This window comes from Phyllobates terribilis, unplaced genomic scaffold (assembly GCF_046119375.1).
Source record: "Phyllobates terribilis strain yellow unplaced genomic scaffold, ASM4611937v1 Scaffold_5__5_contigs__length_657084704, whole genome shotgun sequence".
Taxonomy (NCBI): Eukaryota; Metazoa; Chordata; class Amphibia; order Anura; family Dendrobatidae; genus Phyllobates; species Phyllobates terribilis.
The window spans coordinates 18505192-18575520 of record NW_027362765.1 but is presented as its reverse complement, the minus strand read 5'-3'; the positions used below and the strand labels follow the sequence as shown (position 1 = coordinate 18575520).

Here is a 70329-nt window from a genome sequence, read left to right as displayed (position 1 = left end):
TTCCTCACCTAGATTAGTCCATTTTACGATTATCAACTGTGAATTTAATTTGTATTTTCCCCCCTGATTGCATGGATTTCCTCCGGCTTCTCTGTGTCACAATTCCTCCGCTCAGTGTGTCAGCCTATTGCAGGGGTGTGCCAGAATTTTGATAGACAGCTCAGCCCTCCAATCTTAGACTGGGAGCTGCTGAGCTTCCTTCAGGTGTTTAAATGACTACCCAGCTACTTAGCAAAGCTGTCAGCCCCAGATCTCTGCAAATCGTAGCATTTTTTCGGTGGAGCTTTACCTTGTACTCCTGTGCTATGTTTGTTGATCTATTGCTGTCTGACCTTGGATCTCGTTCTAACCATCCATTTGCCTAGCGCCTTTGCTCTGATCTACTATCTTCCTTGTATTCTGACCTCGGACTGTTACCTGATTACACCTTTGTCTTTTCCCTTTTGTTTACTACGTCCTCCCTTGGTGTCTGCCCCCGTAATGTTTGACTACCCTGCCGCATGGCTTGTCCGTGAGTAGTGACTTGTGTCAACTCTGGTTTCCTCCCACACTCCAAAGACATACTGATAGGGAATTTAGATTTTAAATCCTAATGAGGACAGTAATCATGATGTCTATAAAGCTATGTGGACTATAGTGGCACTATATAAGTAATTAAAATAAATATCAGACACACTGAAACAAGAACCTATGCAGCTTTATAACAATTGTTAAAAACTGCAGGTGGCCTACCATCATGATCGATCTACTGATTCTGACTTTTACTGGTAAATTGTGATCTGTTTTACTTCACTGTCTTAATCAATACTTACATTTTGCTGTATGCCTGGAAGGTTTTTTGGACACTTTATATCTATGACATAAAATATCATTATTTTCAAGTGATAAAAAATATTAAAATTTGATTTATTCTTGGCAGATAACTGTACCTGGAGCTCTGAGTCACATTGGATATCTTTAGATTGTGACACAGATGATTGTGCAAAAACACAAGATACATGTGAAGAGCATGACACAACTCCAAATATAACCCTTCACAGCAAAGATCTATCATCTGAACCTTTTAAACAGGGTCTATCTTCTGATTCATCACAGATGGTTAAGAAAAATAAACGTCATAGAAGACGTGTTATAAAGCAAAGAGCGCATACAGGGATGAAGCCATATCCCTGTTCAGAATGTGGAAAATGTTTTCACCAGAAATCAAATCTTATGAAACATATGAAAACTCACACCGGGGAGCGTCCATTTTCTTGTTTAGATTGTGGGAAATGTTTTAGTGAGAAATCAGATCTTTTTAGACATCAGAGAATCCACACCGGGGAGAAGCCGTATTCATGTTTAGAGTGTGGGAAATGTTTTAACCAGAAATCTGGTCTTGATCGACATCAGAGTATTCACACAGGTGCAAAGCCATATGCATGTTCAGAATGTGGGAAATGTTACGCTGCTAAATCAAATCTTGTTAGACATGTGAGAATTCACATAGAAGAAAATATATTCTCATGTTCAGAATGTGGGAAATGCTTTAACCAAAAATTAAATCTCATTAAACATGAAAGAAGTCACGTAGGAGAGAAGCCATATTTATGTTCCGAATGTGGAAAATGTTTCAATCGCAAATCAAATCTTTTTAAACATAAGAAAATTCACACTGGGGAGAAGCCATTTTCCTGTGAAGAATGTGGGAAATGTTTTAGCGAGAAATCAGTTCTTTTTAGGCATCAGATAATTCACACAGGGATAAAGCCATATTCATGTTCAGAATGTGGAAAATGTTTTAACCAGAAATCAACTCTTGTTAAACATCAAAATACTCACACAAGAGCAAGGCCATATTCCTTATCATAATGTGAAGTGTTAAAGGAGTTCTCCAGTTTCTGAGCTCAGCGGTTCTCTGCAGCTCGTGCTGTCAACTTGGCAGAGCTAACTTATTGGCTACAATGCTATCAATGTGGCGTCAGCGCTGCAGGCAGTAACAGACACCGGGAGTAGTGGCAAAGATTTATCCTTGGACCTGGGGAGGGTAAGTAAAGTACAGTTTGTTTTTTTGAAAACACACTGCAGCCAAGAAAGAAGAGTTGTCCAAAACCCTGAAAACGCCTTTAATGTTAAACCAAATTTTTTTTAGATATTAAAGTGAAGACACTCTTGTGTTTAGAATGTGGGAAATTTATAGCGATTAAATGAACTCTTGTTAACCCGTAAAGGACAGTCAGTTTTGTTTGTATAGAAACAGAACCATTTTTCAAATCTGACATGCTATTTTATATGGTAATAACTTTGTGGTGATTCTACATATCCCAACGATTCTAAGATTGTTTTATGACATTGTATATTTATTTTCATTGTGAATTTAGCTAAATATGTTTGAAATTTATGTATGAAAATATCTGAAACTTAGTTTGCAAATTTTCTCCTCAGAGAGAAAGAGGACTAGAACTGTAGTGCCACCTATAGGAAGTAGCTATTTTAAGAGTCAATATCGACTTTCTAATGAGCCTTGTCACATGACTTAGGATAAGTGCTTAACATGTCACTCTCCACAAGGAGAAACACATTACCCCATTGGATCTCGGTCATACGCCTCTCACCCAGTCAAACCAGATCTCATACTTTGCACTGACGAGGGGCAGTACCCCGAAAGACAATGTCGGCAAATCGAGATTCTGTTTCTGGCTTTTATCCTACGTCATGTGACAAGGCTCGTTAGAGAGTCGATATTGACTTTTAGGATTGCTACTTCCTATATATAGGTGGCACTAGAGTTCTAGTCCTCTGCCTCTCTGAAGAGACAATTTGAATATTTCCCAGAGGAGCATTGCGGCTTTAAATTCTCCGCAGCTTGACATGCTTAACATGTCACTTAAATTTAGTTTAAAATGTTATAATTTTTCTATCTAAGACCATGCCCTTAAAACAGCTAGTCGTCTCACACAAAATAAATAATATTTACCAAATGTCTACTTTACGTGTGGATCATTTTTGAAATGTCCTTTTATTTTTTTTATGTTAGATTAAAAATTTTGCAACAATTTTTCATATTTTATAGGAAATTTTAAGAACCTAATTATTTTTATGGACCATGTCATAGAAAATATTAAGATGAAACCCCTTTTTCCCCCTCCTCTCTCACACAGAATTGCAGTACGAGACAAGAGCTGGCAATCTTAAGTTACCTTTATGTAGAATGGCACAGTGGACATAGGGAAGTGAAAAATCTAATAAAATAGTCCTATTTAAGCCCTGGTGACTGAAAGAGGATGTCTTTGTCTGTGAGGGAGACTGAGATTTACAGAGTACAGGTAATTGGGCAGGAAAGGTCTTTTCAGAGGGTCAGATAACATTAGGGGCATGTGTTTACACATAGATAGAGAAGAGGAAGATCTTCTTTTGTCCCCAGGAAATACATTGTTCCCTTCAGGGGAAATGTTATAGATTTAAGGCCCCGTCACACTTAGCGACGCTGCAACGATCCCGACAACGATATGACCTGTCAGGGATCGTTGCTGCGTCGCTATGTGGTCGCTGGTGAGCTGTCAAACAGGCAGGCTCACCAACGATCAGGGGAGCAGCGGGAGGTTACCGCTCACTTTAGCAGGCTCGTAACCATGATAAAGATCGGGTTACTAGGGGCACACGCGCACCTAGTAACCCGTTGTTTATCATGGTTACCACTCTGCTACAGTGAGCGGGAGGTTACCGCTCACTTTAGCAGGCTCGTAACCATGATAAACAACGGGTTACTAGGTGCGCGTGTGGCCCTAGTAACCCGATGTTTATCATGGTTACCTGCCTGATCGCTGCTCCCGCTGGTCACACACAGCGATGTGTGCTGACCAGCGGGAGGGCAACAACCAAAAAATTGTCCAGGACACTTTGCAGCGATCAGCGACCTCACAGCAGGGGCCTGATCGCTGCAAAGTGTCACACATAGCGACATCGCTGGTGAGGTCGCTGTTGCGTCACCAAAACCGTGACACAGCAGCGATCTCGCTAGCGATCTCGCTATGTGAGACGGGGGCTTTACACCACACTCAGAGGAATCGGTGAAGAGTTATGAATATTGGAGTGTTTATACAGTCATGGCCAAAAGTATTGAGAATGAGACAAATAGTAATTTTTCCAAAGTTTACTGCTTCATTTTTTGTAATGGCAATTTGCATATACTCCTGAATGTCAAAGAGTGATCAGCTTAACAGCAATTACTGTACTTGCAAAGTCAATATTTGCCCAGAAAATGAACTTTAACCCCCAAAACACATTTCGACATCATTGCAGTCCTGCCTTAAAAGGAGCAGCTAACATCGTTTTAGTGATTGATCGCCAGCCCTGTCCTCATCAACACCCACACCTGTGTTAATGGATCAATCAGTCATGATTAAGTAAGAATGACATCACTGGACACTTTAAAAGGAGGCTGGTTCTTGGTATCATTGTTTCTCTTCAGTTAACCATGGTTATCTCTAAAGAAACACGTGCAGCCATCATTGCACTGCACAAAAATGGCCTAACAGGGAAGAGTATCGCAGCTACAAAGATTGCACCTCAGTCAACAATCTATCTCATCATCAAGAACTTCAAGGAGAGAGCTTTTATTGTTGTCAAAAAGGCTCCAGGGCGCCCAAGAAAGACCAGCAAGCGCCAGGACCGTATCTTAAAACTGTTTCAGCTGCGGGATCGGACTACCAGCAGTGCCGAGCTTGCTCAGGAATGGCAGCAGGCTGGTGTGAGTGCTTCTGCACGCACTGTGAGGCGGAGACTCTTTGAGCAAGGGCTGGTTTTCAAGGAGGGCAGCAAAGAAGCCACTTCTCTCCAGAAAAAACATCAGGGACCGACTGATATTTTGCAAAAGGTACAGGGAGTGGACTGCTGAGGACTGGGGCAAAGTCATTTTCTCGGATGAATCCCCTTTTCGATTGTTTGGGACATCTGGAAAACAGCTTTTTCGGAGAAGAAGAGGCGAGCGCTATCACCAGTCTTGTCTCATGCCAACTGTAAAGCATCCTGAAACCATTCATGTGTGGGGCTGCTTCTCAGCCAAGGGAATCGGCCACTCACAGTCTTGCCTAAAAACACAGCCATGAATAAAGAATGGTACCAGAATGTCCTCCAAGAGCAACTTCTCCCAACCGTCCAAGAGCAGTTTGGCGCCCAACAATGCCTTTTCCAGCATGATGGAGCACCTTGCCATAAAGCGAAGGTGATAACTAAATGGCTCATGGAACAAAACAGAGATTTTGGGTCCATGGCCCAGATCTTAATCCCATTGAGAACTTGTGGTCAATCATCAAGAGACGGGTGGACAAACAAAAACCAACAAATTCTGGCAAAATGCAAGCATTGATTATGCAAGAATGGACTGCTATCAGTCAGGATTTGGTCCAAAAGTTGATTGAGAGCATGCCAGGGAGAATTACAGAGGTCTTGAAGAAGAAGGGGCAACACTGCAAATATTGACTTGCTGCATTAACTCATTCTAACTGTCAATATAACCTATTGGTACTCATAATATGATTGCAATTATATTTCTGTATGTGATATAAACATCAGACAAACACTAATAAAAACCAGAGGCCAGCAGATCATGTGAAAATATAATTTTGGTGTCATTCTCAAAACTTTTGGCCTTGACTGTAGATCCGATATGATGGGGCATACATTTTCAGCTTCAGGGCTAATCAGGGAAGAATATGCATATCTTTTCATAACTGTGACACCTGCCTATAAGCCCCAATAGTAACCAGATAAGTGACAATAGCCATGCCATGTTTACTATATATGGAAAGGTAAAATCCCAATTTAAAAATATGGCGGCGGTCTTGAACTTCTCCAGTTGTCAGGAGTGAAGATATCTCATAAGTTAGGAATTTTATAAAATCCTGTAGGGCTGAGAACATCCCACAACCCAGCCCACGTGAGGTCATCAAGGGAGGGTGTGTGGATGTAACTTAGGTGCTGATAAAAGGTCATGGCAAATTATGATCTGTGTTCCTGTAGAGAGATGCACTCGATATATGCATGATACCCGTTCACTGGACATTTTCAATCAAAGTGCTCCCCTTCTCTAAGCTGAATCATCTATGTGATCAGTTTACTAAGTTTATTTCATTATTTCTTTTTATTTTCTGTAACTGTATATGCTGTATTATTTTGTCTCTTTTGTATATTGTTTTTATCAACACTGCCTATCATTCTGGATTAAAGATAAAATGTAATAGTTCTGTTCCTTTTGTTCTGTGCCCCGAAGCCATAAGCTACCAATCAAGCATCCAGTCGGCCTGTATAAAAACGACTGGTGGTGGCAGCAAGTATTTATTTGGAGTTAGCAGTGACCATACTGGGGCTATATACACATATTCCATGCATTGCAATCGGAAGTGTATATGCCATGCACTCACTGTTAATTTCCCAAAAACCGGCCTATCAGTGGAAACAGCCTGCGGCCTCCTCCGTTAATTGTTGGTCAATCACGTATTTGTTCGGACGATAGGGGGCAGCAGAGCTGTTTGTGAATAAAAGATAACAGCGGGTGGATCTGCGTGACCTCCCTGGCTGTGATTCCTTGACAGACCATTTCACCTTTTAAAGTGACCTAAAACCCCAAAAGTGATATAATAAAAACGGCAAACCTCGAACCACTCAAAACTGCATTCTCTACATTTGTTAACCCTTCAGGCGCTTCACAAGTATTAATGAAATGTGGAGTGAAAAAATGGGAAAACATTTTTTTTCCACTAAAATTTTACTCTAGCTCCAAATGTTACATTTGAAAGTAAACCCCACACTTTGTTATGCAGTTTCTTTTGATCTTGGCCATACCTCCCGTATGTGGTCAGAAACTATTTTATGTGCACACAACAGGGCTTGGAAGGGAAGGAGCACAATTGTAGAGTGCAGATATTTCTGGAATAGATTGTAGATGCCATCCAGTCATGGTAATCACTGATCATAAAAACCTATTGTATTTAGAATCTGCTAAGCATCTGACGCCTAGACAGGCAAGGTGGACTCTATTCTTCGCCAGATTCAACTTTATTGTGAAGTATAGGCCAAGGGATATGTATGTTAAGGATTTATAAGTCAACATCATGATTTAGTCTTAGCCAGACACCCTGGAAGTAAAGCCACCTCAGATCTCCTTAAACTGCGTTTTTGGTGGTTTGGGGCGCATCAGGATGTTCGGAAATATGTCGCTGCCTGTAGTGTGTGCGTGCACGTTTTAAGACCCCTCATACTCGTCCGTCTGGGTCTCTCCAACCATTGGCAATTCCTAGTAGACCTTGGACTCATTTATCGGTAGAATTCATTACTAATTTACCTGTATCTGCAGGTAATACAGTTATTTTGGTAGTGGTGGACAGATTCAGCTAGATGTCTCATTTTATTGCTCTATCCGCCTTACTTAACGGCAAAACCTTAGCTCAAATTTTCATCATAGAAATCGTAAGATTACATGGGATTCCTACCAATATTGTTTCTAACCAAGGGTGCAATTTATTTCCAAGTTTTGGAAAGCGTTTTGCACTTGGTTGGGGGTCCATCTGTCGCTTTCCTCAGCTTTTCATCCACAGTCTAATGGGCAAACTGAACGAGTTAACCAGAATCTTGAAACATATCTTAGGTGTTTAGTGTCTGAGAATCAGGAGGATTGGGTTACTTATTTACATCTAGCTGAATTTGTGGTAAACATTTGTTATCATGAGTCTACTGGTAAGTCCCCGTTATTCCGTGCCTACGGTTTTTCATCCTCAGTTCAGCTCATTTAATAGGAATCTTGCCTCAGGAAAGGAGAAACGATTTTCATCATCTATTGTGTCTGTGTGGCAAGGGGTTCTTAAAAATTTGAAGAAGATGGGGTCCAAATATAAGAGTGTGGCTGATCGAAGATGTGTGATGGGTCCAGACCTGTGCATTGGCGACTCTGTGTGGTTGTCCTCAAGGAACATTAAGTTGAAGGTTTCCTCTTGGAAACTGCATCCCAGGTTCATCAGACCTTACAAGATTGTGGCTGTCATCAATCCTGTAGCATTTCGCCTTGCTTTGCCATCTATTTTTAGGATTCATAATGTGTTTCACCAGTCTTTGCTCAAAAAATATGTTGCGCCCTGTGAACCATCACCACTACCTCCATCTACGGTCATAGTTGATGGGAATTGGAGTTTCAGATAGCTAAGATAATGGATTTACGCTTGGTTCATCGGTCTCTTCAGTATCTGGTACCCCGAAAGGGTTTACGTTCCTGTAGAGAGGATGTGGGTACCATCATCTGACTTCTATTTGGTTAGGTTGGTTCGGTCCTTCCATACGACACAAGAAAAACTTGCCACTCGTTAGCTTCATTCAAATAATAATAATAAATTAGACATTTCGATCAGACCTTCATAAGTCCTCTGGAATGTGCTGAAACTGCATGCTGCTTCACTATAGAGATATCTGCGGTATCCACCGCTCAGATATGTGGCGCCGCATGGAGGTCAGCGGCGATGCAGCCGGGGGATAACCCTGCCCACAGCCCGTCATTCAACGTGGTACGCGGAACAGGAGACCCCTGGCTGCAGCCGCAAATAGTCGTGATGTAAGCGGAAGCAAGATCCGGCTGCAGCCGGGGGAATTACGTGCTGGCTGTGCGTGGTCATCGATGTTGTCACAAGCAGTATTGACAACATGACGTAATTACAAAATTCATTAGGGGCCCCGGGGGGATACATTGGGGGGTTAATTTAAAGTAGTGCACAACCCATTTAAACACTGCTTCGCTGATTAGTCGCGCCCGGTCGGCCTCATACATATTGTAGAATACCCGATGTGTTAGAATAGGGCTACCATCTAGTATGTATATATATGTATGCCCCCCAGGGGTAAATGTTTTTTAGCACTTGCACATAGTGCATAGGCTTTACCACTCTAGGAGTCCCACTCCTTTAATAATGGAAAAAAAAATTCTGAGGCCCTCCTCTGCATGTATTCTAATTTTTAGAAGCCATTGCACATAGTGCATATGCTTTACTTTGGAGGTAGAAATGGACCCCCTTACCTCTTGGGCCCCTGTGTGGCTGCACAGGTTGCATCAATGATCTGTTCACCCCTGAACGGTACTAAGGCTTATATAAGTAAATCTACATTTATTGAATGTATGAAAGGCCCTCTACATGCATCTCTTGTACCCCATGATGGGTTGCAGAAGTTTCCTGCACATGGTTCTGGACCTTTCATTTTAAAATGTCTCCCAGGAGATAAACGAAGATACATTTCAATCCCTCCTTCAGTCTATTTGAAGCCTTGTGGCGACCTGATGCCCTAAGGCGGCACAGGAGGAACTGACGCCCACCTTGGGCAACCAAGGAGGAGAGCCAAGGGAGACACGCACCAGGTCCAACAGAGGCAGTGGATGACTATAAAAGATATGGGACAGTTTTATTAGACCCTCCCAGTGCTCAGGGGCTGATGTGTGGGGTACTCTGAAAAGGAGGGAAAAGTTTTAGAAGATGGTGAAGGAGTACCTTGCCCACCAAACCAGTGTCCTCCATGATACCTCTGTGCCATACTACGTGTTCGGCTTGAATACCCAATAGTTGTATCAACTGTCCCTCTATCCCTTTGATGTGCTGGCCTGCCCTGCTGCTAGCATTTCATCAGGGCGGGTTTTTAGTGCCGCCGGGAGCATAATAAATGATAGGCACATCCACCTGTCAACTGAAAATGCTGACATTCTGACTTATCAAAATAAACAAGGGCTGGATTGGCCCAGACTTCTCCTCACCACCGGATGATAATAGTGGAACATAAAGCCAAATCAAATGTAGTGTCATCAGGAAGCTCTCAGTCAAAATCTTTATAGGGTCATCATGCGGCCCTCATTTTAAATTTTTACAGGGTCATCAGGCGGCTCACACTCAAAATTAACAAGGCTGGGATTGGCCTAGACTTCTCAACCCCACCGGATGACAACAGCAAAATATGAAGCAAAATCAAATTTTCCTTTGTTTTCTGTTGTATTGCCATGAACCCCTTCCCACCCAAACAAGGTTTGGCAAGACGGCTTGCTTTGCATCTTCTGGAAGTAGACTCAGGAACCGGGTTTCTCTGCAGACTTTATTATATGGCATAAAGCCCTTCAACTCCAGCAAAAATAAACATGGCCTTACTGGCTAAATGACAAAACACAAGATAAACGATAGCACAGTCCATATGAGTGTGGGATTTGGCCACACAGGTTGTAGTCCCAGCCTTGAGCTGAAGCTTTCCCAGTCTGGAGACCTTGCCTCTCCAGACCATAACCACAGAAAAAAAAATAGTGACTGAGCTTTTAACCTTGCTCAGCCACACCCTGAGGGGAGGTAGTGTGAATGGCCTCCCGCCCTCTCTGCCATTCACATAAAACCACACACCCTTTAGGAATTAACCCCCAACACATAACATGCTGGAGGAAAGTTTATAGGGTTCAGTTCACACAGGCTAGAAACCAGCGTGACACATACCTCCCCTCGCATATAACACCAGTGACCCTGTCACGTATTCTCCCCCTCTGCCCAAGGCCGGGGGTTTGGGCACCTGCCGATACGAGACAGGGAATCCTAGAGAGGGCATCAGCGTTCCCGTGTAACTTCCCGGGCCTACGCTCCACGTGAAAGTTAGAGTACTGAAGAACTAGGAACCATCTAGTTACCCTGGAATTTTTACCCCTAATTCACCCAACCATCTCAAAGGGGCATGGTCTGACACCAAGTTAAACTTCCGGCCTAGTAGGTAAGATCTTAGTGTATCTACAGCCCACTTTATGGCTAAACATTCTTTTTCTACTATTGCGTAGTTCTTCTCTCAGGACGAGAGCTTCCTGCTCAGATAGAGAATGAGATGTTCTTTCTCATTTATGTCTTGAGAAAGAACAGCTCCTAGGCCCACCTCTGAAGCATCTGTCTGGACCACATATTCTTTCTTAAAGTCTGGTGCGACCAGGACCGGCTACTTTACACAGTGCTAGCTAGCTTCAACTGTTGAAACGCCGTCTCTGTTTCTTTCATTCACTTTACCATGGTTGATTTGGTGCCTTTTAGGAGATCTGCCAATGGTGCGGCCATCATGGCAAAATTTGGCATAAACCGCCTGTAATATCCCACCATTCTTACTTGCGGTTGCGGCCAGGTCTGGATTGCCTTCACTTTATTAACTCGTGGCTTTATTTTATCTCTCCTGATGACATAGCCCAAGTACTTGGCCTCCTCTTTTCCAGCAGCAAAAATCCCGCCTTCCTCAAAGCAGCCAAAACAGCCTGTAGCTTAGGTAAATGACTAGCCCAGTCTGGGCTAAAGACTACAATGTCGTCAAGGTAGGCTGCGGCATTCTTCTTACGTGGGGCTAGGATCCGATCCATAGCCCTCTGGAAGGTGGCTGGGGCCCCCTGCAGTCCGAACGACTCTGAGTCTATTGAAAGAACCCATCAGGAGTCGAGAAAGCCATCTTCTCCTTAGCCGTCTGGGACATGGGGATCTGCCAATAGCCTTTCGTTAGGTCGAGGGTGGTAATATACCTCGCCTGTCCCAGCCTCTCGATGAGCTAGTCAACGCTGGTCATTGAGTATGCGTCGCACTTGGACACTTCATTCAGCCGGCAGTAGTCGTTACAAAACCTCCACTCTCCGTTGGGTTTTGGCACGAGGATGATTGGGCTCGACCAACCACTCTTTGACTCCTCTATCACACCGAGGTCTAATATCCTCTTCATGTCGGCAGAAAAAACCTCCCGGTGTGCTTCAGGAATCCGGTACGGCTTCAGGTTCACCCTCACATGCGGCTCTGTTAGCACGTCATGTTCTACCACCTGGGTATGCCACAGCAACTCTGAGAACAGGTCCCGATTCCGCTGGAGCAGTTCTTGACACTGTTGCTTCTGCGCTGGCGAAAGGGTCTCCGCTACAGTGACATCTTCCACCTGGCCTTCAGGAGTGGCTCCCAGGCAAGGAGTTCCCACGGGTTTCCGATCTTGCCACGGCTTGAGCAGGTTTACATGGTACACCTGGTGTGGCTTCCTTCGGCCAGACTGGTGGACTCTGTAGTTCACTTCACCGAGTTTCTCCACCACCTCATATGGGCCTTGCCACTTGGCCAGGAACTTACTTTCAACAGTGGGAATGAGAACCAGAACGCGATCCCAAGGCTGGAATTGTCTCAGTCTTGCCGACCGGTTATACACCCTCGCCTGGGCATCCTGCGCCTGGAGGAGATGTTCCTTCACGATGGGCATCACCTTTGCCATTCTCTCCTGTAACTGGGTGACATGTTCTATGATGCTCCGTTGGGGCGTGACCTCAGCCTCCCAGGTTTCCTTGGCGACATCTAGACCTCTTGGATGCCATCCATATAGGAGCTCAAACGGAGAGAAGCCAGTGGAGGCTTGAGGAACTTCTCTAAAGGAGAAAAGGAAAAATGGGAGCAGGTAGTCCCAGTCTCGCCCATCCTTTTCAACGACCTTCCTGATCATCGCCTTTAAGGTCTTGTTGAAGCGTTCTACTAGGCTGTCCGTCTGCAGATGTTAAAGCAAGGTCCGAATCTGGGCTATCTGGAGGACCCTGCAAAGTTCCTTCATCACCTTGCTCATAAAGGGGGTTCTTTGGTCAGTCAATATCTTTTGGCAGATCTGTCTGAGCAAAAATATGGACCAGCTCTCGAGCTATACTTTTACTGGACGAGTTCCATAGGGGTACCGCTTTGGGGTACTGGGTTGCATGTCCATGACCACCAGGATGTATTGGTGCCCCCGAGCTAATTTAACTAAGGGATCGACGAGGTCCTTGGCATTCCTCTCAAAGGGAACCTCTATCACAGATGGTGGAAGTAAGGGACTACAGAAATTAGAGGTGGGCGCGGTTATTTGGCAAGTGGGGCAGAACCTACAAAAGTTTAAGATTTCCCAATAACATCCTGGCCAATAGAACCTCCTCATTATTCTCTCCTGGGTTTTCTCAACCCCTAGGTGCCCCCCCAGAATATGGGAGTGGGCCATGTCTAATACTCTCCGACGGTATGATCCTGTAACTAACAGCTGTTCCACTACCTCTTCACCTTTTAGTCTAGTCACCCGGTATAACAGCTCCCCCTGAACTGCAAAGTGTGGGTATCTGGTGTCTGCCCTCGACTCCTGAGCAACACCATTACAAACAGTAACATTGTCCCACGCCCCTTTCAAGGTCAAGTCCCGAACTTGAGCTGACCCAAAGTTCTCTCCGGGCACTTATAATTCAGGGAGAGTGGCTGAGGTGGTCACAGTCTCGTCCTCGTCGCCAGCAAGGACTCACAGTGGGAACTCATCCACTTCCGATGTGGACTGGGATACTTCTCTTTGGTCCTGGCTTTTGTCCACGTGACTCAGTCTGGATCCCCTCCCCCACAAGTCGCAGAACAAGGGAAAATTGCGCCCCAATATGATGGGATGTATCAGGTCCTTGACCACCCTGACCTCGTGGGATTGGACGCCACAGTCTGTTCCGACTGTCACTCTGGCCACTGGGTAGTTCTTGGCATCCCCATGTATGCAGCGGATACCCACAGATTTGGTAGGGATCAGCTGCTGGGGAAGAGTGGCAATAATTAAGGTTACGAGACTCCCAGAGTCCAACAGCCCCAGGACCCTTAATCCATTAACGGATACTGCACACGCCTGCTGCCCCTCACTGGATTGACAGTCCACACTGCAGGCTGGGTAAGCATAATACGAACATCGTCTGCCTAGGCTGCAGTCCATTGGCTCCCCAGACGTGCAACACTGGGCGGCTACATGTCCTGGATTGTGACACCACCAACAGATCACCTCCTTAACAGCAGTCCTTGCGGCACCTTCAGTGGAAGAGGGACGCCCCCCAGTTGTGGCTCTGAACTCCCTCCATGGTTAACCCGCCCCCTTTTTCGGGTTTCCCTAGGGATTTTTCGACCACTTGGTACTTCTCTTCCAGACCCACGAGGTCGTCTGCGTTCCGTGGGTCGCCGTGGGCAACCCAGGTCTGCACCGGAGTAGGTAGGAAATGGATGAACCTGTCCATCACCACACGCTCAACCATCTGGGCAGGAGAGGAAGACTCTGGCTGCAGCCACTTCTGGACCAAATGCAATAAGTCGAACATCTGTGAGCATGGAGGTTTGTCGTCAGCTTACACCCAGTGGTAGACTCTTTGCGCCCAGACAGAAATAGTCACTCCTGAGCGTGCCAATATCTCAGTTTTTATTTGTGCATATTCCTGTGCATCCTGTAAAGTCAGATCGTAATAGGCCTTCTGCGGCTCCCCAGTCACATATGGCGCCAGAACCTCAGCCCACTGCTCCCGTGGCAATCTCTCCCGTTCCGCCACCCTCTCAAAGACAGTCAGGAATGCCTCAACATCATCCCCTGGGGTCATCTTTTGCATATCTCTCCTTACCGCCTTCCGGACGTATGAGACATCACCTGGAGTTGGGGGAGGCCTCTCTGCTGCGAACTTCCCCTGCTAGAAGTTACGTCTGCCTTTGTTGCTGCTGAATCTGCTGCATCAGGATTTTATTAGTCTCTTGCTGCATCTGTTGCTGCTCCCGATGCTGCTGTTGCAGGCTCTGCTGGGTCTGCAAGTGCTGCTGGTACCGCTGTTGTTGGCTTTGCAGCAGGTGTTTGAGGAGCTCCTCCATACTGCCGGAAATCTCTGGCTGGCTGGCGGCCTTTACCCAGGACATCCACCGCTCTTTATAGCAGGCACACGTGTTCCTGGAATCTTGCTCGCACTCTCACACCAACTGTGGCAAGATGGCTCGCTCGGCATCTTCCGAAAGTACACTCAGGTACCGGATTTGTCTGCAGGCTTTATTATATGGCATAAAGCCCTTCAACTCCAGTAATGATAAACACGGCCTTACTGGCTAAATGACAAATCAAAAGATAAACGATAGCACAGTCCATATGAGTGTGGGATTTGCCCACACAGGTTGTAGTCCTAGCCTTCAGCTCCGTCCTGAGCTGAAGCTTTCCCAGTCTGGAGACCTTGCCTCTCCAGACCACAACCACAGAAAAAAAAATAGTGACTGAGGTTTTAAGCTTGCTCAGCCACACCCTGAGGGGAGGTAGTGTGAATGGCCTCCCACCCTCTTTGCCATTCACATAAAACCACACACCCTTTAGGAATTAACCCCCAACACATAACATGCTGGAGGAAAGTTTATAGGTTTCAGTTCACACAGGCTTGCAGCCGGTGTGACACATACCTCCCCTCGCATATAGCACCAGTGACCCTGTCACAAAGGGTATATGGTTTATTCTTATCCTCCTCATCCACCATATCAACAGGGTAATCATGAGACCCTTAATCATCTTACCTCTAAAAATCTCTTATATATATATATATATATATATATATATATATATATATATAGTACAGACCAAAAGTTTGGACACACCTTCTCATTTAAAGATTTTTCTGTATTTTCATGACTATGAAAATTGTACATTCACACTGAAGGCATCAAAACTATGAATTAACACATATGGAATTATATACTTAACAAAAAAGTGTGAAACAACTGAAAATATGTCTTATATTCTAGGTTCTTCAAAGTAGCCACCTTTTGCTTTGATGACTGCTTTTACACACTCTTGGCATTCTCTTGATGAGCTTCAAGGGGTAGTCACCGGAAATGGTCTTCCAACAATCTTGAAGGAGTTCCCAGAGATGCTTAGCACTTGTTGGCCCTTTTGCCTTCACTCTGTGGTCCAGCTCACCCCAAACCATCTCGATTGGGTTCAGGTCTGGTGACTGTGGAGGCCAGGTCATCTGACGTAGCACCCCATCACTCTCCCTCTTGGTCAAATAGCCCTTACACAGCCTGGAGGTGTGTTTGGGGTCATTGTCCTGTAGAAAAATAAATGATGGTCCAACTAAACGCAAACCGGATGGAATAGCATGCCGCTGCAAGATGCTGTGGTAGCCATGCTGGTTCAGTATGCCTTCAATTTTGAATAAATCCCCAAGAGTGTCACCAGCAAAGCACCCCCACACCATCACACCTCCTCCTCCATGCTTCACGGTGGGAACCAGGCATGTAGAGTCCATCCGTTCACCTTTTCTGCATCGCACAAAGACACGGTGGTTGGAACCAAAGATCTCAAATTTGGACTCATCAGACCAAAGAACAGATTTCCACTGGTCTAATGTCCATTCCTTGTGTTCTTTAGCCCAAACAAGTCTCTTCTGCTTGTTGCCTGTCCTTAGCAGTGGTTTCCTAGCAGCTATTTCACCATGAAGGCCTGCTGCACAAAGTCTCCTCTTAACAGTTGTTGAAGAGATGTGTCTGCTGCTAGAACTCTGTGTGGCATTGACCTGGTCTCTAATCTGAGCTGCTGTTAACCTGCGATTTCTGAGGCTGGTGACTCGGATAAACTTATCTTCAGAAGCAGAGGTGACTCTTGGTCTTCCTTTCCTGTGGCGGTCCTCATGTTAGCCAGTTTCTTTGTAGCGCTTGATGGTTTTTGCAACTGCACTTGGGGACACTTTCAAAGTTTGCCCAATTTTTCGCACTGACTGACCTTTATTTCTTAAAGTAATGATGGCCACTCGTTTTTCTTAGCTGATTTTTTCTTGCCATAATACAAATTCTAACAGTCTATTCAGTAGGACTATCAGCTGTGTATCCACCAGACTTCTGCACAACACAACTGATGGTCCCAACCCCATATATAAGGCAAGAAATCCCACTTATTAAACCTGACAGGGCACACCTGTGAAGTGAAAACCATTTCCGGTGACTACCTCTTGAAGCTCATCAAGAGAATGCCAAGAGTGTGCAAAGCAGTCATCAAAGCAAAAGGTGGCTACTTTGAAGAACCTAGAATATAAGACATATTTTCAGTTATTTCACACTTTTTTGTTAAGTATATAATTCCACATGTGTTAATTCATAGTTTTGATGCCTTCAGTGTGAATGTACAATTTTCATAGTCAGGAAAATATAGAAAAATCTTTAAATGAGAAGGTGTGTCCAAACTTTTGGTCTGTACTGTATATGTTAACCCCTCCAAGGGTAAATGTTTTTCAGTCCTTGCGCTTAGAGCATATGCTTTACCAGGCTAGCAGTCCCACTCCCTCCACATAGGAAAAAAATGTTTTCTGAGGCTCTCCTCTATGTGTCTTCCAGAAGGTATTGCAGTACCTTCTTCTAATATTTGGAAGCCCTTGCACTTAATGCACAGTCTAGGAGTTCCACTACCGAACAATTTTAACATAATATGTATGAGGCCCTCCTTTATATCTAATACAGGGTGTATCAGAGTCCATTTTCATTCTAATTTTTGGCAGTTCTTAATAGGGAAAAGAAAATATGTAGCCCTTAAACACCAAGGTTACTTACTGGTAACCAGTTTTTCCAGAACCCATGACAGCACACCTGAGAGAGGGATCCGCCCACCAAGGACAGGAAACCTTCTGAAATAAAAGGGCGGTACCTCTCCCCCTCTTCAGTTGGTTACAAAGCATTGAGAGGACCTCCGTAAAAGAGTTACATACACATAACCAACACCACATCACACAACATCCAACTATAGTTTAAACCTATACGGTGAGAGAAAAGTGGCGGGGAATATATGGGTGCTGTCATGCATTCTGGAAAAACCGGCTACCGGTAAGTAACCTTGGTGTTTTCCCTTCACCCATGACAGCACACCTGAGAGACTTCTGGAGAATTTGAAACACCTTAGGGAGGGACCACTGCTTGCAGCACCCTTCTACCAAAGGTTAAGTCAGTCAAGTAGGACAGATCCAACCGTGTTTAAAGAAGGTAGATGGTGAAGACCAGGTAACGGCCTTACAGATTTGATCTATTGATACCTTTGCCTTCTCTGCCCAGGAGGTAGCCACAGCTCTGGTAGAGTGAGCCTTGATGGGATCGGAGTGCCACTAGCAGAATCGGCTAAACTAATGGCCTCCCTAATCCATCTAGCCATGGTCCCTTTTGTTACAAGGTAACCATTCCTATTTCCCTGGAATGCTACGAACAGGGATTGGCCTCGTCTCCACTGGCTAGTTATATGTATGTACTGCAATAGAGCCCTCCTAACATTGAGGTTATGATATTTCTGTTCCCCTGGAGTCTTCAGGTTGTTACAAAAGGAGGGCAGAACAGTTTCTTGACTCCTATAAAATTTGAGTGCTACCTTAGGGAAATACGCTGGATCAGGTTTTAACACTACTCTATCCTCAAATATTTGTGTATATGGAGGATTTATGGACAGGACCTGTAAATCGCTTACTCTATGGGCTGACGTCAAAGCTAGCAAAATAATTGTTTTGAGAGTAAAGTATTTTGCTGACAGCTTCTGAACCAGCTCAAAAGACTCCTTGGTTAATACTTCAAGCACCAGGTTCAGGTCCCATGGGGGAACCATGGGTATTGTGACCGGCCTGGATCTACCACAGGATTTAATGAACCTTGTAATTCACTTATTGGTTGCAAGGTTGCAGTTATATAATGCCCCCAAAGCTGATACCTGGACTTTAACTGTGCTGGTTGCCAGTCCTAACTCGAACCCCATTCTGCAGGAACTCCAAAATGGCATTGACTGGAGACTTTTGACTCAACGGTTTTCCAAAAAAATCTAAAAAAAATGTCCACGTTCTACCGTAGATTCTAGTAGTTATAGGCTTTCTGCTTTTTAACAGAGTGGAAACTAAGCCTGGTGAAAAACCTCTGCTACTCAATATCGCCCTCTCAAATTCCACGCTGCAAGGCGGAAACCCTTTATTTGAGAGTGAAATATTGGTCCCTGTGCAAGAAGGTCCAGGATCTCTGGCAGGATCCATGGATTTGATAGTGACATTATTCTTAGGAGGGAGAACCATGGTCTCTTTGGCCAAAAGGGGGCAATAAGAACCACTTTCGCCTGATCCTCCCTGATCTTTTTCACTACAAGAGGAACCATAGCTATTGGAGGGAAAGCATAAGCTTACTTGAAGCTCCAGGGGATCTACAGAGCATCTATCACCAATAGGTTTCTCCTTGGGTCTAATGAACAGAACCTTTCTACCTTTCTGTTGTTTTTGCCGGCAAATAAATCTATCTCTGGCAGCCTCCATAGCTGCAATATCTGCTGGAATACCCCAGGGTTTAGGGCCCATTCCCCTGCCTCAACTTAGAAAGTCTGACCTGGTGTTTGCTATACCCCATTTGTGTAGTGCCGTAAGGGATAGAGGATGTTGTTCTGCTATCTGAGTCTGCTCACGGCTTTCAATAGGGAGTGGAACCTTGTTCCCTCTGGTGGTTTATATATGCCACCGTAGCTCGGTTGTCCGACATAACTCAAACATGTCGACCCCGAAGTAGACGGAGAAAGCCCTTCAGGGCATTCTTTACTGCCCACAACTCTTTTAGATTTGATGACCCTTCTTTCTTGAAGAATGACCAAGATCCCTGAATCATGTGGTTCCACAGATTTGCCCCCCAACCTGAGTTGCTCACATCGGTCGTGATGATGTGTTCTGTTGATGTCCCCCATTGGACCCCTAGAGCTAAACTTGTCTTGTCTGTCCACCACAAGAGGGAGTTTCTGACCTCTAAGGAGAGATGTACCTTCCCGTCTAAACACCCTTTCAACAATTTCTGCGCCGACAGGATTTCCCACTGGAGGTGTCTTGTGTGAAAATGGGCCCATCTGACTGCCGGAATGCAGGAGGTCAAGGTTCCTAGTAGGGACATAGCTTTCCTCAGGGATATATCTGGGATTTGTATGGCCTCTGAAGCCAAATTACGACTTTGTCTATCTTGCTTTCGGTTAGGACACAAGTCTGAAGCTCTGAAGCCAGAACAAACCCAAGGAAGGTCTGAACCCTTGCGGGTTTTTAGTCTCGATTTTTGGGTGTGCACCATCCAGCCTAGGTTTTGTAAGACAACTGTCACCTCTTGTAACTGTATAGCACAGTGGTTCTCTGAACTCCCCAGTATAAGGAAGTCGTCTATGTAGGGAATGATGACTGTTTTGAATGCGTAGAAAATCCATCATCTCGGCTATCAGTTTGGTGAACACCCTTGGAGCTGTTGACAGTTCAAAGGGGAAGGCTCAGAATTGGAAATGTCTGCACTTTCCTTGCATGTAAAGAGCAACCCTTAGGTAGTTGTGATGATCTGGGTGAATTGGAATGTGATAATACTCATCTTTTAGATCGATTACCATCATAAAACAGTTGTGATATAGGAGTTTTATGGCCTTATTCACCGACTCCATCTTCAACGTATGGTTCCTTACCAGGCGATTGAGACTCTTCAGATTTATAATGGTCCTGAATGAGCCGTCTGTTGTTTTTTTTTTAAAAAAAGGGGGGAATAAAATCCCCTTTCTTTTTGTTTGTTCAGGATTTCGCATAGGACCTGTTTTCTCATTAGGCTCAAGATCTCTTTCCAGGACAAGTTGCTCCTCTGGTGGTTTCCTGATAGGGACTATCACAAATGAGTGCCGTGGTTGCGGAAAGAATTGTATTTTCAGTCCTTCCTTCACTATATTCATTACCTAAGTGCTGGAGGAGATGTTTTCCCAGGCTTGAACAAAGTGGGACAGCCTTCTTCCTACTTGTTGTCTGGCGTCATTGGGAGGGTTTCTTGGAAGTGGAGAAGGGACCTCTGAAAATGTACCCGGATTCCCTTTTGTTTTTTAAATCCAACTTCCTTTTTTCTCCTGGTGGGTGACCCCTATTAAATATCCTCCTCCGAAAATAGGTCTTCCTTGAGTCTGCCCAAAACCCAGTGAAACTCCCTTTCTTGTCACTAGCCTTTTCAAGGACATCGTCCAACTTCTTTCCGAAAATAAATTGGCCATCACAAGATATGGAACACAATCTATTTTTTGACTGTAAGTCCCCAGGGCATCCCTTAAACCATAAGCCCATCTTGCCGCGTTTAATAGTCCGGCCGATCTGGCTTCCAGTTTCACAGAATCGGCAGATGTATCCACTAGAAAGGCTGTGGAACCATGTAATAAGGGCAGATTAGACAGAATGTTATCCCTTGAGGTTTTCTTATCCTTCAGCTGATCTTCCAGCTGCTGTAACCACACCATAAGGAAACGGGCAATACAGGTTCCTGCGATAGCTGGTTTTAGACCTCCTGCCACCGATTCTCATGTATGCCCATAATAATGTATCTGCCTTTTTGTCTAAGGGGTCTCTAAGTACTCCTGAATCTTCAAAGGGGAGGAACCCTATCCCAAGTTTCCGAGTCTTTTTCCTCAAAGGGATATTTCTTCTTCGAGGATGTGAAGGCAAGGCACCTGCTTTCTCCAGTTTCCTCCACTCTCTACTAATGAGTGCTTCGTCCTTGGCATTTACAGGTAAGGTGCATTTTTTTTTTCCTCCAACCCTCCAAACATTATGTTCTCTAGGGACTTGGCTGATTTGGCCTCCTTTAAGCCCATTGTGGCTGACAGCTTTTACCAATTTGTCAGTATCCTCTACTGGGAAGCACGGTCTGCCCCCTCTATCACTGTCCGAGGAGGATGTGGGTGAGGTATCAATATAACACTGTCCATCTGACAATGCAGAGGAGTCAGGATCAGAAGAAATTTCCAATACGATTTTGCTTCTTTTCTTCAATAGTGTTCTCAGGGAACCCTCTACTTCCGATCTGATGACAGACCTCAGGCTAGCTGCAAAATCAGGGGTACCCTCATTGATAGTCCTGTGAATGCCGTCTGAGCAGAGCTCTTTCTGCCAGTCCATTGCTAGTGGGTTTTTGCATAGTACACATTCCCTGTTCCGCTTCTTGGCGGTAACTTTCTTACATCTCTCCCAGTGATTTAAACACATAATAAGAGGCCCATTAGCAAAAACATGGTGACATTCATGAAGATCAGTCACCCCTGCTGTTCACTGAGGATACCGGATTCGATGTCTGTTGCAGGATACGCGACGCATCCCTTCCTTAGACCACGGTGTCTTGAGAAGCTCTGCTCCTCTATCTTAGACGGCTGCTGCTCTTACCACTCGAGCGGCTACCTCTTGGTCGGCGAGCAAATGGTGGTGGCGGGGACTGCGGCAGCTGCTGCTCTCTATCTTGATCAGACCTGGTGACCAGACTATGTGAGCAGTGTCCTGACCCCATAGATCTCATGCTACCACGAGTATGAAAGCACAACCAACATTCAAAAGTGACCAAAACATCAGCCAGAAAGCATTGGTACTGAGATGTGGTCTGTGATCCCCACCTGCAGAACCACACCTTTATTGAGTGTGTCTTGATAATTGCCAATAATTTCCATCTATTGTATATTCCATTTGCACAACAGCATGTGAAATTGATTGTCAATCAGTGTTGCTTCCTAAGTGGATTTACTTGGAGTTATATTCTGTTGTTTAAGTGTTCCCTTTATTTTTTCGAGCAGTGTATGTTTGCAGCCCAAGAGCTCCTAAAAAAGCAAAGTTACACCTGCTTTGGAGGCAGAAATGGGCCCCTGTGGGGCCGCACACGTGGCTCCGCTCCGTACACACGCGGCTCCGCCCTGTACACACGCGGCTCCGCACCGTACGCCTCGTACACACGCGGCTCAGCTCCGAACACCTCGTACACACGCGTCTTCGTTCGATACAACTTGTATACACGTGGCTCCGCTCGGTACACCTCATACACACATGGCTCCGCTCCGTACACCTCGTACATGCGCGGCTCCGGTCCGTACACCTCGTACACGCGCGGCTCCGCTCCGTACACGCGCGGCTCCGCTCCGTACACGCGCGGCTCCGCTCCGTACGCCTCGTACACGCGCGGCTCCGCTCCGTACGCCTCGTACACGCGCGGCTCCGCTCCGTACGCCTCGTACACACGCGGCTCAGCTCCGAACACCTCGTACACACGCGTCTTCGTTCGATACAACTTGTATACACGTGGCTCCGCTCGGTACACCTCATACACACATGGCTCCGGTCCGTACACCTCGTACACGCGCGGCTCCGCTCCGTACATGCGCAGCTCCGCTCCGTACGCCTCGTACACGCGCGGCTCCGCTCCGTACGCCTCGTACACGCGCGGCTCCGCTCCGTACGCCTCGTACACGCGCGGCTCCGCTCCGTACGCCTCGTACACGCGCGGCTCCGCTCCGTACGCCTCGTACACGCGCGGCTCCGCTCCGTACGCCTCGTACACGCGCGGCTCCGCTCCGTACGCCTCGTACACGCGCGGCTCCGCTCCGTACGCCTCGTACACGCGCGGCTCAGCTCCGTACGCCTCGTACACGCGCGGCTCCGCTCCGTACGCCTCGTACACGCGCGGCTCCGCTCCGTACGCCTCGTACACGCGCGGCTCCGCTCCGTACGCCTCGTACACGCGCGGCTCCGCTCCGTACGCCTCGTACACGCCCGGCTCCGCTCCGTACGCCTCGTACACGCGCGGCTCCGCTCCGTACGCCTCGTACACGCGCGGCTCCGCTCCGTACGCCTCGTACACGTCCGGCTCCGCTCCGTACGCCTCGTACACGCGCGGCTCCGCTCCGTACGCCTCGTACACGCCCGGCTCCGCTCCGTACGCCTCGTACACGCCCGGCTCCGCTCCGTACGCCTCGTACACGCGCGGCTCTGCTCCGTACGCCTCGTACACGCGCGGCTCTGCTCCGTACACCTCGTACACCCCCGGCTCCGCTCCGAACACCTCGTACACACGCGGCTCCGCTCCGTACGCCTCGTACACACGCGGCTCTGCTCCGTACGCCTCGTACACGCGTGGCTCCGCTCCGTACACCACGTACACACGCGGCTCCGCTCCGTACGCCTCGTACACGCGCGACTCCGCTCCGTACGCCTCGTACACACGCGGCTCTGCTCCGTACGCCTCGTACACGCGCGGCTCCGCTCCGTACACCACGTACACACGCGGCTCTGCTCCGTACACCTCGTACACCCCCGGCTCCGCTCCGAACACCTCGTACACACGCGGCTCCGCTCCGTACACCTCGTACACACGCGGCTCCGCTCCGTACGCCTCGTACACGCGCGGCTCCGCTCCGTACACCACGTACACACGCGGCTCCGCTCCGTACGCCTCGTACACGCGCGACTCCGCTCCGTACACCTCGTACACACGCGGCTCCGCTCCGTACACCACGTACACACGCGGCTCTGCTCCGTACACCTCGTACACCCCCGGCTCCGCTCCGAACACCTCGTACACACGCGGCTCCGCTCCGTACACCTCGTACACACGCGGCTCTGCTCCGTACGCCTCGTACACGCGCGGCTCCGCTCCGTACACCACGTACACACGCGGCTCTGCTCCGTACACCTCGTACACCCCCGGCTCCGCTCCGAACACCTCGTACACACGCGGCTCCGCTCCGTACACCTCGTACACACACGGCTCTGCTCCGTACACCTCGTACACATGCGGCTCTGCTACATCCACCCAGTAAACCCCTCCTGACCCCACACATAAACTTCAGCTCCTCCAGCACCATGACAACCAGCACAGCAGAGTCCTGCATCCACTGAGGCCCCTGATCATGTGACCCCTGACTCCTCCCCTCCTGTGACCTCATCACAGGTCCTGTGCGCACAGAACAGCCATATATGTGGTGGCGGCTCTGCAGGTGGAGGTATGTGGAGATCACATATATAATGGGTCATGTTTCCTCCTCCTCATTGTTCGGTTTTCCTTCATTTACTTCCATGTTCTGGTTCTTCTCTATTTGGTGTCGTTCTTCAACTACATAAATGGAGATTGGACAGAGATTGGAGAGGAATACCAACTGCAGTAATAAGACCTCATCGTCGAGTGACAAGATGTACACAAATGAGCCATAACCATGTTCTGTTGGCTGTATAAAGATTGTTGTGCTGCACAAATAACCAATTACTAATCCTTTGGTGTGTGGGAGGAAGCCCACGCAAACATGGAACAAAGCACTGTAAAGCTCCGGTGCTAACCACTGAACCACCACCACCATGCTATAGTGCTCTATCGCATATATTCCTTCATACTCCCATCACATTTCTTGTAATTCATTATTCCACATTGTAGTTTGTATGTTTTTGCACCGACTCATCTTTTTTCTATTTAGATTTATTCAATGTCAGATACAAATAATTGGTATCTTTTAAGTAATTTCCCTGACTGCCAAGGATGGATAGGTACAGAGACAAGATGGCGGAGAGAATATTACGCCTCACCCTAGAGATCCTTTTCCGGCTTACTGGAGAGGTGAGAGATTCTGATGACGTCACATTACATCATTCTTATCTATAGGAATAACTGATGGACAGAACTGGAGAGGTGAGGACTCTGGAAATGTCTGTAGTGAGATTTATTAATGTGTCTCTCCATAACCAGGATTACACAGTAGTGAAGAAGACCTCTAGTGAGCGCTGTCAGGACCCTGTGTCTGAGGGATGGGGTAGACCCCTGAGGCCAATCACAGGACCTCCATCTCACCCCCTGATGCATGAGGACATCAATGACCAGAAGATCCTAGAACTCACCTACAAGATAATTGAGCTGCTTACTGGAGAGGTGACACTGCTGGGAATGCTGGGACATTATACAGTAACGCTATGAAAAGACCGGGGGTATGACTGTATCATTGTATGTGCCAGGTTCCTATAAGGTGTCAGGATGTCGCTATCTATTTCTCCATGGAGGAGTGGGAGTATTTAGAAGGACACAAAGATCTGTACAAGGATGTCATGATGGAGGTTCCCCAGCCCCTCACATCACCAGGTAATAGACAGGACTAAATACACACGGCCTATAATTATATAATTATCTGTATGTAAAGAATGAATTAAGTCCCTGTATGTGTTTCCTCCAGATCTATCCAGTAAGAGGACAACACCAGAGAGATGTCCCTGTCCTCTTCTTCCGCAGGACTGTAAACAAGAAAATCCCAATGTTCCTCAGGATCATCAGGTAGATGGAGAGAAGGTGTCATGAGATCCCCCCTTTGATGTGTACACGGCTGTGAAGGTCTTGTGCTCAGTCTTGTTTTATCCACCAGTATTATATATTTTATACTTGTGTAATGAGAACGGTGGAGATGGCAGGATTAGAGCTGATCATAGATGTGACTTCTCCATCTGTCGGTGACTTGTACAATATTTTTTTCAGGGTGAAGATCTGACTCATATTAATACTACAGAGACATATGTGAGTGGTGATGAGTGGTGTAAAGAGGAGATTCCTACATATGACTACCCAGGTGAGTAGTAACCACTAAATGCGGAGCAGTAAAAGATTATTCTCATGAGAATACAAATATATGTGCATGTAAGTATGTGTGTGCCATGTCAAAACTAATTCTTAATATGTAAATAAAAGCTCAGTGACACATCTCTCTAAAAAAACACATGTGTAAAGGATAAGATAAAATTACTTTGGAGGGAGGGTGGGGGCTTTTCAGGTCCTTTACGTGGAAAGGGCAATATTGTTGTACTGCAGAGTTTTCCACTTATCTTAATTTCAGCTGAAATCAGTCTCCAAGGCACTCCAAACCTTCCTCTAAGGCTGTGGAGTCGGAGTTGTGGAGTTGGAGACGGTGTCAATTTTGGTGGAGTAGTAGGGGGTATAAAATGGACCGACTCTGAAAATATATAATAAACTGGTACAGTAGTTCAATGCAGGATGTGCTGTAAATGTTTTCATAAGTATTTTGGAAATTTATGAAATGTCCTATAAATGTCTGTTCTATTCCTGATCTAAGGATCTCGGCTTTTAGTTGAGACGAATCTGTGCTGCGCTTTATGTACATGCTCAGTAGTGAAGCTCCTCTTACCAGTGCTGTGGAGTTGGATTCGGAAGTCAGGGAAATTGAGGAGTCAGAGTTGGTGGTCTGGATTACCTACTCCACAGCCCTGCCGTCCTCACTACGCATTTTTAACCCTTCATTATAACTCAGGACAGAAAAAAAAGTAGGAAACTGGTAAGAACCATTTTAATTTATATATATATATATATATATATATATATATATATATATATATATATATATATATACAGTACAGACCAAAAGTTTGGACACACCTTCTCATTTAAAGATTTTTCTGTATTTTCATGACTATGAAAATTGTACATTCACACTGAAGGCATCAAAACTATGAATTAACACATGTGGAATTATATACTTAACAAAAAAGTGTGAAATAACTGAAAATATGTCTTATATTCTAGGTTCTTCAAAGTAGCCACCTTTTGCTTTGATGACTGCTTTGCACACTCTTGGCATTCTCTTGATGAGCTTCAAGAGGTAGTCACCGGAAATGGTTTTCACTTCACAGGTGTGCCCTGTCAGGTTTAATAAGTTGGGTTTCTTGCCTTATAAATGGGGTTGGGACCATCAGTTGTGTTGTGCAGAAGTCTGGTGGATACACAGCTGATAGTCCTACTGAATAGACTGTTAGAATTTGTATTATGGCAAGAAAAAAGCAGCTAATTAAAGAAAAACGAGTGGCCATCATTACTTTAAGAAATGAAGGTCAGTCAGTGCGAAAAATTGGGCAAACTTTGAAAGTGTCCCCAAGTGCAGTTGCAAAAACCATCAAGCGCTACAAAGAAACTGGCTCACATGAGGACCGCCCCAGGAAAGGAAGCCCAAGAGTCACCTCTGCTTCTGAGGATAAGTTTATCCGAGTCACCAGCCTCAGAAATCGCAGGTTAACAGCAGCTCAGATTAGAAACCAGGTCAATGCCACACAGAGTTCTAGCAGCAGACACATCTCTTCAACAACTGTTAAGAGGAGACTTTGTGCAGCAGGCCTTCATGGTAAAATAGCTGCTAGGAAACCACTGCTAAGGAAAGGTAACAGGCAGAAGAGACTTGTTTGGGCTAAAGAACACAAGGAATGGACATTAGACCAGTGGAAATCTGTGCTTTGGTCTGATGAGTCCAAATTTGAGATCTTTGGTTCCAACCACCGTGTCTTTGTGCGACGCAGAAAAGGTGAACGGATGGACTCTACATGCCTGGTTCCCACTGTGAAGCATGGAGGAGGAGGTGTGATGGTGTGGGGGTGCTTTGCTGGTGACACTGTTGGGGATTTATTCAAAATTGCAGGCATACTGAACCAGCATGGCTACCACAGCATCTTGCAGTGGCATGCTATTCCATTTGGTTTGCGTTTAGTTGGACCATCATTTTTCTCAATACGCCTTCCACGACAGCATTGGAGGATGTTGTCCACGCCCTATTGGGGGACAGGAACACAGAAAGATTAAAAGCCCCTCCCCACCGTCAATCCCCAGTGTTTTCCTGTCCCCCTTGGGGCATGGAGAGATCCTGCAGTGCTGTCGGGCCGGCAGGGCTGCGCTGTTTTTTTCCTACCTGTGTGTCGGGCAGTGGTCGGTCGGGGTGCTCCCTCCTCCCTCCTTGCTGCTCCCCCTTGGGGGGACCACCCTGGCTTCCTGCGCCCCACTGAGGGTAAAGCAAGCCGGGGGATCATTCATGCTGGAGGCCACTCCCGCCCTCCGGCATCTCCCCTTACCTGGAGCGCGGTTGCCGCGCGCACGTGCATCCCCGCGCGCGCGCCGGATGTGACGTCACCGCGCGCGCACACACCGGAAGTGGTGTCGCCGCGGCCCTGCCGCTCCGGCTGGAGCATTCCACGCTGTATGTGGATCCCAGGCTCCAGAACCGGCGGGCGGTTGGGCGCGCACGTGCGGGTGACGTCATTGCGGCCATCGCTCCGGTCGGGCCGTTCCACGAGGGACGCTGAATGAAGGACCAAAGGCCCATACCAAACCTGGATTGGCCCTTTAAAGTGACCGGAAAGGGGAGGGGACTGAGGTCCCTTGCTGGGAGGCACGGTTTTATTTAAAACCCGCCTGAAGAAACCAAAGGTAAGGCTATTCCCACCATATTCCCACTATGGAAGGTGATAGGTCCTGTACCCCTGCATCTGCGGAGCCCAGAATGCCCTCGGCTACAGTGAGTAGTACCTGGGTTATCTCGGCCTCCTTTGAGATGACACTAGATCTCCCCTCCTTCAATTTCACACGGGTCCCCTTCTCTCCCCTTTCTTAGGAGGACAAGGCCCCTGCTTCTAAGAAGGATAAAGACCAGCCCCGTAGATGTGGCATCTGTACAAAAAAGCTGTCCTCATCCTACAAGAAGAAGTTGTGTCAGCCCTGTATGGATAAAATAATTAGAGAAGAAAACCCCTCACTGATCGAGGAGCTTAGATCACTCATTAAACAGGAGGTCCAGGTGGTTAGACAGGAGGTCCAGGCCTCCTTTGCTGCCCTGCCTGTCTAATCCTCCTCCAGGCCCTCTCCCCCTAAGAAGAGGAAGATCCAAGAGTTAGACTCTGATGTGGTCTCTATGGACGCTAGTAGCTCATCCTCTGATGATTTTGAGGAATTGGCGTCCGTGGGGCCTACCAAAGCAATCGAAACTGGTAGATATTATTTTTCCTCGGACAACTTAGAGGAACTACTGGACGCTGTTAGAGGCACTATGTGGCTGGAAGAAGTGGAGGTTCCCTGTTCTGTTCAGGACGAGATGTTTAGGGGGTCTTAAAACAAAAAAACCGACTGGTTTTCCAGTCCATGAGGTAATTAGGGATCTTATCCGACAGGAATGCGAGTCCCCGGAAAATCGCCTCTCCACCCCTTCGGAATTAAAACATAGGTTTCCATTAGAGGGTGATGGTTTTGAATGGGAAGTCCCCAAAGTAGACATCCAGGTGGCTAGGGTAGTGAGAAAAACCTCACTTCCCTTTGAGGACTCGTCCCAATTAAAGGATCCTTTGGACCGCAAAATGGAAAGCGTCCTTAAAAAATCATGGGAAACCTCCTCTGCCTCTCTTAAAGTCAATATTTCCTCGACTCGTGTGGCCAGATCCCTCTTCAAATGGCTGACCCAACTGGAGGAACAACTGTCTCAGGGCACGTCCAGGGCAGACCTACTTGACTCCATCCCTCTCCTTCAAAAAGCCACAGGTTTCTTAGCGGACGCCTCGTCTGAGTCAGTCCGTATAGCGGCTAGGGCAGCTGTCCTGTCCAATACTGCTCGCCGTGCACTATGGCTCAAAACATGGAGTGGGGACTTCACCTCTAAAGTCAAGCTCTGTTCCATTCCAAGGAAAATATGTATTTGGCCCAGCCCTGGATGAAATCCTGGAAAAGGCCTCGGACAGGAAGAAAACACTTCCTGAACAGAAACAGGCTAAGAAAAGTTCCTTTCGGCCTTCTCAAAGTCACCCCTCACAGTACAGAGGAAAGGGAAAATCTGGGCGCTGGAGCTATCCCAAAGGCGGCAAGGGTCGCAACATCCTTGTACCCCAGCAACAACACCAGCAACAGGACAGACAATGACTTGGTCCGTGTAGGGGGGCTTCTTTCGAATTTCTTTCTCCAGTGGCAGGCAATATCTTCCTGCCAGTGGATCCTCAATACCATCGAGGAGGGTCTTTTATTGGAATTCGAGAGTCGCCCCCCTCAGATTCTGAGGGTCACGTCCCTTTCCTCTCGGGGGGCTCAGGATTTCCTATCAGTCGCCCTAAAAAACCTTCTGGATTCGGGAGTAGTGTCTCTAGTTCCCCCTGGTCAGGAGGGGACGGGTCACTACTCAAAAATATTCCTAATACGGAAGCCATCAGGGACCCCACGCATCATAATCAATCTGAAGTCCCTAAACCATCACATCAAATATCGACGTTTCAAGATGGAGTCTATAAAATCAACTATTCCCCTAATAGGGAAAGACTTCGTCATGGCAACTATAGATTTAAAGGATGCGTACTACCATGTGCCGATTCATCAGTCCCACAGAAAGTTCCTGCGGTTTGCAGTCCTCAGGGACAATATAACAGTCCACTACCAGTACAACGTACTGCCCTTCGGCATCTCTTCAGCACCCCGGGTGTTTACGAAGATCATGGCAGAAGTCATCGCACTCATCCAGAAACAGGGCGTGTGCATAATTCCATACTTGGACGACATGTTGATTGTCGCTCCCTCAGTAGCAGCTCTCAATCTTCACGTCTCTATAACCTTAAGAACCCTACGGTCTCTGGGTTGGATTCCAAAAATCGGAACTCCTCCCTTCATCAAGGAGAAAATTCCTAGGTGTATCTCTGGACTCCAACAAACAGATGTCCTTTCTACCATTGGAGCATCAGACAGCTCTCAGATCCAAAATCTCAAATTTCAGACGCCAAGAAAATCCAACGTTGAGAGCGACAATGTCTGTATTGGGGTCTATGACAGCCTGTATCCAGTCGGTGTTGTGGGCCCAGGCCCACTCAAGACCTCTCCAGGATCATATCCTAAGATCCTGGAACAGACAAAGGGACTCACTAAACAAACGGTGCAGGACCCCCGGTCGGATAAAAACTTCTCTTTTTTGGTGGCTAAGCTCCCGAAATCTTCAGAGGGGGGTTTCTTGGACCCAGGACCCTCTGATTACAGTAATTACCAACGCCAGTCTACGAGGCTGGGGAGCTATGGTGGCCCAGATTCCCTTTCAAGGCAGATGGAGTCCCGAGATCAGTGCCAGATCTTCCAATTTCAGGGAGCTAATGGCGGTAGAAAAAACGCTCCGAGCGGCAGTCGACTTAATCCAGGGTTCTCACATCAAGATTCTCTCGGACAACGTGACCACAGTTGCCTTCCTTCGTCATCAAGGAGGTACGAAGGTACACAGCCTAAAACAGATTGCAGGCCGAATATTTTTTTGGGCAGAACATCATCTCCTATCACTTTCAGCAATCCACCTGAAAGGCTCAAACAACATCCAAGCAGACTTTCTAAGCAGGGAAGATATCCAGCCAGGAGAATGGAGCCTGAATCCTCAGATCTTCCAGTCGCTGGTAGCCAAATGGGGTCTCCCCGAGGTAGATCTCTTTGCCAGTCGGTCAAACACAAAACTTCCCCTCTTCTTTTCCTTGGACAGACGAGACAAGGCCATGAATTTGGATGCATTAGCCCATCCCTGGCATTTCAGGCTGGTCTATGCGTTCCCTCCGATACCGCTGATAGCAAGAACCATCCAGAAAGTCAGGATAGAGAGAGTGGCAACAATTCTGGTGGCCCCTCTGTGGCCCAAAAGGCCTTGGTCCAGGGCTATCACAGAACTTTGCCTAGAGGGTCCGGTAATACTACCACAAGTCAACAATCTTCTCTCTCAAGGGCCCCTGTTCCATCCCAATCCTCAGTGGCTAAACCTGGCAGCCTGGTTACTGAAGCCGAGATCTTAAGATCCAAAGGTCTCTCGGAAGAAGTTATAAAAACTCTTCAACAGAGTAGGAAACCAGTAACCAACGCGATATATGGAAAAAATTCCTATCATGGTACGCTCCGGATATTCCTGACACCTCACACCCCAACATTGCTCGGATCCTTGATTTTCTACAGAGTGGATTGGAATTGGGTCTCAAACCTAGCACTCTTAAGGTGCAGATTTCAGCCCTAAGTTCCATATTCGACCAAGATTTAGCCTCTCATAGGTGGATCAAGAGATTCATAACTTCAGCACTCAGGCTTCACCCAAAAATTCAGTCTCAGGTCCCATCCTGGGATCTAAATGTGGTACTCAAGGGTTTAACCCTCTCTCCCTTTGAGCCTCTATCCTCTAGCTCAATACAGACTCTCTCTCATAAGACTGCCTTCTTAGTAGCCATCACTTCAGCACGGAGAGTAGGAGAACTTCAGGCCCTTTCTATCAGGGAACCTTACATGAACGTGACCGAAGATAGGATGACGCTTCGCCTGGACCCTTCCTTTCTCCCAAAGGTAGTTACGGACTTCCATCGTTCCCAGGAAATTATCCTTCCCTCCTTCTGCCAGAATCCTTCCAATCCAAAGGAAGCAGAGTTCCACCTCCTAGATGTCCGCAGAGTTGTTCTTTATTATCTTCAGCAAACTGAGTCTTGGAGATTGGATGGAAACCTATTTATACAACACTCCTGGCAGAACAGAGGAAGGAAGGCGGCTAAGTCCACTATAGCAAACTGGATCAAAAAGGCAATTGGGGAAGCTTATAGCAATCAACAAATGAATCCACCGATTGCCTTAAAAGCTCATTCTACCAGATCCACATCAACTTCATGGGCCGAAAGAGCGGGAGCTTCTACTGACCAGATTTGCAGGGCAGCTACATGGTCTTCCCTTCATACGTTCTCTAAACATTATAGATTAGACTTATCCACTAGGGATTTAGCCTTTGGTAGGAAAGTCCTACAAGCTATTGTCCCTCCCTAATAAAATATTGTTGGTATTCCTCCAATGCTGTCGTGGAAGGCGTATTGAGAAAATAGAATTAGTCCTTACCGGTAATTCAGTTTCTAGAAGCCTTCCACGACAGCACGAATTTCCCTCCCTATGGATTCCATATAACTGTCAGGTAACCATTTTTCCAGGTGATCTTGGTAAACACTGGGGATTGACGGTGGGGAGGGGCTTTTAATCTCTCTGTGTTCCTGTCCCCCAGTAGGGCGTGGACAACATCCTCCAATGCTGTCGTGGAAAGCTTCTAGAAACCGAATTACCGGTAAGGACTAATTCTATTATTTTTTAACAGGACAATGACCCCAGACACACCTCCAGGCTGTGTAAGGGCTGTTTGACCAAGAGGGAGAGTGATGGGGTGCTACGCCAGATGACCTGGTCTCCACAGTCACCAGACCTGAACCCAATCAAGATGGTTTGGGGTGAGCTGGACCACAGAGTGAAGGCAAAAGGGCCAACAAGTTCTAAGCATCTCTGGGAACTCCTTCAAGATTGTTGGAAGACCATTTCCGGTGACTACCTCTTGAAGCTCATCAAGAGAATGCCAAGAGTGTGCAAAGCAGTCATCAAAGCAAAAGGTGGCTACTTTGAAGAACCTAGAATATAAGACATATTTTCAGTTATTTCACACTTTTTTGTTAAGTATATAGTTCCACATGTGTTAATTCATAGTTTTGACGCCTTCAGTGTGAATGTGCAATTTTCATAGTCATGAAAATACAGAAAAATCTTTAAATGAGAAGGTGTGTCCAAACTTTTGATCTTTACTGTGTGTGTGTATATATGTATGTATGTGTGTGTATATATATATATATATATATATATATATATATATATATATACCGTATATTCCGGCGTATAAGACGACTTTTGAAGACTGAAAAATCTTCTGTCTAGTCTGGGGTCGTCTTATACGCCGGTAATGCTTTTGAACTTTCAGAAATTGACATGCGGGGATACTCTGGGGGTGTTAATAAGCTGCCGTGGCCGTATCCCTGCCATGTCGGAGTTAATATAAGGTGGAGGGAGTTAAAATACGGCGGCGGTAGGTCCAGACAGTCAGCGCTTTTGTGCTGAAACGGACACATCGCTGCGTATTCCCAGCTCCGGACACAGCGCACGGCTTCTGTGCCGACAGTTTTCACTTGTCACAGAAGCGCTGCGCTGTGTCCGGAGCAGGGAAGTTCGCATCGCTTCTGTGACAATATATGAAAAGCCGGCAATTCAGCAGCGGCATAAGCCGGCACCCGACAATTTAGAATAGAAAGAATAGAGCATCACACATAGATTAGATAGATAGAAACATGTCAGTCACATATATATGAAGTACAGTGACAGTGTTGCTTACTGTACTTGTCATTTAGTGTAAAGGATTTATTAAAACAAATATTAGTGTTTTCATGCACTGTCTCTTTAAAAAAGCCGGCCGGCAATTCAGCATCTGTACCCGACAATTTATAACAGAAAGATAGAGCATCACACATAGATTAGATAGATAGAAACATGTCAGTCACATATATATGAAGTACAGTGACAGTGCTGGTTACTGTACTTGTCATCTAGTGTTAAAATAACGGATTTATTTAAAAAAAAATTGGCGTGGGGTTCCCCTTAATTTTAGTCTCTAGCGGAGGTTAAGCAGACGACTGGGGCAGATGTTTGAAGCCTGGGAAGGGGGTAATACCCACGGAGCTTCCCAGGCTACTAATATCAGCCCCCAGCTGAATACATAGCCTTTACTAGCTATTAAAATGGGGGACCCCCAAAAAAAAATGACGTGGGGTCCCCCCTAATTTAATAGCTAGCAAAGGCTAGGCAGACAGCTGGGGGCTGATATTAATAGCCCAGGAAGGGAGCCATGAATATTGGCCCCCTCCCAGGCTAGAAACACCAGCCGTCAGCCGCCCCAGAAATGGCGCATCCATAGGATGCGCCAATTCTGGCACTTAGCCTCGCTCTTCCACGCTGCCCTGGTGCGGTGGCAGGGGGTAATAGGGCTGGGGTTGATGTCAGCTTATAATGCCAGCTGACATCAAGCCCAGGTTAGTAATGGAGAGGCGTCTATAAGACACCCCCATTACTAACCCCATAGTCAAAGTTAAAAAAAACACAAACACCCAGAATAAAGTCCTTTAATTGAAATAAACACACAATTCTTTATTGTTCTAAATTAAACCATACTTACCATCACGCCCATTCCAGCTGAAGCCAACGATCTCCTGCAATAAAAGTAAAATAATAAACCAACCTCATCCTTACCTTTCCATGGTTCCCACGACAGCTTCAGCTCTGCTACATCGAGATGACAGGCTGGACCGCAGCAGAACGCCGCCATCCAGCCTGTCATCCCGCAGACACTGAGAAGAGCAGGCATGCTTGCGCTCCTCAGTGTCTCGCTGTGACGGCATCCAGATGAGCCGACAATGAACTCAGCTCACCTCCTGGACGTCCGTCACTGACAGCGTGGGAAACTTCTACTGCGCATGCGGGGAGCAGGAGAATTTTCCCACGCTGTCAGTGACGTGCATGAGGTGAGCCGAGTTCATTGGACATGATCTCGGCTCATCTGGATGCCGTCACAGTCAGACACTGAGGAGCGCAAGCATGCCTGCGCTTCTCAGTGTCTGCCGCATGGCAAGCTGAACGGCAGCGTTCTGCTGCGGTGCAGCCTGTCATGTGAATGTAGCAGAGCTGGACCGGTCCTGGGAACCATGGGAAGGTAAGGATGAGGTTGCTTTATTATTTTACTTTTATTACAGGAGATCGTTGGCTTCAGCTGGAATGGGCGTGATGGTAAGTATGGTTTAATTTAGAACATTAAAAAATTGTGTCTTTATTTCAATTAAAGGACTTTTTTCTGGGTGTTTGTGTTTTTTTTAATTACTTTACTAGAAATTCATGGTGGTCATGTCTAATATTGGCGTGACCCCATGAATTTCGGGCTTAGGGCCAGCTGATAATGCCAAGCTGGCCCTAACCCCTTTATTACCCAGTGAGCCACCGCACCAGGGCCCTGGATGAGTTGGGTACAGCGCCAGAAGATGGCGCTTCTATGAACGCGCCATTTTCTGGGGCGGCTGCGGACTGCAATTTGCAGCGGGGGGGGGGCCAGAAAGCTTGGGCCTCCCTGCGCTGCAGATTCCAGCCCCCAGCTGCCTAGTTGTACCTGGCTGGACACAAAAATAGGGCGAAGCCCCACGTCTTTTTTTTTTAAATTATTTCATGAAATAATTTAAAAAAAAAGGGCTTCCCTATATTGTTGTGTCCGGCCAGGTACAAATAGGCAGCTGGTGGTTGGGGGCAGCCCGTTCCTGCCTGCTGTACCTGGCTGGACACAAAAATATGGCGAAGCCCACGTCAACATTTTTGGGAAAAATTAATTACAAAATTAATAATAATTTAGGGACTGCATCTTTATTAACCCCTCAATTGTCATTTAGTGTTAAAATAAAGGATTTTTTAAAAAGAAAATTGGCGTGGGATCCACCATCATTATAGTCTCTAGCGGAGGTTAAGCAGACGGCTGGGGCAGATGTTTGAAGTCTGGGAAGGGGGTAATACCCACGGAGCTTCCCAGGCTACTAATATCAGCCCCCAGCTGAATACCTAGCCTTTACTAGCTATTAGAATGGGGGACCCCCCCAAAAAATGACGTGGGGTCCCCCCTATTTTAATATGTTTATGAGTGACAGTTTTCCTGCTATATACCTGCATGTCATAAGAATTTAAATTAAAAAAGGACCATGTTAAATTCAAATCTGTTTTTTTTTTTAATTTTTACCGGTGTTTGGTATGCGTTGGAAAAGGGGTAGTCTTATACGGTGAATATATCCTAAACTCTATATTTTAACAGGAAAGTAGGGGGGTCGTCTTATACACCAGGTCGTCTTATACGCCGGTATATATATATTATAATATAATATAATGTAGACCATTTGGCCCAAAATTCCCATGAGTCCTCTATGCTTACTCAACTCCCGGGAGCGTCATTTACTTGCTACTACAATTTTGTACCAATTATTTTAAGCTCTGTGTGCTGTCTGTTTTTTTTTTAGCTGTGTTTTCTGTCCTAAAGTGAAAATATGGATGATATTAAATTAACACATCAATAATAGATATTGATGAAAACAATGACACTGTCATGGATGATAATACAAAATATGGATGTAAAAATCAGGGCTGTGGAGTCCGTAAGTCAAACCACCGACTCCGACTCCTCAATTTCCCTGACTTCCTACTCAACGACTCAAACTCCATAGCACTGTCTCACTACTGAGCATGTACATAAAGTGCAGCACAGATTCATCTCAACTAAAAGCCTAGATCCTTAGATCAGGAATAGATGAGACATTTATAGGACATTTCATAACTTTCCCAAATTCTTATGAAAACATTTACCGCACATCCTGCACTGAACAACTGTACCAATTATATGATATATTTTAGGCGTCTGAGTCAATCCATTTTATTCAGACTCCAACTCCACCAAAATGGACTCTGACTCCGACTCCACAGCCCTGGTAAAAATACAGCTGGTATATGGACATGAAATATACCTATGTGAGGCATACGTCTTTAAAATCTGCAGTTACTACTGAGGGATTTTTGTTTCTCAATTTTTGTACTGAGGAACCATTAGCTTTTTTTACATTCTTATAAAGTTACTGTGTGATCATGGAGCCATACAGTGGCATGTAAAAGTTTGGGCAGCCGTGGTCAAAATTAGTGTTATTGTGAATAGTTAAGCAAGTTGAAGATGACATGATCTCTAAAAGGCCTAAAGTTAAAGATAACATATTTCCTTTGTAGTTTAGGCAAAAAATATATAAATATTTTCTTCTTTTACATTTTAAAAATTACAAAAAGGAAAATGGGCTGATGCAAAAGTTTTGGCACCCAGCATGGTTAGTACCACAGCTTGTAAATGCTTTTTGTAGCCAGTCAAGAGTCTTTCAATTCTTGTTTGAGGGATTTTCATCCATTCTTCTATGAGATTCCTAGGTCCTTTTGCGTGCACTGCTGTTTTGAGGTCTAGCCACAGATTTTCAATAATGTTCAGATCAGGAGACTGTGAGGGCCATTGTAAAATCTTCAGCTTGCGCCTTTTGAGGTTGTCTATTGTGGATTTTGATGTGTGTTTAGGCTCATTATCCCTTTGTAGAAGCCATCCTCTTTTCAACTTCAGCTTTTTTACAGATTGTGTTATGTTTGCTTCCAGAATTTGTTGAAATTTCATTGATTCCATTCTTCCCTCTACCCATGAAATGTTCTAGTCGGTGATGTTCAGAGTCTAGTCGGTGATGTCACAACAGACACCTCCCCCAACCTCTGCCAGACCCTCCCCCTCCTCCTGCTCCAGCCACAGACACCTCCCCCAGTCTCTGCCAGACCCTCTCCCCTCCAGCCACAAACACCACCTCCAGTCTTGGCCAGAACCTCACCCTCCTCCTGCTTCAGCCATAAACACCACCTCCAGTCTCTGCCAGCCCTTACCCCTCCTCCTGCCCCAGCTACAGACACCAGCCTCCAGCAGGCCCTCCTCTGTCCACTCCCTCCATCTATGTGAACTGCTGATTGGGTTACAGCTTCCCAAAAGCTGTAAGGAGGATGGACTTTCCAGCATATTCATCGCAAGCGTTGTGACTATACAGAGACCAGCTGATGGAACAGCTCAGTCCAATCAGCTGTGTCAGTGCTATAAAAATGTTCTGATACTCTCTACCTCACTGCAGCAGCGCTGACTACCTGTCCACAGGGATCTGACTACCCATCCACAGGGATCTGACTACCCTTACACAGGGATCTGACTACCCGTACACAGAGATCTGACTACCCGTCTGTAAGGTGCCCCAGCAAGGTAGTCGTGGGCGAGCTGTAGCTCCCTCTCGCTATGGCACCCTACAGACAATACGTGTCCTCCCTCTGGTGTGTGGCTGTGTATGTAGTGCTCTTCACTTACTTCAAGCCATCCGATCGCGGCTGTCTCCAGGCAATTTTCTTCTGGGACCAGGGCAGCAATAATTCCAGAGGACACGAGGTTCTTAACCAGAACTTGGACTTTACTTGGGGAAGAGGAATATATACAATATTTACAGTCAGATATAATGGATAAGGCCCGACAGGCAATCAGCTCTCTCACAGGCGCTGTTAACTGCTTCAGCCCTGGTTCCCTCTTTAAGCGGAACATCCCTGTGGCTATAATTCCTGGCCCAAGAGACTCCTCTGTATTGACAGTGACCGGATCCGATATCTCTCCCCCACGTCTTAGCTTGGAGTCCTATTTAGCTTCCTCTGCTTCCTGCAGACTAGAAGTGCCCCGTGTCCTCACTACGCTTTGATGAGTTTCTCCGGCGAGCGAACAGGACTCGTGCTCTTGTGTGGGGAGAATTGCGCACTGGGATCTCACTGTCTGAGGGTTCGGAGCTCCCGTCTACCCTAGCAGCCACTATAGTCAGGCTGTCTGATCAACTTGAGGTCTCAACTCGTACTACTGAATCACTTCCTGATTCAGGAAATTAAAACCGAGACTTTCCTAATATGCCCACCCTCAGTGAGCTGTCATCATAGAACCTTAACCCACCACTGTCTATGACTCTGCTGGGAGACTCAATCTGACGTCTGCAACCAGAACAGTGGCATCTTGTGGCCGTTTTCAGGTATTACAGCCCAGAAGGAATTATACCAGGAACAAGCTCTATATCCCTCTAGGCTTGATCAGAGCACTAAGTTCCCCCTCTGCTCTACCAACTGGACCACTAAAGCTAACCCCCTTAGCTTGGCCTACCACAGTTGGGGAGGTCTGTCTTCAGGAACACTTCCTTTAACTCTCTCAGTCTCAAGGGAAGGCTACGCCCTTCCCCACTATTACATTCCCCGACACTTTAATGTTGGTCGTCCCTGACCACACTAGGCAATAAACATCAATCAATAGTTATAAAATTACATTACTAAATTTTACTAAAACATTTTTAGTAAGCGACTGGTCCTGAGGTCATCTTCTTGGATGGAAGACCGGCCCTTCTCGGTTAAGGGCCCTGGAACAGCAATTCAGGACAGTCCATTATCAACTTTTTCAGAGGCACCGGTCCTTCTTGGTAAGGACACTTCAATAGCCCTTAATCCCCTCCTGGGGCTACATTCTGAGGCACACAGTCACAGGTAACACCCTGTGAGTCTCTTTTCTTCTTTGCCCTAGCGGGGGTCACCGGTTCTTCCCGCCAGGCCGCAAGTCTCTTAGATTTGGAGGATATCCATCCTCAAGGTGTGCCTCAGCATTTTAAATTCCAGCAGAAAAAGGCGCAACAAGCGCAACAAAAAGAAAACAAAAGTAAAAACAAAAAGAGCAGCTCTCCTGGGCATGCAACTTTTGGGTGCTGCTTAAGGCCTTCCTGGCCTAGGAGGTAGGGGAACAGTCCTCCATTTTTTTTTTTTTCTGTTTCAACTGAAGTCAACATGGGGCACTCCGCCCCCACTGGGTAACAGTCCCAAACTACAGACAGGACCACCACCGATGGATCCTAAAGAGAAAAGTGGAAGGTCAACGGACCTTTTAGCCAGCTTACTTCCTCCGGGCTTCCTTCTTCTCCTTCATCAAGGCGGCCCATGCTGCAGAGGAAGGTGGCTTCCTCCACCTCCAAGGCTGGTCAGGGTACCGGCTACGCCCGGGGTCATCATCCGAGGAGGTGGCGCTGCCACAGCCAACTTGCGTGGGGCCGTAGCTGGTCACGGTAAAACTGTGGACCTCCTGACTAACAGCCGCCTGAGTCCTTTCGGCGACTCCACTATTAGTTGCCTTGGCCCCTCCTGGGTGTTTTGTTGTTGAGCCCATGGCCTTACTTGGAGAGTCAGCCCTACTACGATCTGGGACATCCTCCTCTTTTTCGGCACCATCTCTCCGCTGCTGGCTTCCCGGCTTTTCCTCCGGCGTGGTGCCGCCCTTGGGAGGGGACAAAAATACCCCAGGGGCTTCCCTAGCCCGACGTTGCCGAGCCTCCCTCTCAGCCCTTCGCCGGAAGACCTGCCGGTCCTTCTCTAGGACGTCTTCCCACTTGTAGGGGCGGGTGACCGCAGCCGCATACCACCCGTTTTGGCACTCACATTTTACAAAGTGCACGATGTCCCCCACGTGCAGGTTGTGTAAACGGTCAGGCAGATAGTCCCGCTTTACCGCTTCGCGGGACACGAACACCTCGTGCCCGGTCCATTCCTCTTCCAGAAACCCGTACCCCTCATGGATACGGAATTCTATGACCCGCCCCCGGGTCTGAGCTTCCTCCACTGACTCCCTTCTTGCCGCATTGGACCCCTCCAGCCAGCCTCTCAGGAAGGTATCGGTCCATCGCCGCTGTTCTCGCGCGGTCATCGGGGGGTCCCGGGTAGCCCACTTAGGACTCCCGGGCTTGGCGTACTGCTCTGCCGAGGGGGAATGTAGGGCCTCCAAGGCCAACGACCAGAAATTCTCCCGCGGGGCCTTTCTTTTAGGGGGCTTCCCTTCCGCACCGTCCCCTGAAGGCCTGGGGGCCTCTGTTGCGACAGAAGCTACTGGGGCAGGTACCGCAGGCGTGACCGGCTGCTGGGGCATGGACTGCTCACCTTCTGTAAGCTTCGCTGCAGCTATTGCTCCGGCCCCACCTGGATGTTCTCCTCCCTCAGCCGAGGGGGACGTTTCCTCCGGCATCCGGCTCCAGCACCATATGTGAAGCTCGTGGACAAGCAGGCCCAGCTCCGGATCAGGCCTAGTGGCCCACTGGACAGCCACTGGGGGTAAGGGCAACGGTTCACGGGCAGCGCCCGCCGGCGAACGACTTCCAGTCGCGGCCCCTGGGGTGGTGATCTCCAGGGGTTCCTCCTCACCGCTTGTCTCGCGCACATTGTCAGGCTCTGGGGCTGCCATCCTCTCAGGACGTCCGCTGCCGTACCTCCTTCTCCTTACGTGCTGGACAGAAAATGGCGCCGGTCGCTTACCGGTGACGCGCGTCTTGCGCGTCCAACTCCGCCTCTTCCTGGGTCGGCCTTCTGACGCGACTGCCGCGTCACTCGTCTCTCTCGGCCGCTCCGCCTTCAGCCTCGCCCCCTCTCTGTGCGCGCTGATACTCACGGGGCCAGGCTTCACTTTACGCCGCGCCCTCTTCCTCTCTGGACGTCCCATCGTGGGACGCATCTTCACCGCTGGGCCCATCCTTCTTTGGGCCGGAACTCGTAGGGGCTGGACATCTTTTCGCGCTCTCCAGCGCTGTCCACTCCCACGATAGGCGGTTCTTCTCCCAGACTTTACCGCCGTCGTCACCATCTTGGAATCCATGCTTTGGGCCGCACGCCTTCCAACACTTTCTCCTCAGTGTTCTGTGTCGGCTCTTCCCCGCTTTCTTCATGCGAGGAGCTCGCATCCTGCCGACTACGCCAAATGTAAGGTGCCCCAGCGAGGTAGTCGTGGGCGAGCTGTAGCTCCCTCTCGCTATGGCACCCTACAGACAATACGTGTCCTCCCTCTGGTGTGTGGCTGTGTATGTAGTGCTCTTCGCTTACTTCAAGCCATCCGATCACGGCTGTCTCCAGGCAATTTTCTTCTGGGACCAGGGCAGCAATAATTCCACGAGAACTTGGACTTTACTTGGGGAAGAGGAATATATACAATATTTACAGTCAGATATAATGGATAAGGCCCGACAGGCAATCAGCTCTCTCACAGGCGCTGTTAACTGCTTCAGCCCTGGTTCCCTCTTTAAGCGGAACATCCCTGTGGCTATAATTCCTGGCCCAAGAGACTCCTCTGTATTGACAGTGACCGGATCCGATATCTCTCCCCCACGTCTTAGCTTGGAGTCCTATTTAGCTTCCTCTGCTTCCTGCAGACTAGAAGTGCCCCGTGTCCTCACTACGATTTGATGAGTTTCTCCGGCGAGCGAACAGGACTCGTGCTCTTGTGTGGGGAGAATTGCGCACTGGGATCTCACTGTCTGAGGGTTCGGAGCTCCCATCTACCCTAGCAGCCACTATAGTCAGGAACAAGCTCTATATCCCTCTAGGCTTGATCAGAGCACTAAGTTCCCCCTCTGCTCTACCAACTGGACCACTAAAGCTAACCCCCTTAGCTTGGCCTACCACAGTTGGGGAGGTCTGTCTTCAGGAACACTTCCTTTAACTCTCTCAGTCTCAAGGGAAGGCTACGCCCTTCCCCACTATTACACGTCCACAGGGATCTGCTGCAGTGAGGGAGAGAGGATCAGAGCATTGTTATAGGGCTGGCTCCCTGTGGAGGGGTTGTCTGATCCCTGTGGAGGGGTTGTCTGATCCCTGTGGAGGGGTTGTCTGATCCATGTGGAGTGGTTATCTGATCCCTGCGGAGGGGTTGTCAGCACTGCTGCACTGAGGCAGAGAGGATCAGAGCATTGTTATAGTGTTGGCTCCTTTTCAATGCTAAACACGTACTGCACACGGATGGCTCACGGATTGTATAATGATACCATCCATGTTCTGTACGAGTTTTTCAGGAACCCATAGACTTGTATTGGCCGCTTTCATCAATGATATTGGAAAAAAATAGACTTTCCGTGACTTTTGTATGGACACGGTCTGTGAAAAAACAGACATGTGAATAGCACCATAGAGTATATGGGTACGTGCTGCATTATTGGTGAATGAGGCCTTAGGCTGATAGAAGTTCCCGGCCTCACTGAATGCAAGGACTGATACAGTACAGTCTAAAGGTGGCCATGAGCATATTGCACACTTGCGCCGTTACCAACACCAGAGAATCCTCACAGCACACAGTGTGTGCGATGTGAGAATTCACTAGTCTGCAGTGACATAGAGTGACACACAGAGTGCCTGCAGACTTGTGAATTCTCACATCTAGTGTAGTAGACACTAAATTATTCTCCGTTGTCGGCAGTGAGAATGAGCGGTCATGTGACCACAAATATGAAATATGCATACTCCACATTCTGCCTAAATGTGCGCGGCCTCGGTCAGTACACCTTCAGAGAATTCTGGAAGCACACAGTGTGCCTTTAGACTCACATTGGGTGCTATGTATAGTTTTCACTACACCCTATTCATGTATCTATAAGGGGTAATGTATGGAACCTGGTAACAACTATATCAACACTGTGGATGTGATGTGAGGGAGCTGATCAGTGCTGTTGTCCACAGAAGAGGCCACGGGACACTGCTCTGTTATTCCCAATGCTGGGATGAATGACAGGTCATTGCTGGGGCAGATAATACCAGCCAATGTGTGTGCAGTGGGCGGGCAGAGGGCGGTGCTGGACAATGAGGCCGGGCAGTGCCAGCTCTGGCTGTGAGGTTAGATAATACAGCACAGGGCCTGTCAAGTATGGTAGAAACACAGCTAAACAAACTGGGCGCAGGGAATGAAGTGAAATTCAGCAGGAACGAAAGGCAGAAAACAAAAAACAAAATTTATAGGGGTGTGATATATTACAATATAGTACAGATTAGCTTAAAAAAAATTTCATTTCATGGTCGGACAACTTCTTTAATTTTATGGTGAGGATGCAGGAGAGGTTTTCTTCCGATGACTCTTCCTTGACGGCCATATTTTTGCAGGTGTCTCTGAACACTAGAACAATGTGCCACAACTCCAGAGTCTGTTAAATCTTTCTGAAGATCTTTTGCAGTCAATCAGGGGTTCTCATTTGCTTCTCTAGCAATCCTGCAAGCTGCTATCATTAATTATTAGTGTTTATTACTATTCCAAAGAAGGGAAATGCTACCAATTGTGGAAACTAACAGACTATTGCTGTGAAGACCCGGGGTCTTCCGTGGGCATAACACTACTCAGACAACACAGGGTGAGGGAAAACAGCGTGGCAATACTTTATTGAACCACAAAGCAGACAATAAACACACAGAACAGCCCCAGCAAATACCCTAGATGGTACAATATTACACAGTATCACCCTTCCGCTGGCCCGCCTGGGATAGAATAGCTGCTACTTTGGAGACTTCCAGGGCTGACTACCTCAACCAGTGGCCCCCCGCTTTTGGCGGGCCCCCACAGAGAGAAGGTAGCAGCAAGCTTAGTAAGCTAGCAGTCCATCGAGGTACAAGACCAGGATACCCGAGGGTCCCAACCTGGCCTCTCTGACAGGTTCCATGGGACCAGTCAACCGGTGGGTCCCTCCTGGCAACTCAAAATGTCTCCATGGGTTCTAGGCGACCGGTGGGTCCCTCCTAGCAACCCCAAAACAACATATCCATGGGACCAGGTGACTTCTTCGTCCTCTCCTTGACTCCCCAAAATGTATCCATGTCTCTCTGATGGTTAATGGAGCAGATCCGAATCTTTCAAGTCAGGGCCGGTACCCTTAGGCTAGAATAATATAGAATTCAAATCTGTGTCTCTTTGGTAATGCCATGCAATCCATCTGCTGTCCTGGAGGATGTCTCTCATTCTCCTTCCAAAGTCTGTCTGAATCTCTGTCCCAAGACTCACTCTGTCTCAGAAACACATTTCCTTTCAGCTTCTCTGGGCTCAAGTCTGACTCTTACAAAAAACATGTTCCTTTTGCTTCTCTGGGCTCAGCCCTCTGAATGGCAGAACTGCTCTCACTCTCCTCCCCCAAAGCTAAGTGTGCATATCACATGTCAGAGGTAAAGGTGCAGGGCTCACCTATCATTGTTCTAGCTAATCTATTTACGTAGTTTGTATCACAGGGGCTCTTGTAAATACACATAATTGTTTCAGAATCAAAGAGCAGATAACATTCAGGGTTATACAAATAATAGTCTGTGTTAATCAACTAAAAAAGAACACAGGTTAAAGAGTCAGCATAAAAATAAAGGTATGCTGCTTTTGCCATCAAAAAGTATGTCTGGCATAATTAAGATTTCAGCAGCAGAATGGAAGGAAGGGAGACACAGACATTACTAGTGGGTAGGCGGAGCCCACACAGGATAGAACACCTCAGATTACAAAAAAGTGTTGACCGGCCCCTCCAGCTTGGGCTCCTCCTACTCCAGCTCTCCAGTCTAAAATTTGAGGTCGCAGAGGATAGTCGCTGCTGGAGCAGCTCCTCAGAATTTTTTTTTATTTTTATCGGACAGAGACTTGGACCCCCCGTGGTCTAGAGGTCTCAGGGGTCTCAGCGCTGCTGGACCCCCACCCCTCCCCTGGCGGATCTGCATACCCTTTATGGTGGTCCCTGCAGAACCCTGCCGGCCCCGGGGGATGAGGGACGCTTCCCGGAGGAGACGCAAACCGCGCCATTGGGGTCCCTGCGCGCTCCGTCCTGGGGGGAAGCTAAGGGCCACAGCGCCACAAATCCCTGGGGGTCCCTGTGGCGCTCAGCTGGGTGAGTACTCAGCATTTGTAAATGTGTTTGAGTGCTTCAGCGGCTGCTGCGGCGGCCGCTGTTACATGTACCGTTGGTGACTGTGTGTTTTTCGTCCGCAGGTGGATCCCTGCAGGACATGTGAAGCGGGGCAGGAGCGGAGAGCGGAGGAGTCGCGCGCCTTTTTGAATGCCGGCGGGGGGCGTGGCTTCCCGCCTTCCCGGTCTTTTCGCGGGCAGGTAGCCCTCTGAGCGCGCGCTTTCTCCTGTCCCTCCCCTTCCGGCTTCTCTCTTCACTGCGCGGCGGCCATTTCTGACGGCCTCCTCCGGCTCCTCACTCTCCTCTCCTCCCGTCAGAACCGAAGGAACGCTGCACCGCAGCCAGCTGGGTGAGTCGCTTCTGCCTGTCAGGGCAGAAGCTTAACCTCCTCACCCCCCACAACGCAGGGCACCTTTCTGCGGCACAATTAGGTGGCAGACTGCGCTGCCCTGCAGCTGCTACCTCATATAGAGGTTTTTTTGTCTGGGACTCGCACACCTCTTTCATTTAGCAGAGGTTGTGGGGAGTCTGCTGCATTAACCCCCTGGTAGGTGGTTAACCCTTAATTGGGGGACAGCTGGGGTAGCTCTCCCTGTAAGAGCCTTAACCCTTCAGCGTTCGTTTCTTTCCTTTTAGAAGCCACACTGTCCTAGTTACTGACAGGCTTAAGCCTGCTATATACTGTGTGAGGGCATGTCAGATCAGGGTCCAGGAGGCGCGGTCCGTCTCCCAGGTTCGCTACAGGATCAGTCTCGCGTATCTGACTCGCAGGAGTCCTCGACGGCGTCAAGTGCAGCGCAGGTCGGGGGACTCAGTGATGTTAAAATGGAGGCTCTCACTCGTTCTATTGATAGCCTGTCTGACCTTCTAGGTCATTGGGTGTCAGCTAGATCCCAACTGTCTTCTCATGGCAGGAAGCGCCACAGGCCGGTACTGTCCTCCCCGCGCAGCGACTCGGAGATCTCTGATATGGAGGGTTCCCCTTCAAGCTCTGCTGGGGAGATGTCCGATTCGGATAAAGAGGATCGGCAGGGGCGCTCTGCCTCTCTTTTGGGCCGTGTGGATGCTTTTATTGGAGCTATGAGGGAGGCGTTACAGTTACCGGAGGAGGTAGCTAGACGCCCTGGTAAGTCGGCCCGGCTTTTTCAGGAGTCGCATAGTTCGCGGTCAACGTTACCATCTCTGGATGAACTTGATGGGGCGGTGGAGAAGGAACGCCTGTGTTCAGATAAGCGTTTTCAGGGGACACGGTTTTTTGAGGCACTGTATCCGTGTTCTACGGAGTCGATTGCTAATTGGATTCCTTCTCCTGAAGTGGATGTCCCTTTATCCCAGAGTAGCAAATCTTCATTACTTCCTGTTAAAGGGAAGGCGAGTCTGCAGGATCCGCTGGACAGAAAAACGGAGATGGCGGCTAAATCCATCTACGAGGCCGCAGGTCATGGATTCAGAGCGGCTTTAGGAGCCATGTGTGCTGGTGAAGCTTCCCTGAGGTGGTTGGACCGCCTACGGACGGCGTGGCAAGATGGATCCCCGCTATCCGAGGTAGAAGGGCTTTTCAAGTTGTTGGAAGAGGCAGCGCGATATGGCAGAGATGCAGTTCTGGATACTACGTCACTGCTGTCCAGGGCGCAATCCTCGGCTGTCACAGTCAGAAGAGCACTGTGGCTTAAGCAGTGGACCGGAGACGCGGTTTCCAAGCAAGGTTTGCTGTGTTTAGCTTACAAGGGTGGTCAGCTGTTTGGGTCTGACCTCACGGAACTGATTGCGAAGGCCAAGGCAAAAGAAACTGCTTTACCGCAGCGTAGAGCTGTGGCTTCTGCGTCTGGCAAGTCTAGTGCCGGTAGTAGTCGGCTGCCCTTTCGGCCCAGGGGATCGGGTCGTCCCTCGTTTTCGGGAAAAAAGATCTCTCAGAAATCCCGCACTCCCTGGAAACAGAACTTCCGTCAAGACAAACGGGAAGCTGACAAAAAGCCCGCTAAGGCGGACTGACGCCAGGGTTTCACTCGAGGGTCCTCGAGTGGGGGGTCGCCTGCTCCAGTTCGAGTCGACTTGGGCGTCCCACGTTTCAGACGCCTGGGTGACGCGGGTTGTGTCGGCAGGCTATTTCATAGAGTTTCTTTCTCGACCCCCGGACAGATTTTGCCAATCTCGCATTCCGTCAGAGCCCGAGCTAGCTACCGCTCTATGGCGGGAGGTCGATTCCCTTCTACAGAATGGTGTGGTGGTGCCGGTTCCGCCGGAGGATTGGGGAAGGGGGTTTTACTCCAACCTCTTTGTGGTCCCCAAAAAGGAGGACAAATTTCGCCCCATTCTGGATCTCAAAAAATTGAATCTGCATGTCCGGACCCGGAAATTCCTCATGCAGTCGCTTCGCTCAGTTGTGGCGGCTCTGTCGCAGAACAATTTTTTAGTGTCAATCGACATTCGCGATGCTTATTTGCATATTCCCATCGGAAGGGCTCACCAGCGCTTCCTACGTTTTGCCATAGGTCAGGACCATTACCAGTTTGTGGCCCTGCCATTCGGGTTGGCATCAGCGCCCAGAGTTTTTACAAAAATTCTGGCGCCTCTCATGGCGATCCTTCGAAGGCAGGGGGTGACAATTCTTCCCTATCTAGACGACCTTTTGATTGTGGCGTCCACAGAGTAGGAGGCGGTGAGGGCTCGCAATCTATCCCTTCAGCTCCTGGAGGACTTCGGATGGCTAGTCAATTGGAAGAAGTCCTCTCTGGAACCGTCGCAGTCAATCCTGTTTTTGGGGATGCACTTCGACACGGTACGGGCAGTGGTGTCCTTACCTCCGGACAAGCAAGCAAGTCTTCGTCAACATGTACAGGTTATGAAGTCTTCGACAGCAATGTCCCTTCGAAGGTGTATGCGCCTTCTGGGTCTGATGGTGGCGTCAATGGAAGCGGTCCCGTTTGCTCAATTTCATTCCAGGGGTCTCCAAATGCTCATTCTGACCCGTTGGGATCGATCGCAGGCTTCGCTGGATCGCAGTGTCATCATCTCCCACAGGGTGCGAGAGTCTCTAGGATGGTGGTTACATCCAGAAGCGTTATCCCAGGGGAAGTCCTTCCTCCTTCCGCGGTGGTCGGTCATAACCACCGATGCCAGTCTGACGGGCTGGGGGGGGGTCTGGAACGATCTCTGGGTTCAGGGAGTATGGTCGTCAGAAGAGTCTGTCCTGCCGATCAACCTCCTGGAGTTGAGGGCGATTTTCCTTTGCCTCCAACACTGGACGGTCCCTTTAAGCGGTCTGCCAGTCCGAGTGCAGACAGACAACGCGACGGCGGTCGCGTATATCAACCATCAAGGTGGGACGAGGAGCTCCAGGCTCATGATGGAGGTCTCTCGGATCATGGTATGGGCCGAAGCCAGGGTTCCAGCCATCTCCGCGATTCACATCCCAGGAGTCCAGAATATCACGGCGGACTTCCTCAGTCGCGAGAAGGTGGATCCCGGAGAATGGAGTCTTCATCCGGAAGTTTTTGCACTACTGTGCTCCCGTTGGGGAACTCCCCAAGTGGATTTGATGGCATCCAGGTTCAACGCCAGGTTACCGACGTTCATGTCCAGGTACAAGGACCCGGAGGCTGTGGCGGTGGATGCTCTAGTGGCTCCGTGGGACCAATTCGAGCTGATCTATGTGTTTCCGCCGATATCCTTACTTCCTCTGGTGTTACGTCGGATCAAACTGGAGAGAGTCTCGGCTATGTTGGTGGCCCCAGATTGGCCAAGGAGGACGTGGTTCTCAACGCTGGTGTCGCTTCTGGCAGTGCCTCCGCTTCCACTTCCACTTCGCCCGGACCTGTTAACCCAGGGGCCCATTCGTCATCTGGACCTGAAGTCTCTGCGTTTGACGGCGTGGCTCTTGAGACCGAAATCTTGACCCGTCAAGGATTTTCAGCCGAAGTCATTGCCACTCTGCGAGCCAAGGACACTATAGCTCGATGGATTCGGTCGGCCATTTTAGAAGCTTACCGATTTAAGGGCGAGCCTTGCCCAATTAAGATTCGAGCTCACTCCACGAGAGCTGTGGGTTCATCGTGGGCTTTTCATCAAGGGGCCTCGGCAGCTCAACTCTGCCGGGCGGCTACCTGGCGCTCCGTCCACACTTTTACAAAGTTTTATAAGGTGGACGTCAGTGCTTCCGCAGATGCGGCCTTAGGACGTAGGGTCCTGCAGGCGGCTGTAGTTTAGGTTATCTCCTTAACTTGTGTTTAGCGCTGGTTGCGCATTTATCTAAGTTGTTGGGAATCTGCCTTTGTTGTTTTTTCCCACCCTTAATTTCTGGACTGCTTTGGGACGTCCCACTAGTAATGTCTGTGTCTCCCTTCCTTCCATTCTGCTGCTGAAAGACGGATTTTGGTAAGAACTTACCTGTAAAATCCTTTTCAGCGAAGGAAGGAAGGGAGACACAGCTCCCTCCCATGGCAGAAGTGTGTTGTTGTGTTTTCAGATGCGGCGTGACCCTTCTCTGATGGCGGTTATCTGGGCTGGGGTCGGCGCGCTAAGGCTCTGTTCCAGCATTGCCAGCTCATCGCAGTGGTCAGGTCCAGTGAGTAGTACCTGGGACTGTGTGTTTTTTTCTGTTAAATGCATAACCTGTCTTCTTGCTTTTTTCTAAGTTTTTCAGAAGGGGTTGTGTTGCTCCACTGGTGTTAATTGCTCTTCCTTAGTTTGTGTACGGACTGGAGAGCTGGAGTAGGAGGAGCCCAAGCTGGAGGGGCCGGTCAACACTTTTTTGTAATCTGAGGTGTTCTATCCTGTGTGGGCTCCGCCTACCCACTAGTAATGTCTGTGTCTCCCTTCCTTCCTTCGCTGAAAAGGATTTTACAGGTAAGTTCTTACCAAAATCCGTCTTTTACGCTGTATCGTCACAATTGTGCTCATACCTCATGGCAGCAAAATACTACTAAAGATCCTACAAAGATGACTATAGCCTTACTTTTAAAAAGAGCTGCCAGAGGAAAAAGCAGGATTCAGAAAAAGAGATGGAATTGCAAACATTAAATGGATAATAAAAAAGGTCAAAGAATACAACAAAGAGATCTATTTTTGCTTCATCGACTACAGCAAATCCTTCAACTGTGATCACCAAAAACTTTGGAATACCATGAAGGATATGGTTATGCTGAACAATCTTATCAGCCTCATTAGGAACCTTTACATCGACCAAGATGCAACAGTCCAAACAGAACACAGCGACAAGGCATGGCTCAAAGTAGAACGAAGCGTCAGACAAGGCTTCATCCTGTCACCATTTCTCTTCAATTTATATGCAGAAGCTATTCCAGGCAGGCTGGACTTGCCAAAAAAGAAGAAGAAATCAAAATTGCATTACGAATTATCAACAATCCTAAATATGAGGATGATACAAAATTGATAGCAACAAGTATAGTTGGAATGAAGGACTTATTATGAAGTGTCAAGATGGAAAACTCGAACATGGGATTGGTACTCAACACAACGAAGACAAAGATATTGACTACTGCCAGATATGACTGGGACATACTTAAGATGGATGGTGACAAACTGGAAGTTGTAAACTTCAGCCTACTCGGATCGATGACGACTCAAGATGCAGCAATGACATTGGAGGTCAATAGGAGAATAGCTATGGGCAAATCAACAATGAAGTCACTGGACAAGGTCTTCACATGAAGGAACATTTCACTGGTGACAAAGGCTCATACATAGTTTGTTTTTTTTCTGTGGTAACATACGGATGTGAAGCCTGGACAATAATGTCAGGAGCAAAACATGTATAACAAAATCCATAGGACATGGCCTCAAATATTGCATATTCCTTTTGCTTTTCGAGGATAGGGAAAATATATATATTCTTGTACCGTGTTAGCAAGTAGATAGAAAAATATTTCGATTTGAGAGTCCTCAGTGGTTGATACCTTTTAATGGCTAACTGAAAAGATGGTAACAAATTGCAAGCTTTCGAGACTACTCAGGTCTCTTCATCAGGCTAGTATACCACAAAATCTGAAGAGTCACATATTTATACACAATAAGACACAAAAATAATACAATAGATAAGACAGGTGATGAAAAGCAGAGTTATTATGGAAGAGATAAACAGTTCTGGCTATAAATATTTTAGCAGGCAATAGATACACTCCTTATCTATGAACTGCAAAAATATTTATAGCCAGAACTGTTTATCTCTTCCATAATAACTCTGCTTTTCATCACCTGTCTTATCTATTGCATTATTTTTGTGTCTTATTGTGTATAAATATGTGACTCTTCAGATTTTGTGGTATACTAGCCTGATGAAGAGACCTGAGTAGTCTCGAAAGCTTGCAATTTGTTACCATCTTTTCAGTTAGCCATTAAAAGGTATCAACCACTGAGGACTCTCAAATCTAAATGCTTTTTGAGGAGAAATTTCTGGAAGAAGTACAAACCACTATTTTCAGAATGAGTTCCACCATGCTCATTTAGACAGGTTATACTTCATTAACAAAAAAAATAGTAGTCAGCACTACTCACTCCATGTTATCCAGCAAACAAATCCAAGACCAGAGTGAACTCTCGTGCACACTGGTGGTGGTCCATCGGGAGAAAAAATCCATGACTCCCACCAAAAGTGGCAAATCCAATCCATATTTTTTGGACAAGGAGACACGTTAGGAGGGAAAGTGGGGCAGATGCATTAAGTCAGCCCGTGGGTGTTCCTCACCCATTATTTGTTAATCCTTCTTGTCATTCTAAGTTTTTAAATGTCTTGAAGATCAAAGGCCACTCATAGGTTTCCAGTATAATAATAGATTGTGATCTGGTTAGCATTAGTGTCTTAATTAAAAATCTATTTTTGTTGCATGCCTTGTAATTTGTAGAGATATAAATGCTATCAAATATCAGTAAAAATTTGAGGTGATCATATTAAGAAATAATAAAATCTGTTTTATTTTTGGCAGATGACTGTCCCAGGAACTTTGAGGCACATTGGATGTCTTTAGATTGTAAAGAAGATGATTGTGGTGTCCCACAAGATACATATGAAGAGCATGCCCTAATTCCAAATATAGGTCTTGACAGCAATTATATGTCATCTGATCCTTTAGAACAGGTCCTATCTTCTGATTCATCACAGGATGTTAAGAAAAACATATGTCACAGAAGAGGTTTCCTAAGTCAAAGAGGTAATACATGGAAGAAGCCATTCTCATGTTCAGAATGTGGAAAATGTTTTAACCGGAAATCAAATCTTAATAAACATAAGAAAAGTCACACAGGGGAAAAGCCATTTTTTTGTGAAGAATGTGGGAAATGTTTCATCGAGAAATCAGGCCTTTTTAGACATCAGAGAACTCACACAGGTGCAAAGCCGTTTTCATGCCCAGAATGTGGAAAATGTTTTAGCTGGAAACCAAATCTTATTAAACATATGAAAACTCACACAGGGGAGAAGCCATTTTCTTGTGAAGAATGTGGGAAGTGTTTTGGTGAAAAATCAGCACTTTTTCAACATCACAGAATTCACACAGGTGCAAAGCCGTTTTCATGTTCAGAATGTGTCAAATCTTTTACCCGGAAAGCGCATCTTATCAAACATTTGAAAACTCATACAGAGAAGAAGCCATTTTCTTGTGAAGAATGTGGGAAATGTTTTAGCGAGAACGCAAGTCTTCTTAGACATCAAAGAGTTCATATAGGGGAGGAGTTGTTTTCATGTTCAGAATGTGGAAAATGTTTTAAAAGAAAATCATATCTTCATAAACATGAGAGACGTCACACAGAGGGGAAGCCATACTCATGTTCAGTGTGTGGAAAATGTTTTAAGCAGACAACAGATCTGGTAAAGCATGAGAAAATTCATACAGTGGAGAAGCTATTTTCATGTTCAGAATGTGGAAAATGTTGTAACACTGAATCAAATCTTTCTAGACATCTGGAAATTCATACAGAAGCAAAGTCATTTTCATGTTCAGAATGTGGGAAATGTTTTAACCGAAAATCGTATCTTCATAAACATGAGATACGTCACACAGAGTTGAAGCCATACTCATGTTCAGTATGTGGAAAATGTTTTAAGCAGACAACAGATCTGCTTAAGCATAAGGAAATTCACACAGGGGATAAGCCATATTCATGTTCAGAATGTGGGAAATGTTTTAACAGGAAATCAAATCTAATTAAACATAAGTACATTCACACTGGAGTAAAGCCATTTTCTTGTGAAGAATGTGGGAAATGTTGCAGAGATAAATCAGATCTTTTCAGACATCAGAGAATTCACACAGGTGCAAAGCCGTATTCATGTTCAGAATGTGGGAAAAGTTTTATGCAGAAATCTATGTTTGTTAAGCATCAAAATACTCACACCAGCAAAGACATAATCATGATCCCAATATGAAATGTTAATGTTTAATCTTGTAAGATATAACAGGGTTCACATCAGTGTAAAACTGTTTTATTGTTTAGAATGTGGGTATCTATACAGCGATAAATCCATTCTTAAAGAGATTGTCCACTATTTGTAGTAACTCTTTAAAAATCCTTCATTGCCTCATCGAAAACATGAAAAAAACTTAATACCTCCTATGCCATTGTAGCAATGCCAGCGCCTGGTTTGCTCGCACTTGCATGACATTGCTGTGTTATGTCAGAGCTGCAACCAATCAGCGTCTGTTAATGGGCTGCAGCACTCCCGTGACATAACAATGTCACATGACAGCCACCAAAACAGACGACACCATCACTGGAGAGGCGACCATGAGGGAGTTGAAATAAGGTTTTTTTTATTTTCTAAGGGCACTTTTGTCCTTGTAGGACACAGTCAGTCATCGTATTGTGTATACAATCCAGTTTTTCAACACTGATTTCACTTTATTTGGTAACAACTTTAGATTTCTACTACGTATCATAGTGATTTGGAGATTATTTTTGTGTATATGATTATTTTCGCGATACATTGTACTTTATATGAATAATACATTTATATGTAGAAGACATGGTAAAAAAATGTTTTCAAACTTAGACTATCCCTTTTAGAACAAACAATAATACAACACAAAATAGATAATAAATGACATTTACAATATGTTTACAATTTGTCTGCATCATTTTTCAATCAACTTTTCTTTTTATTTAGGATTTTAAAAAAAAAGATGAAAGTTAAGTGACTTTATGGGTTTTATATTGTATATTTAATTAAAGGAAAAGTGCGGCCATTTTATGAACCAGACTTTCAAAGTACTGAAAACCTCATTCAGGAAATTTGTTAACCCCTCAGGGATTAATTGAATTACTAACTAAAATGTTATTTTAGCCTCAAATGTTTCATTTTCACTAGGGAAAATAGTTGAAAATTGGAACCCACAATTTATAATGGATACAAGTTACTCTCTATCTCTGTTGTCCTCAGATATATTTACGGCGTTCTCTCTATTTTTCTAATACAAAGTGGCTCAGATTCTCCCATAATCTTCCTGAGAGAACTGACATCTATTCTACTTCCTCTTTTCCTCACTTCTCTAGCTCCTCCCACTTCCTGTCTCACTCTTAGAGGTTTATGGGAGATGTTCTGAATATTTGATTTTCAGCAAATAAATTTGGGCAAATCACATAATTAAATGCCTCTAGTTGCCTGGAAAATATGTGTAAAACACTGCGAGTTTTCCTTTGAGTTATTTGAACATTATTTAAACTCTAATGCGAACACACGCCTTTTCATGTCCAAATGATTTCCACCTATCTGGTGGGGGGAAAAACGATGGTAATAAGATGTAACCAACAGTATCAGACTTTTTAGGCTACGTAAGTGGTATAAACAGTCTAAAAATTATCAATTTTGGGGTGGGCGGCAAATGCATGTATTGCTGTTGTTTATATGCATGTGGTACAAAAGAACCAAGCTGTGGCATTTTCACACAGTTGGGTGCATTAATTGCCCGTTTTTGGGGAGAGTAAAGACGTTTGCCCATTGCTAAATAAAAAAGCTATAGCTTTTTCATAAGCCATCCAAAACTTATCCCTTTAATTGGGTAAATAAAACCAGTGTACTCTGCTGTTTTTAATGTGGAAAAAGTAATGGCCTCTCAACTAGTAGTGAAAAAAATGATTCCTTTTTTGGGAGTCTGCAAGTGCTTTGCTATCACAAAATGATTAGGCAATTACAAAGGTTTTTTATCAAATGGTTTTAAAATTAACCCCTTATTTCTCGACAAAACATTGGGACTGTTTTGAACATGAAAAATTTTTGACTTGTTGTCACAATACTTTTTGAAAAAGTAGCCCTATTTTGAGATCCGTTTCTTTAGGGTACAAAAAACACGAGTATATTTCTCAGTATAAGTAGTACAGTCAAACACCGTGGGCAGCCAGGAAGTATGTGTGACTGTGCAGTGGCTGCAGCAAGAGCAGCATGGTAGAGTTAGTATGGGGCAGGCCATAAAATGCTTGGAATTTTAGGGCCAGCAGTAGTACAACAGTATAGACGACATGATGGACATGGGGATGTCTGACAGACTTCGGTTCATTGGCACTGGCGGCAACAAAACAGTGTAGATGACAGTCAATGGACAGGCAGGCAGACAGAGGGTATGGCCAATTTATTCATTGGCATCAGCTGACAGAGAATGAAAGTCTGCACTAGTGATGTGCAAGCATGCTCGTTACTCGAGATTTACGAGCATGCTCGGGTGTTCTCCAAGTATCTTCGGAGTGCTCGGGTGTTATGTTTGAGTCAGTCCGTGCACATGATTTGCGACTGACAGCTGTTGCCTGTTTCTTAGGCATTTCTCAAATGTATTAAAGCAGTCAAACAGTCGCAAATCATGCACACGGAGTGACTCAAACATAACACCCGAGCACGCTGAAGATACTCGGCAAGCACCCAAGCATGCTCGCCGAAAGAGTTAGCAGAACATGCGCTCTCATCACTAGTCTGCACGCTAGGTTTTTCATGCTTATGGCGGATAGCCTGATTAATTTTGGTGTGACAAGTCCACTGGCCATGCTGAACACCCTCTCTTAATTTACACTGAAGGTTGGACATGATAGTGTGTCCATTAACACATTGGCTAGTTCTTGCCACTGGTCCAAATTGTTGACCAAGAAATCCATGAGTATCTGCTTGAGAACAAACACAGTCTAGGTAGGACTGAACCTGGCTGTTCAGATGATGCAACTCTGTTTGTTGATGTGCATCAGTTTTTGTATCTGTAAATAAACCATCTGGTCCATCATGTCATATACTTTATATTGTAATTGGTGTTGCTTCTGCCGTAATTATTTGTTAAATTGTTAATTATACGAAAGAAAATTGCAGGGGTTGTCTGGTCCGAATTTATAAGGCTGCAGTCACACTGTGTGAGTGCAGACTTATTAATCCCCCACAGCGCACACATAATGGCATCTAGGTGTCTTCTGTTGAGCCTGAGCACATGCAGTTCTTTCACAAAAGGCAATACAATGGAGGTGGTCTGGCACCAATTGTGGTGAACAATTTCCATGTAACTGGATCATTACATTCATGTTTCTTGGGCACACAAATAACTGATGATGCAATGTCTGCTTAGTGCGTGGGATACCAGGAGCAGTTGGGGAGAGAAGGTGCAGGGGAGCGGAGGTCCTGGTGAGTATCTGCGGAGAGAGGTGATCACAGGCTGTCAGTATTAGGCTGTGTGCCCACGATGCGTATTTCATGCGTTTTTGGTGCGGAAATTTCCGCAGCGTAAACGCATGATAAACACATGGTAAGCCTTCTGCCATGGTCCCCTATGCAATTCCGCACTTTCAATGCCCATGCTGCGGATTTTTCCGCAGCGTTTATGCTGCGCTCAAAAATCCGCAGCATGTCCATTAATTTTGCGGAAGCGCTGCGTTTTCACCGCCATTGACTTGCATTAGAACGCGCCAATTCCGCAAGACTGCATCTGTTCTTGCGTAATTGGCGCGTTCTAATGTGCGAATGGTACCCGGGTGTAGAGGAGAGGAGACTCTCCTCCACATCCAGGTACCATAGAAACTGTAAAAAAAAGAATAAAATAAAGAATAAAGATTATATTCACCTTCTGGCGGCCCGCGCTGCGCTCCTTCTCCTTTGCCGGCACATCGCGTTGGACTGTAGGACCTGCGGTGACGTCACAGTCATGTGACGGTAGGTCCTTCAGTACAGGGCATCGCGATATCCCGGCAGCGAGGAACGAGCGCAGCAGCACACCCCGGGCCATCGGAAGGTAAGTATCAAGGTTTATTTTTTTATTTTTAACCATTCTAAAGGTCACACTATATAAATCCATGCTGTTTGCATGGATTTATATAGTGTGACCTAGTTGTCAATCACTTTCAAAGTGATGCTAACATCGCTTGGAAAGCGCTTGACAACCCGCATGCGGAAATGCATGTGAAGAACGCTTCACATCCGCTTGTCCCTGGCAGGAAAAACGCATGTACAATCCGCATGCGGAAACGCATGTGAATCCGCATGTATTACGCAGGAAAAACGCATGTACAATCCGCATGCGTTTTTTCTGCCAGGGAGATGCAGAAATGCTGCAGAAATTTTCTGCTTCATTTCTGCATCGTGAGCACATAGCCTTAGGCTATGTGCCCACGATGCAGAAATGAAGCAGAAAATTTCTGCAGCATTTCTGCATCTCCCTGGCAGAAAAAACGCATGCAGATTGTGCATGCGTTTTTCCTGCAGAATACATGCGGATCCACATGCGGATTCACATGCGTTTCCGCATGCAGATTGACAAGCGCTTTCCAGGCGATAGCATCACTTGGAAAGTGCTTGACAACTAGGTCACACTGTATAAATCCATGCAAACAGCATGGATTTATATAGTGTGAACCGTAAAAATGAAAACAAATAAAGCTATACTCACCACCGAGGCCCCGGCGTGGCTGCAGCGCTGCTTCCTGGCTGGTTCCTGGCTGCCGGCATATCGCGAGACAGAGCGGTGAAGGGCCTGCGGTCACATGACTGTGACGTCACCGCAGGTCCTCAAGTGATGCCGGCATTCAGAGAGAAGCCGCCGGACAGGTGAATATAAACTTTATTTGTTATTTTATTCTTTTTTTACAGGTAGAATGGTACCCAGGTCTGGATGAGAGTGAGAGTCTCCTCTCCTCCAGAACTGGGTACCATCCGCACATAGAGATGCATAGAAGCCGCTTGTAAAAATGTACAGTCGCGGTTTCTATGCGTCTCAATGCAAGTCAATGGCGGGAGTTCCGCTGCGCTTCCGCAAAATTAAATGACATGCTGCGGATTTTTGTACGCAGCATAAACGCTGCGGAAAAATCCGCAGCATGTGCATAGAACATGCGGAATCCCCTTGGGGACCATGAGGTGCGGATTACCTAGCGTTTCACAAGCGTTTATGCTGCGGAAATTCCGCAGCATAAACGCTTGAAAAACGCTACGGGGGCACTCAGCCTTGGGCTATGTGCCCACGATGCGGAAATGCTCAGGATTTTTTCCTGAGCGTTTCTGCATCTCCCTGGCAGAAAAAAACACATGCATTTTCCTGCCAGGGACATGCGGAAATGGAGCGTTATTCACTGACATTTCCGCATGACATTTCCGCATGCGGATTGACAAACGCTTTCCAAGCGATTAGCATCACTTGGAAAGTGCTTGTGACAACTAGGTCACACTATATAAATCCATGCAAACGGCTTGGATTTATATAGTGTGACCCGAGAGAGTGGTTAAAAATAAATGTATACTTACCCTCCGATGGCCCCCGGTGTCCTGCTTTACACTCCGTTCTCCATTGCCGGCAGCGGTGGATTGAAAGACCTGCCGACGTCACATGACCCGTCACATGACTCTGACGTCAGCGCAGGTCCTTCAATCCACCGCGAAGTGCCGGGAAGCAAGGAGAAGCACAGCGCGGGCCGCCGGAAGGTAAATATACATTTATTTTTTATTTTATTCTTTTTTTACAGATTTTTTAATGGTACCTGGGTCCGGAGGGAGAGTCTCATCTTCTCCACACTCGGGTACCATCCGCACATTAGAACGCGCCAATTACGCAAGTACAGATGCAGTCTTGCGGAATTGGCGCGTTCTAATGCAAGTCAATGGCGGCGAAAACGCAGCGCTTCCGCAAAATAATTGGTAGTGCTGCGTTTTTTTCCGCAATGATAATCCGCAGTGGAAATTTCCTCAGCATGTGCACAGCACATGCGGATTATCATTGGGGAACATTGCTGCCCTTCTACCATGCGTTTTTAATGCGTTTCCGCAGCTGCAAAAACGCTGCAGAAACGCATTAACAACGCATCGTGGGCACACAGCCTTACAGTCCAGGCTGTGATCACCGTTCACCACCGACCTGTTCAGAGCACAGCAGGGGGATCATCACACTGCTGTGCTCTGAACTCACTGAATAGGACGCCACGCTGCGTGGGAGTGCAGGGAAGGTAAGTACAAGTGTTCATTGTTTTTTTTCTATGCATTGAATGGATGGGGGGGCCATACGCCAGGATGGAGGGGTCAGATACCTGGATGGGGCCATATACTAGGATGGGGGAATATATACCTGGTTGGGAGACAGATACCAGGATGCACTATATGGGGCCATTATACTGTGGAGCAATATGTGGGGCACATTATAGTGTGGTAAACTATATGGGGACATTATACTGTGGTGCACTATATGGGGCCATTATACTTTGGGGTACTATATGGGGCCATTATACTTGGGGTACTATATGGGGCCATTATACTGTGGGGTACTATATGAGGCCATTATACTGTGGTGCACTATATGGGGCCATTATACTGTGGGGTGCTATATGAGGCCGTTATACTGTGGGGTAATATATGGGGCCGTTATACTGTGGAGTCCATTATAGTGGGAAACTATATGGGGTCATTATACAGAGGGCTCGACGACTCTGATGAGCGGTGTAGTTATTGACATCAACTCCGGCCATAGCCTTTGGACATCTGATTCGGGGATTGTCGTGGGAATGTCATGGACTATGTGGGACCTGTATGGGAACTTTTAGTTGACTAATAAATTGGAGAACATGGGACAGAGTCTTGTCCTTATTTCTCTTGTTTTATTTTTTTCAGGTTTCCATTTGTGGACTACGGCAGGCCTACATCTTTTTTTTCTCAAAAATAATTTGGTGGACCAGGGAACAGGTCGGGGGTGTTTTTTTTTAAACTAAAATTTATTTTTCTGTTATTGGGTTAGCAATGGGGGATGTCTGATAGACACCTCTCGATAACTAACCCCAGGGCTTGATGCCAGATGTGATTTTTGACAAATCACAGCTGTCATCAACCCCAACTACCATTACCCCGCTTGCCACTGCACCAGGGCAATCGGGAAGAGCAGGGCAAAGCATCAGAATTGACGCATCTAATGTGATGCGCCAATTCTGGGGAGGCTGCAGGCTGGTATTTTTAGGCTAGGAAGGGCCTAATAACCATGGACCTTCCCAGGCTGATAATATAAGTCTGCAGCTGTTTGCTTTACCTTGGCTGGTTATCAAAAAAAAAAGGGGGATCCCAAGTCTGATTTTTCATTTATTAGGGTAAACAAAGCTAAACACCCTTTAGTGCCACATGAAAGGTACTGAAGGGTGCAAGTTTATTATATGTAGAGGGCTTGTGGCATATCTACAGGACATCTATGTATTATATTTATCTATTCTATCTTATTACAACACTGCTCTCAATTAAGTGCACAGACCAGGGTTACACATTTCTAAGGGAGCACCGGTGTAATGTGTGACCCCACTCTATACTTCTATGGAAGTAGTAATATAGTGGACAGAGTGGGGTCACACATTACACTACTGCTCCCATAGAAGTGGACGGAGTGAAGTCACATCTTGCATACATTAGATACTGAGTATCTAATCCCATCCTGTGTGTTACACTACGCAGAGCTCAATATTTAATCTCATCATGGTGATAAACTACACTTAGCCCTGTATCTAATCCCAGCATGGGTTACTTTAAGGGCACGGCTCCACTATCAGTATTTGGTCAGTATTCGGTCAGTATTTTAGTGGGAGACAAAACCAGGAGTGGGTGATAAATGCAGAATTGGTGACTTGTTTCTATTATACCTTTCCTCTGATTGTTCCTCACCTGGTTTTGGCTCCCACTTCTGAGAAAAAATACTGACCAAATACTGATAGTGGGCCGTGGCCTAAGCGTATCTATCGCGCATGTGATACACTCCACGTATCTAGCCCCAGCTTATGATACAGCGAGAAGCACCATCTAACAGAATCAGCACTGCCGGCCGTCCTCGGTGACACGGTCTATTTGTCAGTATCACTTTACAGTCACCAACAAAATGTCTCCTCACTGTGATCCTAAACTTCATCCTCTCTTATCTTAACACCCACAAGGGGAGGAGAGGAGTGTCGTCACACCCATGTAAGCAGATTTAGCCCACATTTATTGCAGTCATAAGGTGAGCTAGTTGTACACTAGATTTTCATGGCAAATTTCAGCATCTGCTCCCCCTAGTGTTTAAAAGTGGAAATACCAAACCTTTTTAAATTAGTTTTCCTATTTTACTTCTTTAAAAACAAATATATATATATACATATATTTAAAAAAAAAAAAATAATACTTTACATTTTTTCAATTGTTACATTTTTTTTTTTTGATAGCACCTTCCCTTTAATCCTAAATAAAGATGTCGCTATGTAAGTACATGCACGGAAAGCAATTTGCGGCAACAGCCAGCAGTATTGTTGTGGCTCCTATGATTGTTAAATGCAACTTGTGAAATAGTTGCGAAACCGTAACCTCTTATTGTTGTTTGCTTGTTTTTTAAATAGTGACATTAAAGCAAAATGAAAAGAAATTCAATGGAACCTAAAATGCTAGGTTGCGAAGTTGCCACACGTACGTTCATGACCGCTAACAAATATGGTCTTTTTGTGTACAGTATCTAGAGTAGACAATTCTCATAACAAAATTCAAATCCGTAAAGCCTATCCAGGAAAGGGGCATTCACCCCCACTCCCTCTCACACAGAATCTCCAGAAGGAGAAAGAGCTTACAATCTAAAACCCTTTTGGTAATAGGACCACATGTTTACCATATGGGAAGAGAGTAAATTACGTATAGCTAAGAATTTACAAAATTAATTAAAACTCCTTTTAAAGCCAGAGGCTCCTTGCAGTGCCCAGGTGATCGAAACAGGATATCTATTGTGGGAACCAGAAATATAGTCTATGGTTTGTGGATTAAAGAGGCAGAAGCTGCTATGATGAAAGCATCTTTGGTAGCCTACCCGGCTCCAGGGTCCAGATAGGAATATTTGGGTTTGTAGCAATCAGATATTGATGGGATATACATTTTCAACTTCAGGACTAAGAGTGGAGGAACATGCATATTTTTTCATAACTGTGAGACATGCCAATCAGCCCCAAATTAATAGTAATCAGATAGATGATAATAGCCTTGCCATGTTTCCTATCTATGAAAATGTAAAATCAGGATAAAAAATATGATGTCAATGTCGAACACCTGTGATCGTCCAGGGCAAAGATATTGTGAATGTTGGGAATCTCATAATTTTCTGGAACTGAAGCCACATCCCATGACCAGCCCTGTTATGAGTAATAAACGGGAGGTTTGTGGGTGTAACTGAGGTGCTGATAAAAAGACATGGCAAATTATGATCTGCGTTCAATGCTAAGGAAGACACATTCCGGTGTAGGCTTGATTCTCCTTAACTAGACATTTCCCTATCAGATTGCTTCCATCTGCTAAGCTCTGAGCCATCTCTGTGACCAGCGTTCAGTAAGTTTTGTTTGTTAATCCTCTTTATTTTATGTAATTGTAGATGGTGTATTGTTTTGTCCCCTCTGTAAAATCTTTTTTTATAATTTTTTTTTATAAACACTGCATATCTTAAATATAAAATGTAATAGTTCTGTTCCTTTTGTTCTGTAAACCACACTCCTGAAAGCCATATGCTACCTGTGCGGTGTCCAATCGGCCTATAAACAATTGGTGGTGGCAGTGAGTAGTTAGTTTTGTTATTGAGGAGCTAGCAGTGACCGTACGGGGTATAATTACATATTTTCCATGTGTTGGAATCGGAGGTGTATATACTATACACTCACTGTTATTTCTCCAATAACCGGCCTTAGTGAAAACAGGCTGCGGCTTCCTCCATTAATTGTTTGTCAATCGCGTAATTGTCCTGATGATAGGGGGCAGCAGATTGCAGTTCGTGACAAAAATGTAAGAGCGTGACCCCCTGACTGTGATCTTTTACAGAGAGGGACGAGGACTGGCACATATATCTGAGAGGGGTTGAAAATGCCTTCAGACAGTACCAGCTGCCTAAGGACCAGTGGGCCGGATATTTAACCTCAGGGCTCCGAGGCAAAGCTCTCCTGGTGTTCACCTCTATCCTTTGAGACCAAGATGGAGTCTACGAGGCCATCTAACAGGCCTTGATAAAAAAAAAGTACCAGCTGACTCCTGAGGTGTACCGCAAAAAGTTCCAGGTCCTCCAGCGTGAACTACACAACAGCTAAAGTGATGTGATGGATGGGTTCAGAATCAACTTCGAGCAGTGGGTCAAAAGACTGTCACCACCTTTTGACGCCCTGATGGTGAAGGACCAATTTATCGGTCGACCATGACAGCACCAAGAAAGAGGGGATACGCCCACCAAGGACAGGAAACCTACAGGCTTAAAAGAGCGGCACCTCTCTCCCTCCTCAGTTTGGTTTCCTGTCCTTGATAGGGGAACCTGTGACAGGCTTACCTGTTGAAGATGTCCGGCAGACTCCCTTTCTACTGCTGGATTCGGCTAGGGGATGCGAGCTGTCGAGCAGCCCCCCCTGCCTGGGGTTGGCAGCCCTAGCCCCGAGGGCAGTTGCACTTGACATTAAAGAAATGTAAAAAAAAAGAAAAAACTTCTTACCAAGAAGTTGTTTTAAAGAAAAAAAAAAAGTGGAGCAGGTGCTGCTATATAAGCATTTATGCACCGTTGCTCTAGGCTTCCCAGCTACTTCTGTCCCTGTCGTAAAATGGAGACAGAAAGTGATCAGCAGCAGTAACTACAGCAGCAGCCGCCACCATCACCATCTCAGCGCCTGCTTGGGGAGCCCCAGGAGAAACGACTACCTCGAGTTACCGGTAACACCCGGACCTCATTAGGGCAAGGATCTGCGACCAGGTCCAGTCAGCATAGCTCCAGCAGGATGGATGAATCTGCAGCCTCCAGGGATGATCCCCCGGCTGAGAAAGGTTCTTCCTCCAAACTGGTACCAGTCCTTTGTGCCATCTGGGTAAGTGATTTTCGAGAAAGTTCACTTAGTAATAGCGTGTCCCTTCTTCTTGTCTATTTAGGGGAAGAAGTGTATCACCAAATCTAAACACAAGGAATGTGCGTTGTGTAAGGCCCTATTGGCGGACTCTTATCCAAAAAGGCTGTGCCAATCCTGTATTAATCAGACTTTGGCAGACGAGACCCCTAGTTTTGCTTCAGGGTTAAAAACCCTAGTCAAATCAGAGATCAGCTAGGCTCTCTAAAAAAGTAAGAAGGATGGAGGATACAGATTATGAGGTCTCCCCAGCCTCTGAGGTCTCCCTTCCGTCGGACTATGAGGAGGACTCTGATGGTTCATCTTCTTGCTCTTCTTCGTCCTTAAATAGTGGTGCATGACAACATTGTTTCCCGTTAAATGAAATTGACGGTCTGGTTAAAGCAGTCTGCTCAATTATGGGCATTACGGACACCAGACCAGAGAAATCGGTCCAGGATGTCATGTTCAGGGGCCTGGGACAAAGGAAAAGAAGGTCTTTCCCTTCTTCTGATACATACAGAATGGGCAAGACCGGAGAGAAAGGGCTCTATCCCCCCCTCCTTTAAGAGGAAATACCTCTTTGAGGACCCAACCAAATCATCTCTCTCCTTCGATGATATGGGGGCTCTTAAGGACCCTTTGGACAGAAAAGCTGATACCTTTCTGAAAGGGACATGGGAAATAACAGCTGGAGCGTTAAAGCCGGCAGTTGCAGCAACTTGTACGGCCAGGTCTTTGATGATATGGCTGGAACAGCTTGAGTCCCATCTAAAAAATAAAACATCCAGAAAGGAGATATTACCAACATCCCATTCATGCAGGGGGCAGCAGCTTTCCGAGCGGTCGCCTCTGCAGACTCTGTTAGGTTGGCGGCAAGGTCGGCCGCCATGTCCAATGCAGCCTGTAGAGCCTTGTGGCCGGGAGATATCCAGGCCAGAATGAGACTGTGCTCTATTCCATGTGAGGGGGAACATCTCTTTGGGCCAGCACTGGATCAGATCTTGGACAAGGCAAGCGATACGAAAAAAGGATTCCCTAACCTATCCATGCCCGCTTATAAACGTTCATTTCGTAAAAGAAGATTTGTACGTAAAAGATGGATAAATGGGAAGACCGGAGGCCGAAAAGTAGAGGGCTTCTGTTCGGTTCTTCTTCTCAGGGGCCCCGGAAGCTGAGTCAATGACTCGTAGCCCAGATAAGGGGAGGCTGTTGGGCTTCTTACCTGCCTGGACAAATATTTCGGCCAGTAATTGGATCCTTGATCTGGTAGATTCGGGTCTGAGGTTCGAGTTCCAGGCGATCCCTCGTGAGAAATTCATCTTGACCCCAGTCCGTTCCGAGACAGAGCAACTGGCCCTACAAAAGGTGGTTCTGGACTTAGTTCATAAGGCAGTCCTGATGGAAGTCCCCAGCGTCTGAAAGGGGGTTGGGGTTTTACTCGCCTCTCTTCCTGATTTCTAAGCCGGACGGCTCCTTCAGATTTATCATTAACTTGAAAGCCCTTAATAAGTTCTTGATAATTCCCACCTTTAAAATGGAGTCTGTTAGTTCAGAAATAAAATTACTGTTTTCCGGCTGTTACATGGGAGTATTGGATTTGAAAGACTCTTATTATCATGTACCTATTCATGAGGAATATCAGAAATACCTAAGTGTAGCCTTGGTCATGGATGGGGAAATTAAGTATTTCCAGTTTAGGGCCCTGCCGTTTGATCTAGCCATAGCCCCTCGGGTGTTTACTTAAGTTATAGCGGAGGTCATGGCTCATGTCCGAGAACGTAATATTTTAATTATCCCTTCTCTGGATGATTTCCTCGTGGTAGGAAATTCTGCCTACCAATGTAATAAACACCTAAAAGAGGTGATCACCATCCTAGAAAGTCTGGGCTGGGTGCTAAATTTAGAAAAATCCAGGTTGGTGCCCTCAAGAGTTCAGCAGTTTTTAGGGTTTATGCTTGATTCAGAATCTCAAGAATGTTACCTCCAGGAAGCTAAAAAACAAAAAATTAGAAACCAGGTGAAGAAAGCTGTAGCAAATCCGGTCATGTCCCTTAGAGGAGAAATGTTCCTATTGGGTACCCTGACATCGTGCTTTTCAGGGGTTCTGTGGGCACAATACCACTCCAGGGTTCTACAGTGGGATCTGCTACATAATGAAGTTTCACTTAAGGGGCACTTGGAAAGGAATATGTCCTTATCACCCTGGTCTGTAAAATCATTACAGTGGTGGCAGGATGAGGCGGACCTATCTCGGAGGGTTCCCTGGGTACTTACGGTCACTAGAACAATTACCACAAATGCGAGTCCCAGAGGGTGGGGAGCCCATCTGGGGTATATGGTAGCCCAGGGGACCTAGTCAGATAACGAAAGGGGTCTCTCCTCCAATGCAGAACTGCTGGTGGTAGACAAGGCGGTGAATAAATTCTTACTTTCCTTTAGGGTCAGAATGTGAAGATCCTCTCGGATAATAGAGTTGCAGTAGCATATGTGAACCACCAAGGGGGGTACACGGTCAAGATCGCTGATGAGTGTGACAGATCATCTCTTTCAGATTACGGAAAGTCATCTCCTTTCCTTGACGGCCCTCCATATAAGGGGAAAAGAAAATACAAGAGCAGATTATCTAAGCCGCTATCCTCTGATGCAAGGAGAATGGGAACTAAAACAAGAAGTTTTTACCCAAATAGTCCGAAGATGGGGGCCTCCAGTGGTAGACCTGTTTGCCACAAAACTAAATCGGAAGACAAGGATTTTCTGCTCCCTAAATCCCAGAGAAAATCCCCTAGCGGTGGACGCTCTCCTGATACCTTGGGATTTCACCTTGGCGTATGCCTTTCCCCCGTTGGCTCTTCTTCCCTTGGTCATGAGAATGATCAGGGAGGACAAGGCAAGGGTTCTGCTGGTCACACCCTTTTGGCCCAGGAGACCCTGGTTCTCATGCCTGAAGAGCATGTCCATCTCTGATCCTTGGGTCCTACCCGAGATTTCGGATCTCCTCTTCCAGGGTCCGATATTCTATCCTCAAGCAATTGGCCTCCACTTGACAGCATGGAACTTGAAAGGACACTGCTAAATCAGAAAGGTTTTTCCCAAGGTCTAGTATCCACCCTGATACGTAGCGGAAAACTTGTTACAACCTGAATTTATGCCGGAACTTGGAATAAGTTTTTGTCTTTCTCTGGATCTACGGTTGATAAGGGGGCGCCAATAGAAAAGATCTTGGAGCTTTTACAAAAGGGTCTTGAACTAGGGTTATCTACCAGCACCCTAAAAGTTCAGGTTTCAGCGCCCTATATAGCTATGATTTCTCAGTTCATTAAGGCAAACTTTTAGATCTAGGCCCATAGTTAAAGCAGCTTGGATCCCTGGGATCTAAATTTGGTTCTAAAGGCCTTGACTAGCTCGTCGTTTGAGCCAATAGAATCAGCATCCCTTAAATCCCTCTCCCTTAAAACAGCTCTGCTAATAGCTTTAACCTCGGCCAGGAGGATTAGTGACATTCAGGCCCTGTCTATGGCCTTGTCGTTTACACAAATCCTGGATGATAGAGTGATTTTTAGAACAGATCCTGCCTATCTCCCTAAGGCAGCCACTCATTTCCACAGACTTCAGGAAGTCATCCTACCATCCTTCTGTCCCAATCCAAGTAACCAGATGGAAGCGGAGTTACATATGTTAGATGTGAGGAGATGTGTGGTTAGGTACCTTTTAGTTACCAAGGACTTTAGGAAAGATAACTCATTGTTTATATCCTACCAAGGGTCTAGGAAAGGGTTTAAAGTGACAAAGTCCACCATAGCTAGATGGATTAGGAAGGTTATTTCTCTAGTATATACAGTACAGACCAAAAGTTTGGACACACCTTCTCATTTAAAGATTTTTCTGTATTTTCATGACTATGAAAATTGTACATTCACACTGAAGGCATCAAAACTATGAATTAACACATGTGGAATTATATACTTAACAAAAAAAGTGTGAAACAACTGAAAATATGTCTTATATTCTAGGTTCTTCAAAGTAGCCACCTTTTGCTTTGATGACTGCTTTGCACACACTTGGCAATCTCTTGATGAGCTTCAAGAGGTAGTCACCGGAAATGGTTTTCACTTCACAGGTGTGCCCTGTCAGGTTTAATAAGTGGGATTTCTTGCCTTATAAATGGGGTTGGGACCATCAGTTGTGTTGTGCAGAAGTCTGGTGGATACACAGCTGATAGTCCTACTGAATAGACTGTTAGAATTTGTATTATGGCAAGAAAAAAGCCGCTAAGTAAAGAAAAATGAGTGGCCCTCATTACTTTAAGAAATGAAGGTCAGTCAGTCCGAAAAATTGGGCAAACTTTGAAAGTGTCCCCAAGTGCAGTTGCAAAAACCATCAAGCGCTACAAAGAAACTGGCTCACATGAGGACCGCCCCAGGAAAGGAAGACCAAGAGTCACCTCTGCTTCTGAGGATAAGTTTATCCGAGTCACCAGCCTCAGAAATCGCAGGTTAACAGCAGCTCAGATT

The 70329-nt window shown here is 46.5% G+C and overlaps 2 protein-coding genes across 3 annotated transcripts in view; both read left to right on the top strand.

The window, feature by feature from the left end:
• LOC141270566 (oocyte zinc finger protein XlCOF8.4-like) overlaps positions 1-2977 on the top strand; it is a 6159-nt gene extending 3182 nt beyond the window's left edge. The window contains exon 7 of the mRNA XM_073680639.1: positions 920-2977. Within this exon, the coding sequence (XP_073536740.1) occupies positions 920-1851 (932 nt within the window). The 3' untranslated portion in view covers positions 1852-2977. The remainder of the gene's footprint in view (positions 1-919) is intronic.
• Positions 2978-24504: 21527 nt separating this feature from the next.
• On the top strand, positions 24505-55456 carry LOC141270517 (uncharacterized). 2 transcript variants are annotated; one of them, XM_073680543.1, is made up of 7 exons: positions 24505-24573; positions 25080-25178; positions 25308-25487; positions 25571-25694; positions 25786-25883; positions 26082-26172; positions 53470-55456. In XM_073680543.1, exons 2-7 carry the CDS (start codon positions 25101-25103, stop codon positions 54906-54908), a joined length of 2010 nt encoding a protein of 669 aa, XP_073536644.1. In that variant the 5' UTR covers positions 24505-24573; positions 25080-25100; the 3' UTR covers positions 54909-55456. The 2 variants fall into 2 exon arrangements, with proteins under 2 accessions (XP_073536644.1, XP_073536643.1); XM_073680542.1 differs by having other exon boundaries at positions 24509-24573; positions 25039-25178.
• Positions 55457-70329: the final 14873 nt, after the last annotated feature.

Coding starts and splice junctions, on each gene's coding strand:
- LOC141270517 (XM_073680543.1), top strand. CDS start 25,101: ATGGATAGGTACAGAGACAAGATGGCGGAGAGAATATTACGCCTCACC. Junction 25,179..25,307: donor TTTTCCGGCTTACTGGAGAG/GTGAGAGATTCT, acceptor CTCCATAACCAG/GATTACACAGTAGTGAAGAA. Junction 26,173..53,469: donor TCCTACATATGACTACCCAG/GTGAGTAGTAAC, acceptor TATTTTTGGCAG/ATGACTGTCCCAGGAACTTT.